The sequence below is a fragment of the Hevea brasiliensis genome, chromosome 13 (assembly GCF_030052815.1).
Source record: "Hevea brasiliensis isolate MT/VB/25A 57/8 chromosome 13, ASM3005281v1, whole genome shotgun sequence".
NCBI lineage: Eukaryota > Viridiplantae > Streptophyta > Magnoliopsida > Malpighiales > Euphorbiaceae > Hevea > Hevea brasiliensis.
The window spans coordinates 73,101,384-73,163,253 of NC_079505.1; the positions used below are offsets into that span (position 1 = coordinate 73,101,384).

The window sequence follows — 61,870 nt, forward strand, 5'->3', positions numbered from 1 at the left end:
CTCCATGCTGTATCACAAGTTGCAGAAAATGAGTTACCACCTAGTCTTTGATTGTAGTTCCCCACATAATCCACTTGTTCACTTGAAAAATCTTGATTAAATGCAGAAAAATTAGCTGCACAATTGACATTTGCAGCTCCAACTTCTGCTGAATTACTAGAACCTCCAGCTGAAGAATCTACTTTCATGCTTAGCTTGTCCATTTTCCTTGTCAAAGCATCAAACTTAGCATTAATCATATTCATGGCATTAAGCTCAAACATACCAGCTGGTTTCTTGATCTCATTCCTCTCACAACTCCATTGGTAGTTGTTATAAGCAATTTTATCAAGAGCAGAAAAAGCTTCATCTTCAGATTTCTCCATAAGATCACCTCCAGAAGATGTATCAATTGTACTTCTAATAGCTGGTGAAACTCCATTGTAAAAGTGTTGAACAAGCATCCACTTAGGAATCCCATGATATGGACACCTCCTTTGCAAATCCTTGTACCTTTCCCATGCTTCATACAAGCTCTCATCATCTCTAGGTTTGAAAGAAGTCTGCTCATTTCTTAGCTTAGCTGTCTTGCTTGGTGGAAAATATTGGGCTAAAAATGCTTGAGAAAGTTCATCCCATGTTGTGATAGAACCCGGTGGTAAAGAATGTAACCACTCTCTAGCTCGGTCCTTCAGAGAAAAAGGAAATAATCTGAGTTGAATTGCATCATCAGAAACTCCATTTATCTTCAACATATCACTGATCTCAAGAAAGTGTGCTAGATGCACATGTGGACTTTCACTTGGATTTCCCCCAAATTGTGATTGTTATACCATCTGACAGAGTGCAGGCTTCAGTTCAAAATTATTAGCTTCTACTCTTGGTCTTGTGATACTTGGCATGAAATCCCCAATGTTAGGATAGGCATGATCCTTCACAGAGCGGTTGTTATTGTTGTTGGCCATTTCTTCTTGTAATTGCTCTTGCTCTTGTGCTCTTTCTTGTTGTTGTTGAGCTTTAATTGCAGCTTTTCTCCTTTTAGATTCTGCTCTTAAAGCTCTTGCTGTCTTTTCTATTTCTGGATCAAAGAATAAATTGATTTCTTCACTTTTTGTCCTTCTCATAAAATAAAGTACCTGAAAAACAAAATAAACAAATTCTCAAAGTAAAATGGTAAAAAGAAAATAAAATAAAATGCCCAAATTAACCAAACAAACAATTGTTCAATATCAAACAAAAATCAAATCCCCGGCAACGATGCCAAAAACTTGATGTGGCGAATCCGCAAGTATACGGGTCGTCTCAAGTAATAAAGTGATGAATCAAGTATCGTTCCCACGAGGATTTGCCGTTTGAGTACCAAACTATGAATGAAGCGATTATTTGGGCTAATGATTAATGAATAAATGGTAAATATAAATGAGCAAGGTAAATTGATTAATCTAATTGGAATGAGTAAAGAGCAAACAAATAAATTCTAGATCTAGTTTGCAATTAAACTAAGTTAACAATGGGTAATTCAATTCAAAGTCTAATTATGTTAAAAGTGATTCCAGAGTTGGGGGTTTATGCATAAATTAATTGGGATTTGTCTTGAGCATTCCAATTTTTAGGGAAAAATAGAGTTTGAAGGTGATTAATTCTAAATTCCTTTGATTTCTTTTTCAAGCAAACCGAAGTGTATTCTAAAATAACCAAACCTACTTTCGTACGATATTTGATTAATTTAAAACCCATTAAGTTTTGTAACCAATCATTAATTCCTCTTAAAACCCAAGTTTATTTCTAAATCTAGGTGATTTTAAGTTTCAATCCTTGATTATCTATCAATGACCTTCACCTTTCGGTCCTTCAATCAAAGATTAACATAATACCCAATGGTTACCAACATTAGGCAAGTAAATCAAGCACACAAGGAAGGAATCAAAACTCGTATTTACGTAAAATAAGGAAATACCCAGTACAAATACACAAATTAATCTAAAATATATTTCCCAACTCTGAAATCTAAAGAGTTTACTTACTCATGATGGTATTTACAAGAAAGATTGATGGAAAAGTAAAGAAAAACATGATAAGAGGACTAAAATAGAAAAACCCAGGTAGAAGAACCCAAAACTCTAGTTTCTGGAGCTCCAAAAATGGTTGCAGCAGCTCCTCCCCAGAAAATGGCGTCTCCTCCTCTCTCTCTTATATTTTCTTTCCTTTTTGTTTCTCCTTCCTTTCCTCTTGTGGCAAAAACTAGGAAATGATGAATTTATATCGTCCCAAAAAGTTACCCTAAAAGTAAATAAGAGCCAAGGAGTGGATAGGAAATGAGGTGTAAAATTATCCAAGTCAGCAGTATTATTCACTTTCTGGGCGATGCAGCAAGGTGCGGCTTAACCCTAAGCGACTTCTTAGCAAATTTCACTCAGTCGCCTTCGCTAAGGTTGCGGACCCTCAATAAATCTCGGCAGACTTGGAGTAAAATAGACTTTTCTGCTCATGCTTGACTTCCTGCTTGACTTGTGCTGCACCTTAAGCACTGCCGCTTTACCCTAAGCAGGATCTTAAGCAATTCTCGGCAGGTTGTGGAGTAAAAGCTTGAATATGTAGGATTTAAGCCGTGCTTGACTTTCAGCTTGAACAGGCTTAAGTTTAAGCTTATATGACATACCATAAGCAACATCATAAGAAAAGTCTTAACCAAATTTTGGCTAACTTGCTCTTTCAAAGTTTGATTTCTTCAACTTTCCTCCATGCTTAAAGAATTTCAAATTTCTTCAAATCACTTCCTAATGCACTCATTGATCTTCGATTTGCCACAAAATCCTATCAAAAACAACAAAATTACAAAAATCAAATATAAAGTATCTAAATTTAACAAATAAGCTAAAATAAAGCTAAAAACATAAATTATACTAAAATATAAGGGCAAAATGGATGCAAAACTATCCTAAAATGCCTATATGAAATGAGTGTAACAGAAGTGGAAGTAGAGATGGCAACGGGTAAGGTACAAGTAAAAATCATTCAATCTGAACTCAAATTTAATTAATATTTTTAAAATTTAAACCCGTCTCAAATTCGATTAAAATTTATTCTCAATTAACCAAATCCATTTCAAACCCGATTATTATTATCTGAAAAATACCGAACCCATTTAATTTTATATATTTTAATTAATAATTTACATAAAAAATCATTTTTATTAATAATTTATATTTAAAATTTTAATAATTTCATAAAATATTTAAATTCTATTTTATTTAAAATAAAATATATAAAAATTTATAAATATTATTATAAAAAATATATATTTTATATTTAATAAGTATTTATATAAACGGGTTCGAGTAACGGATATACAATATTTAAACCTGAATCTGTTACGGATATTATTTTCCAAACATGAACTAGATTATATGCTACCTAAATCCTTCCTATTAGAATTCAGTTGGGTCGAATACCCGCAAAAACCCGACCAATGGAAGAGCACTGATGCACACATTTTGCATAATCATTTAGGTCTAATTTCATAACCATTTTACTTGATTATTAGTCATTTTTAGCTAATTTCATTAGTTAATTAGTTAGTTTTTCATAATTGTAGATTTTGGATTAATTTGTATTTTTTTACTTTGTTTTGTAGGAAAAATGGTGTTTTTGAAGGACTGAAGAGAATTTTGCCATTGAGGGATGTCTTCTACAGCCAAAGATGTCAAAAACAAGTTTTCAAGCTGAAATATGCATTGACCAAACTGTGCATAACTTGCCGCATAAGCTATGCAGATCTGCATAAGGAGAAAGATCACTGTTCCAGAACCAGCCGAAATGTGCATAAGGAGACCGCATAGCTTATGCACATTCTCGCCTCCCTTATGCACATTCACGAAATTGTGCATAACCTATGCACTAAGTCATGCAGCTTCGCATAAGTGACCCAGAACCAGCCGAAAACTGCATAAGGGACTGCATAACTTATGCAGTCCACTTATGCAGTCCCATGAAGAGTTCATTAATGAGCTGGCAGGAGATTCCCTCAAATAATTCCTCCTAGAACATACCATTTTAGGGCTCCATGTCAGAAAAATGCTATATATAGTCTCATTTTCCCATTTTAGAAGAAGAAAAAAAAGGAGCAGAAAAGGAAAGGAGGGGTTGAGCAGAATTTGAAGAGTCACCTTCACCTTCCACACCATTTTTAACCAAGATTTGCAGATTTCTTTCTTTCCTTACACTTTTCTACATTTCTAGTGTTTAATTTCTTACTTCTTAGCTTAGATTAAAGCTTTATTTCCATTTAAACTCATCATATCTTGTAAGCATTATGGATAGTGAGTAGTTTACTTTTGATTCTGGAGTAAGGGTTGTAATATTTGAGATATTTTGTGGATTTTGATTGGGTAATCCATATTTTGTGGTCTTAATGAGTTTTATTCATTTCTTGTATGCTTAAATGACATGCTTAGTGTAGGATCCCATTAAGTGATGTTCTTAATCCATGGTTGAAGCACCGAAAGGAGAAGGCCTTGTGATAGATAATCAAGAAATTGGACTTAACTAACTTAGACCTAGAAATAGGCTAAGGATTAAGAGGATTCACAGATTAATTAAAGAACTTAATGGGTCTTAATTAATTCTAACTCCACGAAAGTAGGATTAGTTTGATTAAGGCACTCTTTGTCTCACTCGAAAGGGAATTCAAAGGATTTAAGAATTAATCTCCTTAAAACCCATAAGTTTCATAAAATTGGATAACCGATTTAAATCCCAAAATAGCTCGAATATGAAATCCCGAACTCCGGAATCGCCTTTTTACCATTGTTAATTTTCAATTGAATTTAATTGCTTGCCATTTTCAATATTGCTATATTTGAACTTGCTTATTTCAATTTGATGCAATTTTAGTTCAATGCAATACATTATTGAATAGAATATTGATTTTGCACATATAGATTTCACGCTCCATTACCCATCAATTCATTACTTTAATTTCATAAATACTTCGATTTAGTCAACTTTTATATCAAAAATTCAATCATTAACACAACTCCTCATGGGATCGATATCTTTTCTATACTACTTGTACGACCCGTGCACTTGCGGTAGGGATGCATCAAGTTTTTGGCGCCGTTGCAGGGGAATTGTTTGTTTAAGATTAAATTCTTGATTATTTTAGTTATTTTTAGTTTTATTTTTTTTTGTTATCTTTTCATTTTGTGTTTGTTTGTTCTTTTTCAGGTACTTTTAACCTTTTATGAGAAGAGCTAGAAGCTCAAGTGACATAACCTTACTGTTCAATCCTGAAATTGAAAAGTTTTGTAAAGCCAACAAGAAAGAAACCAGAAAAAGAAAAGAAGCATTGAGAGAAACTGAATTAGAAGCAGAAATGGCTGATGAAAGAATTAGAATTGGTGTTGGTAATGCTGGAAATGGTCAAAACAATGAAAATGAAGCCCAAGGAGAAGAAGTTGTTAATGCAAACGTGCCTAGGGGAAGTATGATGGATCATGCTTTTCCACGTTTTGATGACTTGAGAGAGAGCATAGCAAGACCAAGGATTGATGCAAATAGTTACAAGATGGATTTTGGAGTTCTTCAAATGATTCAAAATTCTCAATTTGGAGGACATCCTTCTGAAAATCCACACACACACCTGAAGAAATTTGCTATGATTTGTGACATGCAAAAACAACCTGGAGTGTCTGATGATGCAGCAAGATTGAAGCTATTCCCGTTCTCTTTGAAAGATAGAGCATTGGATTGGCTTGATTCTTTACCTCACAACTCCATTACAAATTGGGAGCAACTCACTGATGCATTTCTTGCACAATATTTTCCACCTGGAAAAACTCAAGAGCTGAGGAATCAAATGACAGCTTTCAGACCAAGAGAAGATGAAACTCTTTATGAGTCATGGATGAGATGGAAGGAATTAGAGAGATTATGCCCACATCATGCCATTCCAAAATGGATGATAAATCAGAATTTCTACACAAATGTTACTCCTGCAATCAGAGGAATCATTGATGCTCAAACAGGAGGAGAATTTATTATTAAGCATGAAGATGAAGCTTATGAGCTACTGGAGAAAATTGCAAAGAACACTCATCTTTGGAGTAGTCCAAGAGGACCAGCTCCAACTCAGAAAAGGCAAGCTGCTGGAATGTATGATCTTGATCCATTCAACATGATTAATGCAAAGTTTGATGCACTTACAAATGTTCTTGCTAAAAAGATGGAAGATTTGAGTATGTTGGTTAGTTCAACATCATCAGCTGGAAGTTCACAACAAGTGGCTTATGCAGAGGAAACTACCAGCTGTGGAGTAGATTATGGAGAACAAGCAGCATATGTTGGTAATTATGGAAACAAGCAAATGGGGAATCCTTATTCTCAAACTTACAATCCAAATTGGAGGAATCATCCCAACTTTTCATGGGGAAATCAGCAAAGTCAAGTTCCAAATCAGAATTTTCAACCACAACAGCAAAGTCAAGTTCCATATCAGCAAAATAGGCAACCATTGCCTAATTTTCAGCAGAAAAATATGAACCCTCCACCAAAACAGCAAGAACGAAACTCCACCACTGAAGCTTTATTGCAACAGATTCTTGCTAACCAAAATAAGCATGATGAGGAGATGAGAGAGATGAAAGCAAGGCTGGAACAGATGCAGACACATAACAGAATGCTGGAAAACCAGATTGCACAACAAGCATCTTCCTCAAGTGCTAAATCTTTTGGAAAGCTTCCAAGTCAACCAGAAAATCCAAGAGAGCAGTGTCAAGCTATTACTTTAAGAAGTGGAAAAGTTATAAATGATGAGAAGAGAGAAAATGAGAAAGAAACTGTTGAGAGTGAAAAACAAGAGAGTGCAGAAAAATATAAAGAGAAAATTGAAGAAAAGGAAGAGAAATATATACCTCCTGAGCCTTACAAGCCACAACTTCCCTTCCCACAAAGATTTCACAAAGCCAAGCTTGATAGGCAATTTGGGAAGTTCTTAGAGGTTTTGAAGAAACTTTACATAAATGTGCCTTTTGTTGATGCTCTTTCACAAATGCCCTCTTATGCAAATTCTTGAAAGAAATTCTCTCAAACAAGAGGAAACTTGAAGATGATGAAACTGTAGCTTTGATAGAAGAATGTAGTGCTATCCTTCAAAGGAAACTTCCTCCAAAGCTCAAGGATCCAGGGAGTTTTTCAATTCCATGCCACATTGGAGAGTCTTGTTCTACAAAAGCCTTATGTGATTTAGGGGCTAGTGTTAGCCTTATGCCCCTCTCCATCTATGAGAAGCTCAACATGGGAGACCTAAAGCCAACCCACATTTCTCTTCAGTTAGCTGACAGATCAATCAAGTATCCTGAAGGGATTTTGGAGAATGTGCCTCTGAAGGTTGGGAAGTTCTACATACCTGTTGACTTTGTCATCTTGGACATGGAGGAAGATTTTAATATTCCAATTATCTTGGGAAGGCCTTTCCTGGCTACAGCAGGAGCATTGATTGATGTTAAGGGAGAAAAGCTGACTCTTAGGGTTGGTGAAGAGCAATTGGTTTTCAATATTAATAACACTATGAAAAAGCATCATTCTGAAGCTGATACTTGCTTGAGAGTTGATATCATTGATGAGCTGGTTGAAGAACACTTCAGAAAGAAATATCCAGAAGATCCACTTGAAAATTGTTTGGTTCATGGAGGAGGCATAGATTATGACAACCCTCATGTAGCTGCATATGCTCAACACTTAGAGGGAAGTCCACCATTCATTTCTGCTCCAGTTTTTCAACTCACACAAAAGGAAAAAGTCGAATTTAAGCAACCATCATTCAAGGAAGAAGATGCACCTAAGGTAGAACTTAAGCAACTTCCTTCTCAGCTCAGGTATGAATTTCTTGGCACTAATAACACTTATCCAGTAATTGTAAATGCAAATTTGAGTACTGTAGAAGCTGATAAGTTGTTAAGAGTGTTGAGACAATTTAGAAAAGTTTTGGGATACACCATAGATGACATTAAGGGAATAAGCCCACACTTTTGCATGCATAGAATCATTTTGGAAGAAAATTGTAAACCATCTATTGAACATCAGAGGAGGCTGAACCCAAATATGAAAGAAGTTGTTAAAAGGAAATTTTGAAGTTGCTTGATGCAGGTTCATATATCCCATCTCGCAAAGACTTGGGTGAGCCCGGTACATGTTGTCCCAAAAAGGGGGAATGACGGTTGTCAAAAATTAAAATAATGAATTAATTCCCACCAGAACAGTTACTAGTTGGCGAATGTGCATAGATTACAGAAAATTAAATGTTGCCACTAGAAAAGATCATTTTCCACTTCCCTTCATTGATCAGATGTTGGAAAGACTAGCTAGGCATTCTTACTTTTGCTATTTAGATGGATATTTAGGTTTTTTTCAAATCCCTATCCATCCAAATGATCAAGAGAAAACCACTTTTACTTGTCCATATGGAACCTTTGCTTATAGGAGGATGCCATTCGGGTTGTGTAATGCACCAGCCACTTTTCAAAGGTGCATGATGGCAATCTTCTCAGATTTCATTAAAGACATAATGGAGGTTTTTATGGACGATTTTTCTGTTTATGGATCTTCATTTGATATATGCTTGGCTAACCTTTCTAGAGTTTTGCGTGATGTGCGAATCGACCTTGTGTTAAACTGGGAAAAGTGTCATTTCATGGTTCAGGAAGGGATAGTGCTTGGACATTTGGTGTCTAACAGAGGAATAGAGGTTGACAAAGCTAAAGTTGAAGTGATAGAGAAGATGGCTCCTCCTACCAATGTCAAGGGAATTCAAAGTTTTCTAGGACATGCCGGGTTCTACAGACGCTTTATTAAGGATTTTTCTAAAATAGCTAAACCTTTGTCTAATTTGTTAAGTAATGACACACCATTTGTATTTGACCAAGAGCGTTTGGATGCCTTTTGCAGGTTGAAGCAAGCTCTTATCACTGCACCAATCATGCAACCACCTGATTGGAGCCTACCTTTTGAAATTATGTGTGATGCTAGCAACTATGCAATTGGGGCTGTTCTTGGTCAAAGAAAGGACAAAAAGGCTTATACTATTTATTATGCTAGTAGAACACTGGATGAGGCTCAAACAAATTATGCAACAACTGAAAAGGAATTTTTGGCAATTGTCTTTGCATTGGAAAAGTTCAGACCTTACATTATTGACTCAAAAGTGGTTATATTTTCAGATCATGCAGCCATCAGGTATTTGCTCCGTAAAAAGGAGGCCAAACCTAGGCTCATTAGGTGGATTCTGATGCTACAAGAGTTTGATTTGGAGATTAGAGATAAGAAAGGAGCTGAAAATGTAGTTGCTGATAATCTTAGTAGGTTGAAATTGGATGGTGAAGAATTGGATGAAATCCCTATTGATGAGTTTTTCTTGGATGAACAACTTTTCTCTCTCGTTGCTAAACTACCTTGGTATGCAGACATTGTGAATCATCTATCTTGTGGAGTTTTACCCCTAGGAATGACATGGCAACAAAAGAAAAAGTTTTTGCATGAGGTGAAGTTTTATAGATGGGATGATCCTTTACTCTTTAGGAGATGTTGTGATGGTCTAATTAGAAGATGTATTCCTGAAGAGGAGGTACATAGTATTTTGTATCATTGCCATGCTTCTGATTATGGAGGACATTTTGGCATCTCTAAGACAGCTAGTAAAATTTTGCAAGCTGGTTTCTTTTGGCCAAATCTTTTTAAGGATGTGAGGAAATTTGTGTCGGATTGTGATAAATGTCAAAGGAGTGGAAATTTGTCAAAAAGAGATCAAATGCCCCTAAATAATATTCTTGAAGTGGAATTATTTGATGTTTGGGGAATAGATTTTATGGGGCCATTCCCTCCTTCATATGGTAATAAATACATCTTAGTTGGGGTTGACTATGTGTCAAAGTGGGTGGAAGCTATTGCAACTCCAACTAATGATGCTAGAGTGGTAGTGAAATTCTTGAAGAAATTTGTCTTGAGCAGATTTGGAGCTCCTAGGGCTATAATTAGTGATGGGGGTTCCCATTTTTGTAATAAGCAATTTGAGAGCTTAATGAGGAAGTATAGTGTAGTGCACAAGATAGCTACCCCATACCACCCTCAAACTTCAGGACAAGTTGAAATTTCTAACAGAGAGCTCAAGCATATTTTGGAGAAAACAGTGAACAATTCTAGGAAAGATTGGTCTATCAAACTAGATGATGCTTTATGGGCATATAGGACTGCCTACAAAACCCCTATAGGAACTACTCCCTTTAGGTTGGTGTATGGTAAGTCTTGTCATTTACCTGTGGAGCTAGAACATAGAGCATATTGGGCCATTCAGACCTTGAATTTTGATCTTAAGCAAGCTGGTGAGAAAAGGTTGTTACAACTTAATGAGCTTGAGGAATTGAGGATGGATGCTTATGAAAGTGCCCGTATTTACAAAGAAAGAACTAAAGTTTGGCATGATAAGCATCTGAGGAAAAAAGAATTCAAAGAAGGTGATTTAGTTTTGTTGTTCAACTCAAGATTGAAATTGTTCCCTGGAAAACTTAAGTCAAGGTGGACTGGTCCATATAGAGTTTCTAAGGTTTTCCCATATGGAGCAATTGAAATTTGGAGTGAAAAATCTGGGAATTTTAAGGTCAATGGGCATAGATTGAAACATTACATAACTGGAGACCCAATAAAGGGAGCAAGCTGTTATAAGCTCTCCAATCCCTCACCTCTTTTCAGTGAAATTCATGAAGAGTCCAGCTAAGGACTATAAATTAGCTCTCTTGGGAGGCATCCCAAGTCCTTTTATTTTGCTTTTGTTGATTTACTTTCATTTTCATTAATTTTGTTTTTATCTTAAATCTCCCCAAATTAAATTTTTGACATTGTTAAATCTTGTCCCTTGTAGATGTAATTCAATGAAGAAAGGCTGGTAAACTGATGGGGAAGTGATTCTTAACTTGAAAATTTTGTCCTTCAAATTTTCCCAAGAACTGATTGGTTTTTGCTGCATAACCTGTGCAGGAGCTGCAATCTGGTTTATGCAGAGAGGAAGAAAAAAATTCTGCAGCAAAGAGGGTGTTTGCAGCAGATGGCTTGTGTTTTTGGTAAGGTTGGGTGTGTGACTTTTAAGTATATGTGCTTTTAATGCTAATATGGTGGTAAGTTGGTCATTTTTGTAGTTTTGAGATTACTTGGGTTGTGGAATTCAAGTTGGACCATATTGCATCTTCTTGGCAAAACCTGGAGAAGTTCATTTCTCATTTGTGGTTAAATGCAACTTTATGCAGATTTTATGGAGTTTTATGTGCTAAATGTTGATTTGCAGAATTTGAGTCAAAATGGCATAGTTCTCAAAGGTCTTCTATGTAGGATCCAATTTTACATGCTTGTGTGATGCATTTTTTATGAACTTTGTATATATTGATGTGTTTTTGGTGAAAATTCTCATGGTTTATGCTTCATGGAATTATATTTCTTCATTCTAGGGTATTTTTCACACTTGCAATTCATGTTCCATTGCAAACTTAATCTTGTTGAATTGTGCATAAGCAACTGCATAGCTTATGCAATCCTGCATAACCACAATTCTTGCCATTTTTCACCTTTATTGCAAGTGCATAAGGAGAGTGCATAGCTTATGCAACTCTGCATAGCCTAATTTTGTCAAATTTCACATCTTTAGAAACTTGCATAAGCAGAGTGCATGACCTATGCACATTTGCATAACCTCAAATCCTTCATTTTCTCTCTCTGCCGAAGTTTGCATAAGGGGAGTGCATGACTTATGCACTTCTGCATAACCAAAAATCCAAAACTCCAATTCTGCCGAAGGGTGCATAAGCAGAGTGCATAGCTTATGCACTTCTGCATGACCAGAAACCCAGAAAAACCAAACTTGCCGAGGGGTGCATAAGGAAGGTGCATGACTTATGCACTTCCGCATAACCAAAAACTCCAAAAATTCAAATTTGCCGAGGGGTGCATAAGCAGAGTGCATGACCTATGCACTTCTGCATGACCAGAAATCAGAAAATTCCAAAAGTTGCCGAGACCTGCATAAGCAATGTGCATAGCTTATGCACTTCTGCATAACCAAAGATTCTGAATTTCAAAACCCACCGAAGAGTGCATAAGCAGAGTGCATAGCTTATGCACATCTGCATGACCACCAACCAAAATTCCAAAAATTGCCGAACAGTGCATGAGCAGAGTGCATGACCTATGCACTTCTGCATGACCCGATTTTCTGAAAAATCACTTCTGCCGAGAGATGCATAAGGGGAGTGCATAACTTATGCACTCCCGCATGACTTCGCTCCTCAAAATTTCAAGGGTCACCGAAACATGCATAAGGACAGTGCATGACCTATGCACTTGTGCATAAGCCATTTCTCTGAAGTTTAAATCATTCTGAAACATGTATAAAAGAGTGCACAGGTTATGCATAAATCATTTTCCCCTTATGCAGTCTCTTACAAACCCGATTCAAATTCATTTTCGGCAAACAAAAATTCCCACCTCCACTTCCCGACTCTTCACCCCACAACCGTCCTTCAACCTCCATTCCTTCCGGCATTCTCACCGTCTCTCTCCCGTCTTCTCCACTAGCACTTTCATCACGTAAACCCTAAATTTCCCCCTACATTTTCATTTCCCCCTTATCTCTTCCATCTTCTCCATCGGCAATGGAGTCCCCTCCCCATTCCCGTCCACCTTCTCCTCTCGAAGTCTCTCCATTGTCATCGATACCCCCTAATCCCAATTCTCCTCCACAAGCGACACCCCCACCACCTCCCCCAACCACATACAAACGCAAAATCCGGTCAAAATCCGTGCGACCCATGTCCTCTGCCCCTCCTCTGTCCAAACGCAAAGACCCACCCACCCCATTGTCGGAACCGCCACCCAAAAAGCCAAAAGCTCCAGCCTCTACACCCTCTTCCACCAAAAAGACAATTTCGGCAGCCTCACTTGTATCAAAGCTACCCTGGCCTCTCCCTGATACAATTCAAAAAGCAGCTTTTAAGCGCCTTAAGGATAGGAAGGTACAACCCACTAGGTATATATCTGCTGATGCTTTACAATCTCTTGGTTTATTTGACAATGTAGTTACATATCTTGATGGTATGGGTTGGACAGAATTTGTGCATAAGCAGGAGATAGTTTATCCAATTCTAGTTTTGGAGTTTATTTCTTCATTCTCTGCTACCCTCAACTTGCATGATGTAGACCATAAGCCAATTATGAAATTTAGATGCTTGGGGCAAAATAGAGAACTGTCATTAGACCAATTTCATAGCATTTTTGGTTTTGCAATTGATGGGTTATTTAGAGTACCACATACTGGAGTAGAGGTAGCCAACAAGGGCATTTGGAATGCTGCCCAATTTTGGAGAATCATCACAAACCAACCCCAAACTTTCTCTGCTGGAAGATCAAAAACATCCCAAATACTTGACCCTGCACTTAGGTTTATTCATAGGCTGATGGCTAGCACCATATTGGGCAGAGGGACTAGTTCTGGTGCTGTGGGAAAATCTGAACTTTTTATGTTATGGTGTGCATTTCACAAAGTTAAAGTTTCTCCTGGTTATTTCTTTTGTGAGCATGTGCTGCATATTGCCACCAAATCCATAGGTGACATTGTTTTGGGTGGGCTTATCACTGTCATAGCCAAGCACTTTGGTTTTAATCCTGCAGAGCACTCAATACCAGCACTTGAGGACACTTCATATTTTGATACTGCACACTTAACCAAAACAGGGTTCAATTTGTCATATTTTGATATCGCCCACCTGCAGCAGTAAACCGAGCCCTTGCACAACCGTAAACCCAAGCTTTCCCATCCGTCCCACAAGACACCTACTACACCCATCCCATCCCACCCCTCACCGCACAGGACATCCCAAAGACCTACGATCACTTATACCTCCTACAGCTGAACCTTCCTCATCCACAGCACCTCCTGCATTCAACACTAAAGCCTTATTCACCTATCTTGAAAGGCTTAGTGATGATATATTCTTTGTGGATAGGAAGCTTGACACTGGTCTTGATACACTCAAGGATCGTCATGATCACCTATTTGACCTTGTCATGGAAACCAGGGACAAGCAGAAAGAATTGAAGGAAATGGTGAAGCAACTCATGATCTTTTTGGGCATGCCACCACCACCTCCATCACCCCCTCCAGCACCATCCTTTCGACAGCCGGCAGCAGCCACCAGCCCCTTAGCAACATCTTTGGACAAGGGCAAAACAATAAACCTCGATTAGCTTTTGTTTTTCTTTTGTTCAATCTTGTAGAACCTTTTCTTTGTAAATATGTTCAAACATTTATAGTTTGTTTTGGATTATGTTTGTTAGTTCTGAATTAGTTTGTTTTAAATTCTGTTTTTCTTGAAGTTTTATTGGATAGCTATTACATTAGTCTTCTTTGATTTTCATAGCACTTATTGCCTTTTTGTACATATTTGCCCATACTTTGTATTTATTTCAAATGTTTCTACTGCTGGTTGTACATTTCTTTTGCCAATTCCCATGCAGCAGCTTTTGTATACATTGCACAGCTATGAATTTCCTCCTGCAACTGTTTTGCATAGCCTGTGCAACCCTTTCTGCTACTTATGCAGCACTGCACAGGTTATATTCCCCTTTTGCAACTGTCTTGCATAGCCTATGCAACATATATTGCCTCTTATGCAGAACCGCACGGCTTATGCACCTTACTTATGCACATATTCTGGACAGCACTTAACTCTGCATAACCTGTGCAGTTTCTTATGCATCCCTTTATCTTGAATTCTCATCTGCTCCATACCAGGTAACTCTTTCTTTTTGCTCTTAATCTTTATAATTCCTGGTAATTACTATTTGCTTTGACTTTTGATAATCCATTGCATGAGACATTGAGGACAATGTCCAATTTTGAGTTTGGGGGTGCACATTCTGATTTTTGCTTCATTTTTCACATTTTGAGTATAGGAACATCTCATCCCATTTCATTTACATATATTATAAATATTTTACATATATTTCCACACATACATATACATAACACATTTACACACACATTATACATCACTTAGAAATTGTACACATTGCATACAAATAGACTTCCTCCATTTAGTTAATGCATCACTCATTTTAGGAATCATGCACCATGCATTAGAATCTTTTGCCAAATCCCTTGAGTATTGAAAATGTGCCTATGAGAGTGATTTGACTCACCTTTTAGTTGGGTTTGTGGATTGAAAGTTTCCTAAAAGGTGCAAGGTTTTGGAGTGTCTATCCCTTGCCTATATCTTCTTAGCCAAAAAGCCACCCAACTAGTCATTTGGAGATGGAAGTGTTTAGAGGGAATTATTGGTATAAGGTAGTCAAATGATGTCTCACCAATCCTAGAACAAATTTTCTAAACCTTTCAAGGCGAAATACCAGCCTGTACTTGAAGAGAGAGATGATTAGGCATTCTTTGATTTAAAACCTTCTCATTTTAAACCTTTGGCCCTTTTTCCCAATTAAAATTTACCCTTGCAAACCCCTTTGAGCCTTTTTATCCCTAATTTTTCTTGAAATCCTTATTACTACCTAGCCAATGAACCAAACACTCCAACCCTTTTCATGAGAATAATTATTCATAATATTAGGTACATAAAAAATAAAAAATAAAAAATAAAAAAAAATACAATAAAAGAGAGAAGAAATGCTTGTCACCTTGTAAAAGTGCTAGTATATGTACTTTTCATTATTGTCATTCAAATTGAAAGAAATCCACCCAAAGTATTAAAAGAAATGAGTTTGGGGGTGGCAAATTCTAGGGACAAGCATCAAAAGAAAATGCAAAATACAAGTCTAAAATATCAAAATGTCCCTCCATTTTATGTGTCTTGTAAGATATACTAGCACTTAACAATCCTCATTGTGTATTTCTTTCTCCTATGTATAAAAAAAAAGAAAGAAAAAGATATAATAAAGTGTACCTTATGTTTCAAAATTGCAACATATTCTCATGCTTTGAATACTTTTTACCCATTTTTCTTCTTAGCCTCTTTTTGAATCCCATGGCCCCATTACATCCCTAAAAAGACCTTTGATCTCTTGATAGTACTTGCTACATTAGTGGAGATAGGAGTAGGGAATTTGCCTATGGGATTGGAAAACTATTCATTTATTCATTCAATTCCATCATTCCATTTAGAGACACTTTGACTATTGATTGTTCTAGAATTCCTTTTGAGCATGACCCTCTCTTTTGATTGGTTGGTTTGGGGATTTTGAATGATAATTGACTTGATGGCTAAGCGGTGAAAGCTTGGATAAGCATTAAATTCTTTGCATTTTGAAAGATGGGTATATGGATTGCTGGTATGGCTGAAGGTGTGTTAAGTTACTTCAATTGGTAATTTTCATAGCTCTTTGGATAAGGCACCCCTAAAAATTTTTGCATCACATTTTAAAGTTTGCTTGAGGACAAGCAAAAGCTTGAGTTTGGGGGTATTTGATGCACACATTTTGCATAATCATTTAGGTCTAATTTCATAACCATTTTACTTGATTATTAGTCATTTTTAGCTAATTTTATTAGTTAATTAGTTAGTTTTTCATAATTGTAGATTTTGGATTAATTTGTATTTTTTTACTTTGTTTTGTAGGAAAATTGGTGTTTTTAAAGGACTGAAGAGAATTTTGCCATTGAGGGATGTCTTTTACAACCAAAGATGTCAAAAACAAGTTTTCAAGCTGAAATATGCATTGACCAAACTGTGCATAACTTGCCGCATAAGCTATGCAGATCTGCATAAGGAGAAAGATCACTGTTCCAGAACCAGTCGAAATGTGCATAAGGAAACCGCATAGCTTATGCACATTCTCGCCTCCCTTATGCACATTCACGAAATTGTGCATAACCTATGCACTAAGTCATGCGACCGCATAAGTGACCCAGAACAGCTGAATCGCATAAGGGATCGCATAACTTATGCATCCACTTATGCAAATCCCATGAAGAGTTCATTAATGAGCTGGCAGGAGATTCCCTCAAATAATTCCTCCTAGAACATACCATTTTAGGGCTCCATGTCAGAAAAATGCTATATATAGTCTCATTTTCCCATTTTAGAAGAAGAAAAAAAAGGAGCAGAAAAGGAAAGGAGGGGTTGAGCAGAATTTGAAGAGTCACCTTCACCTTCCACACCATTTTTAACCAAGATTTGCAGATTTCTTTCTTTCCTTACACTTTTCTACATTTCTAGTGTTTAATTTCTTACTTCTTAGCTTAGATTAAAGCTTTATTTCCATTTAAACTCATCATATCTTGTAAGCATTATGGATAGTGAGTAGTTTACTTTTGATTCTGGAGTAAGGGTTGTAATATTTGAGATATTTTGTGGATTTTGATTTGGTAATCCATATTTTGTGGTCTTAATGAGTTTTATTCATTTCTTGTATGCTTAAATGACATGCTTAGTGTAGGATCCCATTAAGTGATGTTCTTAATCCATGGTTGAAGCAATCAAAGGAGAAGGCCTTGTGATAGATAATCAAGAAATTGGACTTAACTAACTTAGACCTAGAAATAGGCTAAGGATTAAGAGGATTCACAGATTAATTAAAGAACTTAATGGGTCTTAATTAATTCTAACTCCACGAAAGTAGGATTAGTTTGATTAAGGCACTCTTTGTCTCACTCGAAAGGGAATTCAAAGGATTTAAGAATTAATCTCCTTAAAACCCATAAGTTTCATAAAATTGGATAACCGATTTAAATCCCAAAATAGCTCGAATATGAAATCCCGAACTCCGGAATCGCCTTTTTACCATTGTTAATTTTCAATTGAATTTAATTGCTTGCCATTTTCAATATTGCTATATTTGAACTTGCTTATTTCAATTTGATGCAATTTTTGTTCAATGCAATACATTGTTGAATAGAATATTGATTTTGCACATATAGATTTCACGCTCCATTACCCATCAATTCATTACTTTAATTTCATAAATACTTCGATTTAGTCAACTTTTATATCAAAAATTCAATCATTAACACAACTCCTCGTGGGATCGATATCTTTTCTATACTACTTGTACGACCCGTGCACTTGCGGTAGGGACGCATCAAGCACTCCATGCATCCAAAAAGATCTTCCTTGCTCTAACACTTTCAAGCTTAGAGGAATAAGGGAGATTTATAGTGAGCTGGATAAGACTAATGTTAGAATTATGACTCAAATTCTAGTGAGATTTGAAGAGACATTTTCCTAATTTGAGTATGAGAAATATTCCTCAATAGGATAAAGGAATATTTTTTATATAGAGTAAAATTCTTATTTTAGTGTTATTCTTAAATTAAGTGGGACTCTTAATCAGATTAGGATTGAGGGAATTAACACTATAAATAGGAGAATGATGAAAAAGGTTATTTGGCTTTCAGCCCATAGAGTGAGACTGTCACCCATTGTAGAGAGGGTTTTGCCAATTACTGAGGATTTGGCTCCGCCCATTGATGAGGGGCACTTGCCCATTGCAGTAGAGAGAGGCTTCAGCCTAAGGTGGAGTAAGGATATAGAATTCAAAAGGAAGGAATTCTTATCCATTGGTGAGAGGGCTCTTGCTCATATAGTTGAAGGCACTCTTTGTGGTGTAGTGTTGTAATAGTAAATATATTGCGTTATGTCAAGAGGATACTGAGAGGGACTAACTAATATATTTACTATGAGCAATTATGTAGTATGAGTTCTCTTGGGTAAAATTGAGTTTATGGGTAGTATAGTTTTGAACTTGTAATTGATGGTTTATTATTGTTGATAGTGGAAGATGGGTAAAATTGGGTTTATTATTGTTGATAGTCCTATGTAGAGAGGGTGAACCACATAAATATTGTTATTTTATGTGTTTTCTTTATTTCTTTACAGTCTACACATTTTCGCAGTGCACAACAACCAAGGACCAGGACCATTACCGAACAAGTAGAGAAGAGCTTGACAACGTCAGGACCTTGCATGGTTGAGAAGTCCTGACAGAAATGATAACCACATTGGCACCAATCTTTCAATATGCCAGCTGACAAACTATTCCAAGCAACTACATCGCAAATAGCAGGAGAGACGCCTTCAACAAGCAAAGCAACCCCACATAACCCGATTAAATCTCTACTCAAGAGGGGTACTAGAATTCCAAATCTAGAGATTGAGAAAACTAGACAAAAAAAACACTGAAGGAAAAGCTAAAAAAACCAAATGAAAACATAATTAAAGAATGGTAGGGGGAGGGTCCATGGCCTAATCGGCTTGACCTCCCTCTAAATTGTCGTTGAAACAGGCCTGTTTTTAGAGGGAGATGAGAGCATTTCTTTTAGAGAAAATGACTTTTATCAAATTGACCATCACTAAAAGTCATTTTTGAAAGTGTTTGAAATTGTAAAAAATGTGACAAGCGCACAAAAGATGCTTGGCATTGAAGTTGTAATTTGATTTTTAAAAAGACATCTTTTCAAATGTTGTTTAAAAAAAGTAATTTGAAAAAAAAAAGTTTTAAAATTTTATGCCAAAATATACTAAAGTTTATAAAAATAATTTTTGATAACATAATTAATATAATATTTTTTCAATAATATGTCAAACAGACTTTCAATTAATCATTATGCTATATATAAATTAACTATTCATCATATATATGAATTTGAAAACGTTAAACGTGAATGTTATGAATTTAGGAGAATCACACCATAAAATTTAATTTTTAGTGTGAGAACATAAGTCTCATACTTTACCTAATTAGGATTATAATATTTTCTTATACTTACACACTTGATATTCTCTCTCTTATAACGACATTGGTTTGATTCAGATTATTTTTTCTATAAAGCTATCAATAATTTTAATCTTGTTCATAAGATAGTTTAGAGTTCTATGAGACACTACAAGTAACAAGTGATTGTGTTAGATTTTGGCACTTACTGACGCTTAGGACCAACTATCTTTTTTGATAAAGTGAATTGTAGCAAATCTCTTTCAGCCTCAACCCCAGGCCAAATTGTCATCCTTAGCTTATTGCAATTCCTGCTTTTGTGTTGTGCATCTATCATAACATGCTCTTCAACCATTCGTTATTCTTTGGACTACTTTTTGTCCTGTAGATTATCGCAAGGATTTGGCATAATTAGGATTCGTGTCCTGGTTCGAGCAAGGGACCACTATTTCTTTGTCTGGTAATAATCAATTATAGTACACTCTTAATATATATTGTCTGGCTTGTGTTAAAGGTTATTGGCGAGCATGCATGTGAGAACAAATATGGCTTATATGAATGGATGTTAGCTTATGGCTGCTAGTCACATTGTGAATATGCCTATATATATATTATTCAACAATTTTTAATATCTTTAACGGGATGTATTGTCAATGAACTTGTTAATAAAATTTTTTCTTAATTACGTTCAACTTTTTGAATTTTAAGAATTACCTTAAATTCCATCATATATTAATTTAAAACTTTATCAACCCTTATAATTGAAATTCTTGATTTATTTTTTTTAATTTAATAGAAATTTAATTGGTCGGAATAATAGTTGTTGGCTAAATAGTGAAGAGTAACTATCTCTGTTTCTTAGCATAAAGATAACAAACCTTAGAATAAATAAGCAAAATGCCTTAAAATCAAAATCTCAAAATAGATATATTCCTTTTTTAATTCATTGATAATTTCAATCAGAATTGCAAAATTCCTTACTAATTTGTAGAGGAAAAAATCTCTTATTTTTTAATAAGCAATGGAGTTAAAATCCTTTCAGTATAATAAATATAAAATTTAATAATATATCTTATATGCTGTTGAAAATTTTAAATATGCTATTAATAAAAATTTTCAATGAGGATCAAGTAATATGCATAAATTTTGTAACCCAAAGTTTTAACATCACTCTCACATAAATTTATAGCACTATTATGTATGATGTTGTATATATTATTTATTATTTTATATATTACCTTTATGCATAAATATATTATCTTGATATTATTTATTATTTTAATATTATATATATATATAATATAAAAATATATAAAAAAATAAATATTAAATTACATTATTAAAATAAAAAAATAAATAATTCACCAAAAAAATAACTATATATTATTAAAAGAATAAAAGAAAAATGGCAATTTTTCTTTTAAGCAGTTAAAATTTTTTACACTCTGATTTAGAGCGCAATCAGTTTTAATTAACTTATGTGAATCAATACACTTCCTTCCCCTCTCCTCTTTAAAAAATTTAAATGTCAGAGAGGAGAACTTTTTGAAATTTCTCCCCCGTTTCCCTTTCCTCTTAGCCTTTCATATGCATATAATTAATGTTTGAGGAGCCTCGAGGATGAGTTCACAAATAGGGTAGCAAATTTTTATTTGACTTGAATTCATGAGGTAGTTTATTACTTGTTTTTGAATTAAATAATATGTTTGAATTGATCCGATTAATTCAAATTTTAATTTACGATTCACAAATTATAATATAAAATAATTCAATTTAAATTTTTATAAAAAAAATTAATTTTAAAATAACCAACAACTTAGAAATAATTCAAATTCAGTTGATTCATTTGCCAAATCTAAACAAGCTTCATAGACACTATTGTAGCCAGAGTTGCTTTATATATATATATATATATATATATATATATATATATATATATATATATATATCTTCAGTCAACTGTATACTGCTTAATGATGCAGCTCTTATGTTTCTTCAACTTTCTTAAAAAAAATTTATTCATTGCTTAAAAAAAAAACAGAGAAGCTTTTCATCAAACAAATTCCAGGCATGACATTAAAACAATAGATGAATCTTTTGACGCAGTGGACCTAAAAATATTTACAGCATATGGATATGGAAGTGACCATAGAATGTGATATGAAGCGAAATCCCATGGCAAACAGAAGATAATTCTATGACAATAAAGAGCATTAATCATTGTAACATAATGTGAAAATTAAATCAGATAGATAACCAAAAGAGAAGCCATTGTAACCAATAATTTATTGTGTTAAAAACGTTGAGGAATAATAAAACTATAGTGCCTCGTTGCTGAATGATACGTGATGCAATTTTAGGAATAGCAGAAGTCCACTTGACAATAGAACTCCACTTGGCAACGTAGATGCTCTATTTCAATACCCAGCTTTACAATATTTATTTATTACCTAAACTCTGTTAACAACATTCATGAATTTAATTAATAATAATAAATTATTATTATTGACGTGTAAGCAATGAAAGTCTTAATAATTAATAAAAGACAAAAAAAAAATCAATAAACAAAACTCGAACTGTTTTGAACTTCTAATACGTGCATAAGTGGTTTACTGAACCTTTCCAAAAAATTAAATGTATGTCAATTTTGTAGGATATTATAAGGATTTAGCAAAAAAACTTGTCTTTCATGAATATTATAGTATCATTTAATATCTCTCTAATGGCAGTTAGATACACATATCATGATATGTTTATTTATTTAATATCGGGAATATGCCAAAAGAAAAAAAAAATTAGGAAAAAATCAAAAATTAAAAAAAAAATTAGGAGGCATTTTTTTTTTAATTTTTTTTTTTTTCAATTGAAACGGATATGTTTCCGTCAAGTTTGCATCAGAAATTAAGAAGAAATGCGAGTTGTCATTTGCTAATTTATTCTACTGCTACGTCCATTCATGCCCAAAAATTTTTAATTTATGAATTATATCTTTTTATTTTGACCAAAACTACTAATTCTTCTTCTTTTTTTTTTTTTTTAATCACAAATCACAGCTAAAACTTGGATTATTGAAAATCAGGCGAAACACAAGAGTTTAGGGATGCAGGCAAGCTAGGCAAGTCAATGGGAAACAATGTTTCCGTCGCGTTTAAAAAAAGAGAATTAAATTAACACATAAAGCCCAAACATCTTCCAGTGTCATGGTCGAAACCATTCTCCTTTCTTGCAGTAGAGATAACAGAAATCGAGTCACTTTTTATGATAAATTTATCTGTCTATGTATAAAGTATAAAAATTTTCGCTTGAAGCTATTATGTAACCCTCGTTATAAGGAAGTACAAAAATAATTAAAGAAATTATCCATCACAAAATTTTATTGGTAATTACTGATTACTTTATTGACATTTTATCGACGAAAAGGAAAAAATAAAAAAATAAAAATTTTAATTATTTTTTACCAACTATATTACCTATCAAACATTAACGACACCTTTACTGAATGGTGCTGATATTATTTATAAATCAAACTTATTTATATGTTAAGTATTTATTTTTTTAACAAATATTAATTTTCTTTTAAATATTATTATTATTATTATTATTATTATTATTATTTCAATTTTTATAATTTAAATAATTATTTTATTTAATAATTGGTTACCAAAACTAAAGGACTCAATAATTAAATTTATTATATTATGTTTTTAGTTTATTAAAGATATAGCTAATATTATTTTTTTTCTTTAATTTTCATGCATCTTATAGTACTCATATATTTTTAATCATGGATCTTTTTTCCATTTTTACAATTCTTTTGTATATTTCATTCATATAGATTTTATTTGTATTAAGATGAAACTTACATTTTTCATAACCATTTGGAGTTATTCTTACCGTATATATAAAATGGTGATTTTATTCATTAGTTATTTGAATTTTTTTTTAAATTACTAATAAAAAAAATATATTAGATGAATTTCTTCAAAATAATTTATTTAAAGTATTAATTAAATAAAAAGTAACTATGTTTTAAAGTTTTTCACTTCTTAAATATGATCAATAAAAATTTATTTATTAAGAATACTAGTTAATTAAATATTTTGAAACTATAAAAATAATTAGTGCAGTGCGCGAATATACAACTAGTTGGGATATATAATTGCGCTAGATTTATTATCTACAGCCTTATGGCATGCAATCCAGATAATTCACAATTGATCAATAAGTGGTTTGTTTAGTAGCATTGAGCTGATCTCAAGTAAATTTTACTTATAAAGTTAAATGTTTGAATTCTCAAGTTATTATTATTAAGAAAATTGTACCTAAATATCACTTTTGCTTAAGTGTGAAAAATAATGTACTTAAAATTAGAAAAATAAAATTTCATAATTGTACAAACAACTAGCAGCTAGTGGCGAAGACAAGGAGGCCAGGGTGAACTTAGCACCCCAAACATTTTTAAAAATATTTTAATATATAATAAAATTTATTTTTCCAATTATTAATTTCTAAGAACTTGTAGTAACCTTTACAAATAAGTGTAATAAATTTTTATTTTTTATTAATTAGCCTTTTAAATTTTTTATTGATTTCTAATAATTTATAATTTATATATTATAATTTAAGGAAAATTCTTGTCTAGACCTGGTCAATAATGAATTTAAAATACAAATACGTGAAATTCATATATTTAATAGGTGAGACCCACTGTACATTTTGTGTCTTGAGTTCATAGTGAGTCGAGTCTAGTAAGAAAAATCCATAATTTAAATTGAAATGTTAAAATTAGTTAGTTATCTTTAAATAAGTATAAAAGTTGAATTAAAAATTAATTATTCATATTTTTATATTTACAAATTAAAATGAGATTGGTGGTTGTTATTTGATGAAAATTAAATACAAGTTAATCTAATAAATTCTTATCATACAATTTAAAATCAAATGAGATTTTTCTGTTTTTACTTTTGCTCTAATAATTTGTTATATATATATATATATTTTATTTATCTTCTCTCATTTTTTTTCTTTCTTTCTTTTATTTCATTCTAATTAAAAAAATATTTTATTTACATATGTACATGTAGATAAAATTAGTGATCTCTCATGTAAATTTTGGATTGATTAATTTAAATATATATTTATTTTTATATGATATGTTTACTTTATTGTTTTACTAATATCTAGTTTTTCATATCTTTTTAATTTTAATGATTATTATTTTTTTTAATCTTATGCTATTACGTCATATGATCTAATTATTTAGGGTTTATATTTATTTTTTGGTTTTTGAATCTATGAATTTTTATATAAGAATTTGATATAATATTTTAATGTTGACTGATTTTTATTTTTTTAAATAGTATAATTTATATTATGAAGTTATGTAATAATCAAATTATAATTTTGTAATATTTATATTTATTATAATTTTTTTGAATTGATAAATAATTCTTAAAATTTGATATTTTGTGTTATTTTTATTTATTATATTTTATATATCCTATTATTTATGTGTACATGTGTGTTAGAAAATATTTTATTAACATATTACAATTGGTCACCAATTAAAATTTTCTAACTCCGTCCCTGCTAACTGTCTTACACCCAGGCAAACCATATTGATGGCAGGCAGCAATCCCAAATAACTAAATATTATATGAAATTTATATTTAAGAAAAACTCATATATATAAGACTGGTTTTCACTGCTTGAAAATATCTCACAAATTTTTTTTTATCAGACAAATATATAATATCATATTCTGCATTAATTATATATTTGTTATATATATATATATATATATATATATATATATATATATATATATATATATATATATATATATATATATATATTTGTTATAAATTTTCTTTTTTTATCCCAATAGATATACATATATAATCTTGAGATTATTAAGTATGCATAATGTATTGCATTTTTACTCGTATAAATATGAAATTCATCGAAAGTTTCTCAATATCTATTTGTTATGAACTATGTTTTATGCTTTATTTTTTTTAACTGAGTTAAATTTTGTTTACTTAGAAAATAATTTATTTTTGGTGTAAATAATTATCATTCATATTCTTTAATAAGATTGGCTTCAAAATAGCACTGTACTTGATAAATTTCACTTAAACTACTCGCTTTTTTTTTTTTTATGTTTTCTTTCCCAGATTTATAAATATATACATCTTCCTTATGGAAAATCATATCTACCTAGTGGAGGTTGCATACTTCAAATTGGATACTAACATTACTCTCTCTTTCGAGAAGATTTTGCATTCACTTTAGTTAGGCTTCAAGATCAGGCCTGCACTTCACTACAATATTGTCAGATTATCATGTAGAAAATCACAACACGAAAAGGGTTCACAAAAAAAGACGGGGACCTCAAAGGATACGTGCCTTACGAAAGGGCACATAGTACTCTCGCCACCCATGTTCTTCAAAATAAAAAACCATATGCACCGCCTAATTAGGTCCCCCATTATCCCCAAACAAATAAAAAACGACCCCTTTCCTTTTCCTTTTTTTTTTTATTCTTTTTGTAACTTCAAAAAAGAAGCAAATAATTCACGGTTGGTCTTATCTGATACGTCATGGTCAGAACTTGCGGACCACTTGGTCCGCTTTGTCCCTTCGAAGGCCCCACCAACGGCCACCCAAGTTGCTCCTCGGAAAATAATAGTTCCATAGTATGGGTCTTGACTCCAGAGAGAGACATCGAGTCACAGTCGCAGTCACCTGATCTAATCATGCAAGACTTGGAGACTTCAGGACGCGTGGTTGGCGGATGAGCTGATCGACACTTGAATTTAATGGACATGGAATATAGAAGGTCACAAATTACTAGTGCGTAACTTCAAATTCAATCCACTAAAAATTCAGTGATCTGTGAATGGGCAGATTTTGGGTTAGGGTTCAACTCCATTATTGCTTTCATCATCCGTGGCGTCAAAAGTCTTAAAATGGGCAAGGGATAAGCAAACTAAGCATGCACCTCCTTTGAATGATTAGGTTCTTGATTTTTTTTTTTCTCCACTACATTTGTTGTTTTGTGTTTGTTCATATAGTTAGATAGTTTATGGCCATTTATAGTTGCTCCTTTTTCCGGCCAAATCTCTCACGAAGCATCGACCAACCCATTTGCGCCTATCATTATTTCTCTAGAAGTAGGAAAAACAAGATGGTTGACCATTATTTTTTGCATATTTAGGAAGGATTTTACATATATATATATATAATGTAACTTAATGTAACTTGCCTTATAAATTTTGATATCTAATTTTAAGTATTAAATTCCTTTTATAAGCTAATTGTTTGAAGCAATAAGTTCAATAATAATAATAATAATAATACTTTTATCAATATGTAAAATAATATTTGATAAATTAATAAGAGAAGTTCAATATAATAGGTTAATTTTATTATTTAAATGAAGACTTTGTATATTGAGTTTAATTATTTATTTACTTTAATTCTGTAAGTTTTTATTAAATTTACTACTCGAATAATTTTATGTGATTTATATAATTTAATGAATTTATGAATAACTATTATTATAAATATTTAATTAGTAATTTAATAGCGTATTAAATAAAATTCAATATGACGTAAATTGATAAAAAAAAGATTTAAATAATAATTTATTTTTGATAAATGTGATAAATTAAATTTATATTTAATTATTTTTTATTTTATAGTATTAATAGTGATCTTGTGGCCTCTTCAACGTAAAAAAGATAGCTCTGCTGCCATATATATATATATATATATATATATCCTTTATGCTTTTTTTTTTTTACAACTCAATATTTTACTCATAAAAATTTAAATTTATAATCATTGAGCTATAATTTGCCCCCATGATCGGAAGTTATACAAATTATAGAAATTTGAGACATACCATAATGGGAACTCCAAAAGAAAGAGAGCGGGGCGTGATGAGTTGATGACGGCAGCAGCAACTTATAAGAAGTAGAACTGGCTCTAACAAAGAAAAATATATATATATAATTTCATATGTTGCTTTTTAGTACCTGAATTTAAAAAATTAATTATTTAGTTTTTAAATTTTATATTATATTATATTTTGATTCTTAAATTTTAAGCAATAAATTATTTATCTTTTTTAATTTTAGTATATAAAATAATTTAATTTTTATAATTTTAATATTTATAATAATTTTATTAAATTGATAAAAAAATTAAATTATTTTATATATTAAAACTATAAAAATTAAAATATGATATAATGTAGAATTTAATAATTAAATAATTAATTTTTAAAAATCTAAGGAATAAAAAGTATAATATAGTATAAAATTTACATATTAAATAATTAATTTTTTTCAAAATTTAAGAATAAAATATAATATAATTGTAAAATTTCCTTAAAAAAAAATAGAACTGGTATGGTGGTGCAAATTAAGCTCAAATCAGCTAATCATTTTTTAAACAAGGGCAACTCAAATAATTCTATAAGAATAATAATAGACATGAGTCCAGATGATCACAATATTGCTAATTGGCAATCTTAGAGAACGATTGCGCAGCAAAGGAAATTATGGAAAGGGTAAGCTAGCGATAATAATTGTTTATCAGTAATGATGATAGTAACTGTTTCTTATTATTGAATTTTCAACCTTTAATTTTACAATGGGAAACGATCAATTTAAAATTTATTAGCCCAATATTGTTGAAAAGTTAAATTACAATCAACCTTTGAGTTTATAATTTTGGTTCTTCACAAAGTTTACCTAATCCCTTTGGATTTTTAAATAAATAAGTCAATCATTAGGGGCGGATCCCCAAAACCTTTACAAAATTTTCTAAATTAAGTATAATAGTTTTTTTTAATTCTTTTCAAATTGGCATCATCAGTCTTTTCATTAAACCTTAATAAATTTTAATTTATTTGTTATAATTCAAATTGAAGTATTAAAATTAATTATCATTGAAAGTGTAAAAATTCAATAAATATTAATTATAAACAATTATACTTACAAAATGAATTCAATTGGTGGTTTTTGATTAAGAGATAAATATAATTCAATTTAATAATTTTCTACTCTATAATTTCAAGATTTTTTAATTCAATTTAATAAATCATTAACAATAGACAACATAAATATATAATAAATTATTTTTATTTTTTTTTGTTTGGAAAAGAAACGATTTCTACTTAATAAAAAAATGACGAAAAGGAAATAAAAAAATAAATTAAAAAAAAAACTTAATTTTACGTTCACATATATAAAAGGCAGGCAAAAGCCAAGAAAAGCAAAATTAATAATAAAAAATTTTAATATAATTAATTTTTAATTTTAAAAATTTTAATTTTTTAATTTAATTCTATTAAAAAAATAAACTAAACTGAATGGGTAACTTATTTTTAATTAATTGTTATTAAAATAAAATTTGAGTTAAAAATAATTAAAATTAAATTTAAAATGAGTTTAAAATAAGTCTAAAAAAAACATTGAATAAAACTTAAATTGATAAATTAAATTAAATCAAATAAATTTAATTTAATATAATTTAATTTTTCTTAAATTTAATATGATATATTATAAATTTTAATTTTTAAAATTTTCAAATCAAACCAAATCACCCATGCTCACCGAGCTAAAGGCAAGGCCACAAGCCTTAACAAATCTACTAATTTTTATTCTACAGAATGAAACGACTCTTTTAAAAAAATTATCTTAAAATTTTTTATTATCTAAAAGTATTTTTTTTCATAAGTGAATGTAATTAAAAATTACATTAATTTATTTAATTAATATTATAAAATATTAATTATAGTTTAATCTCTTCCACTTTCTCTTTTTGCCCCCTCTCCATCACCTTTTTTCTCCTATTTTCTTAATTTTTTTTATTTTTATTCTCCATCTTTATAAAAAATCATAAATTTGGAATTAAATTAAAAAATATTATTCTTTTATTTTCTATTTGTTTATCACAAGAAGTTTAAATTTACTTTTTCGTATATCTTCTGGTAACATTGAAATTTTAAATTTTTTCACTTTTTCTTTTAAAACCTAATGAGTTATATATATATATACTAAAACTAAATCTTAAAAAAATTTATGAGAGTGTGCCACATAAATAAGTATATTTAAAAAATTGTCATGTAATACCTTTTTTTATCATCTTTGTTTCTAAATTTATCTATAAAAATTAGGTTATCATATTAAATATTAATTTTATCTAAATCTAAATATTTTAAATCCTATTTCAAGTATTAAAATTTAAAATTATTTTTAATATATATTTTTAAGAAATTTAGTATTTTCTTAAGTTTACAATTTCAACATTATAAAACTATCCCTAAAATTATTATTTTTTAATTAAATTTTTAATTAAATTAAAAGAAGCATGAATTACTTTTTAAAAAAATTAAATATATATCTATATATATATTCAATAAAAAATTATTTAGAAAATTTAAATATATATTTTTAAAAATATTTCTTATATTTAAAATATAAGAATTTTAATAATGATATTTTCAAAATTGCTAAAGTGACTTATGTATTTTTTTCTATTTTATTTATCCTTTTATTAGTATATGTCAAATAATTTAAAGAGTAATAAAAAAATATATTAATCAACTTATTTATTTGTTAAATTTGAAATAAAATCATAATTAATTAAAATTTATTATTGTTAAGATTTTATAATATAAACAATGTATTAAAATTTTTAATCGTTTGAACAAAATTTTATTGTCTTCTTATCATTACAAAATTTTATCACCATTTAATGTCATGAGTATTAAAATAAAAGTAGTCGTTTTGCTCGCTTATTGCATAAATTATTTATTATTTTATTTTAATAATATAAAGTAATATATATTTTTATATTTTATATTTTTATAATTATAATAAAACTATGTTAATAATAAAATTTTCAATTAATTATAATTTTATTTCATATGATAATAAATAAATTGATAAATAGATTTTTTTTAAAAAAAACTAATTGACATATACTAATAAAATAATAAACAAAGTAAAAAAAATACATATGCAATGTGACGATTTTTAAAATATTATTATTAAAATTCTCATGCTTTAAATATAAAAAATATTTTTAAAAATTTATTTTAAATTTTATAAATAAAGGTTTATATATATTAATGTAATTTTTATAAAATAATTCATATTTTTTATTTTAATCAAAAAATTAATAAAAAATGATTAATTTTAGACATATAATATGATAAGTGAAGTTTTATAATATCTGAAATTGCAAGCTTAAGAATTTAAAATTTTTAAAAAATGTAATAAATAGAATTTTAAATAATTCTTATTTTTATATTTAAGATAAAATTTTTGTTATTGAAATTTAAAAATATTTAAATAAGAGATAATATTTAATATGATAAATTAATTTTTATATAAAAATAAAAAATAAAAAAATGTGCCATAGGTCAATTTTTTAGGTTCTCTCATTAGGTAAGGTGATAACTTTTAGCAATTTTATCAAACTATTAAGATTAAATATTTAAATAAAATTAAAAAATAAATAAACAAACTTTATTTAATCATTAGGTTTAAAAAAATGTTTTAGAGTCTTCATTCTTTTTATTAAGTTTACACTATTTTACTTTTATTCGATTTTTCAACATTTATCTCAATTATATACATTTATCACCGGATTATATTCATCTCTGCACTATATCTTGGTATTACACTATAATAAATATAGATTTTAATAATACCTTTTTAACATCATTTTATAAATGATGTTAAAGTAACAAATAATATCAAGTAACGTATTTTGATATCAAGATAGCATATAACGTAATAAATAATATATACAACATCATGTATAATAGTATTGTAAATTAGTATAAAAGTGTTATTAAAAACTTTAGGTTACAGAGTTTATAGACATCACCATATACTTATTAATAATTCTTATTAACAACATATTTTAATTAAAATATAAATTTGTTGTAGTATTAATTGTAATGCATTATTATATTATATTATATTTTAGATTTTATATTAATTGTTCTAGTGAGGGGACGTGTTTGGTCATGCGATTATTTTAAGTTCATTAAATGCATTTAAACAAGCAGATTGTCAGTTTTATGCCCTAAATTTATCCCACTTGATAAAGCATAGCAATAGCATTTATAGAATTCTCCATAAGGAATAATGAATTATAATAAATACAAAATTTGTAGCTTCTATACAAGTTGGACTAGTGGCAAAGCAATAGCGTTTATAGAATTCTCCACAAGGAATAAAGAATTATAATAAATACAAAATTTGTAGCTTCTATACAAGTTGGACCAGTAGGACTGGGATTATTTTAGAATGACTAAAAGAAGGAAAAAGAGAAAAACGCATCCATATTTTATTCGGTGTCACCGTTGTATATATAATAGTTTAATCATAATCATTAATTATGATGAAACTCATATGTGACTTAACACAATCAATAACTATAATAAAATTGTTATACATACATCAATTTTATTGTATAATTTTTTTCAAGTGGCGATCTAATTATGGAATGATTAGTATTCTTCCAAATCTTTTTATTGATTCCTTAATTAAAAAAAAATTAAAGAATTAGTAACAAGATTTGTTTTCTCATACCCTTTTAAGATCCTGTTGTTTTCCTTAATTTTTTTAATCAATATTTTGTCTTTTAATTCCTTCCTTCTTGTATTTCTATAATTTTATTTAATTTTTATAAAAATTATGCACTTTACATATAAATTTTTTAATGTGCAAAATCTATCTATATAAAAACTATATTGTTATGTCAACAAAATGTAACAAGAAAAGTTAATAATTTTTTAATTATATTTTTTAACTATTGAACGAGAGGATTATATGATGAAATTCGAATAATAATGTACACTCTTTAAGTAATGTATTAGATGTTATTTACTTGTTTTGGTATCTATTTGTTATTTGATTGGCCAATAATTTTTTTTTTCTAATATAATGAGAAAATTTTGCCTAAATTAATTGGTGAAACTCATATATTCCATCAACTTTCAGTGTTAGGTCCTTCAGTTCAGGACTTGGCAACCCAGATACGACTTTGTCTTACCATACTATATATGACGCAATTATATGGGAATGTTATCACTAAGGAGAAAAGTCGAGTGCCTGCCTCTAGCCATCGCTAAAACAGAAGCACATCATATATCACTCACTGCAATAATACAAACCAAGAAAATTAATGATGAGGGTTACAAAATTTCATTGTCCATACCTGTTACACTTACACATCACTTTATAGATCTTTTCCTATTTGTAATATTGTTTTATTTTCTTTTAGTTGAAACTCTAATTAGAATTTAAATTTATAATCATCCAGTTTTATACTATTTCAATATTATTAGTCAAAACTCATTTATTTTTTATACAGTTGAGTGAAATTTGTTGATTTTTTTTAATAAGCAAAAATATTTTATTATTATTATTATTATTATTATTATTATTATTATGATAGGAGAAGGACGAAAAATAAAATGGAATTGCGTTACAGAATTGGCTTCTGTCAATTATCACGATCTCATCTTTTGCCATACACATGAAACGTACCTGCTGTGGGGCTTAAAGACTTTATGATCACACAGGCCTATATATATGGTTCCTGGGAGGCCAGTTAGACACCAAGAAACGAAAATGGAGAAGATGGAGGAGAAGGGTTTCCATGCCAAAAGGCAGAAAGGTGGAATGGCTACAATGCCCTTCATATTTGGTAAGATCTTGCGGTTTCTCGAAAAAGAGCAAAGTTCTTGCTTTTGTTTTATGTAAGGTGATAATGATACTTATTTTTGCTTTTGCTTTTATTTCGCTGTAGCAAATGAGGCCTGTGAGAAGCTGGCTGTGGTGGGTTTTAATGCCAATATGATTAGCTACTTAACAGGCCAACTTCATATGCCATTAACTAAAGCAGCGAATACCCTCACCAACTTTGGAGGCACTGCAAGCTTGACACCTCTGCTCGGTGCCTTCTTCGCTGATGCCTACACCGGCCGGTTCTGGACTATAACAATTGCTTCCATGATATACCAAATAGTAAACACCTTTCTCTCTCTCTCTCTCTCTCTCTACCAAGAATATTCTTACGACAGCATAAAGTTTTTCTTTCCCCTTCCAATAAAGGCATTGAGAAGATTCCCTAGAGATTATGTAGGATGACAAGAGAGTTAATGACAAGTTCAATCTCAAAGATTTATGAACTTTTGAGTACTTTATTATTTTTCCTTTCAAGAAATTGACCATTTCTTTTCGTATGATTTTGTAATTATACATCAGGGCATGACAAGCTTAACCCTATCAGCCACACTTCCAAACCTAAGGCCACCCCAGTGCAAAGAAGATGAAGTTTGCCAAGAAGCAGACGCAGGACAACTGGCAATCCTATATGCTTCTCTCCTTCTGACAGCTTTAGGGTCAGGGGGGATCCGACCCTGTGTTGTTGCATTCGGGGCTGACCAGTTTGATGAAACGGATCCTAAGCAATCAACAAAGACATGGAGATACTTCAATTGGTACTATTTTGTGATGGGAGTGTCTGTTCTGCTGGCTGTGACAGTGCTTGTGTATGTACAGGACAACGTTGGATGGGGATTGGGCCTTGGAATCCCAACCATTGCTATGTTTCTCTCAATTATTGCATTTATTATCGGATACCCACTTTACCGGAACTTGCGTCCAGCTGGAAGTCCATTTACCCGCTTGTTACAAGTGTCGGTGGCTGCATTTAGGAAGAGGAAGTTGTCCATGGTTTCGGATCCTAAGCTACTGTACCAGAATGAAGAACTGGATGCTCCCATTTCCATTGGTGGAAGGCTTCTCCACACTAAACACATGAAGTAAATTACAACTCTCTCTCGCTCTCGCTCTTGCTCTCTTTCTCTTTCGCTTCTGCATAAAGCTGTGTTTTTTCATTGTTTGGTTACATGTGCATAGAGGATAGAGCTGTCCTTATCTTGCACACATGTGGTGTCATAAGACAGCTTGGTAGTGTAGTAGTGCTAATCTCCTGCATAAAATGGTTACCTTTGGTAGGGGAATTCAATCAACATAAAAAGTTTTGGAACGCAACTTTGTAAGAACTTACTAGTTTTGTTGTTTTCACTAAAGGGAGTAAGTTACGAGGATAGAGGTCAATAATTTGACGACCACCACCACCACCACCACCACATCATCATCATCATCGGTTGTGGCCTTGTGGAATTGGTTAATTAAATAATGTCACTGTGCATAGTATTAATGTTTGATTTAGTGGTGTCTTTTGGGCTAAACTACAAAAGCCCACTACTGTATGCACTACAGTCTTTTCAGACTAATCCCAGCTTACCCATGACCCATCAGCAATAGAAATATCTGTCTGAAAGTATCGTGCCATTCATATTACCACGTAGTCACGAATGATTTGCCGAGCCAAGTTGTGCCCAAGCAAGGTATTTTGCCTCTTCTGTTTATATTATATGTTTTTCGCTGTCCAGTTAAGAGTTTTAGGCCTAATATTTTGATTATTAAGAATTCAAGATATGTGTAGTTTATGTAGTAATCGAGTTAATTACGTAGTACGTACATCACAATCCTAAAGGAAGTGCCAGCGGCCTCAGGAACTTCAAAAGTTTGATTCTTAACATACTCTTTCCTATAAAAATGTCCGATGCACTAAAAAAGAAATATTTCAAAAACTAAAATCAGCCTGGCTCAGTCTTGGATTGAAACCATCAAAATTAAGTTGACTAAAATAGAATTTAAATTTTACTGAAACCATTTAATTTGATTTTAGGTTTAATTTAATTTTTTTTGGTTAAAAAATAAAAAAAAAATTAACGAAACTGGTTTTAATTCTGATTCTCCTAAGTTTTAAATTTGAATAATCCATTTTCATCAAATTCAGCCGGTTGGCTAAGTTTACCTTACCAAATGCTTGAAAGGGTAGATAAAAATTTGAAAGAGAGAACGTAAATGATGAAAACATTTGAAAGGAGGTAGATAAAGGGATGATCTTCCCTTGGGCCCAATATATTTTCTTTCCCATTTTAGAGGAAAAGTGAAGTTTAATAAAAAAATTGATGAGATTAAATATTTAACTCTAATATAGTTTCTCGTGAGTATCTAGAAAATAGAATTGCTTGTCTTAAAAATATAGAGTGAAAGGGAAGGAAAGTAAGCGAAGAAATCGAGATTCAAGAAAGTAGAGGAGAGAAAAGGATGAAGAAGATAACAAGGAAGCTATATATATGTCTCTATTAATTCATTTGACTTTTATCAGTAATTCTATTTTATTTTTGCATGGGATTATGAATGATGCTTGGAAGTAGTTTCTTGGCCCCGTGCTGTTATGTGTTAGACAGGCATTTAGCCCTTTTTTTACCTGAAGAACATCTATTTCATCTATAATATGGGTATTATCATTTAGAGTGCTGCTCATGTCTTGGTTGGGAATCTTTTATGCTGTTATTTTTGTTTTCTGTGGTTTAGTTCTTGCTTTCTTTTTCTGACTTAATCATCTTGGTTGTTTTGTTTTGTTTTTTTTTTTTTTTCATATGTATTGAACTTTGGTTTGATATTTTGATTTTTAGATTTTTTTCATTTAATATAATTCGTCAGTTGGGTGTACATAGTTTGACCTACTAGCCTGAGTTAGAAGATGTTCCTATACTGAGTTTTCACTGGATATTATTAATAAAATTTTGATTATAAAAAAAAAAGGTATTATTATTGAAACTTAAAAACGTTTAGTAAATTAATTCATGAAAAAGTAAATAAAAAAATACAGATGAGATTACATTAAAAATTGGGCCAGATTTTTGTATAAATGAAAAAAAAAAAAAAAGTGGGTCAGATTTAAATCTTCCCTCCCCTCATATACACATAATGGAAAAAAACTACAGATTATGATTAATGCACATGAAGCCGAGTTTAATTAATTTTGCTAATATGCTATAAAAATGCAGGTTTCTTGACAAGGCAGCCATTGTGACGGAAGAAGACAACCTGAAAGCAGGCCAAACACCCAATCTATGGAGGCTAAGCACAGTGCACAGAGTAGAAGAATTGAAATCTATAATCAGAATGGGACCTATATGGGCAGCAGGAATTCTCCTAATCACAGCTTACGCCCAGCAAGGCACATTTTCCCTCCAACAAGCCAAGTCCATGGACAGGCATCTCACAAAATCCTTTCAGATCCCTGCTGGTTCCATGTCTGTCTTTACCATGACCTCCATGCTCACCACCATAGCCATTTATGATCGTTTATTTGTTCCTTTTTTCCGTAGATTCACAGGGCTTGATCGCGGCATAACCTTTTTGCACAGGATGGGAATTGGATTTGTTATATCCATATTAGCCACTCTAGTTGCAGGCTTCGTGGAAATCAAGCGAAGACATGCAGCTGCAGCTAATGGCCTACTAAATTCTCATCACACTATTCCCATCTCAGTGTTCTGGCTTGTGCCACAATATTCTCTTCATGGGATAGCAGAAGCTTTCATGTCTATCGGGCATTTAGAATTCTTATATGATCAAGCACCTGAAAGCATGAGAAGCACAGCTACTGCGCTATTTTGGACAGCGATTTCAGTCGGGAATTATGTAAGCACGCTTCTGGTTACCTTAGTGCACAAGTTTAGTGCAGGCCCTGATGGATCAAACTGGCTTCCGGATAACAATTTGAACAAGGGGAAACTGGAGTACTTTTACTGGTTGATCACATTGATGCAAGTCGTTAATCTCGTTTACTACTTGATTTGCGCCAAGATGTATACTTTTAAGCCCATTCAGATGCACAGTAAAGAAGCCAGTGACTCTAAAGATGATGGGGTAGTGGAGCTTACGAACAAGATTTAACACAGTCTACTGGGTTTATTTCAAAAGTTTGTAGCTATTATCAGTGCTTGCGCGTTCAAGGTGACATAGCTAGCTTGTATACGATCAGGCAGAATCTGATACTATGAATAAATTTATATATAGTATGTGAAAAATGATGTAGAATCAAACCCCTTACCATGCGATCATTTTTCAGTAACAGTAACAGATGAAGAATTCCAATCTGCTTGAATGATCTCTTGATGTGCAATTCTTATGGGATACTATCGTAAATCTGTGATATAAGAATTTGTTATCCTACTCCTGCATATTGAAATTTGAAGTACAAATAGATCATGGGCCTGGACCAGAATAAGCCCTTGAGCTAACTCCAACCCAGAATTCGCAGATGACACTCAGAGGAGCGCGAAAGTAGCTGGAAAACCTCCTTGGAAGCATTTCAGTTGATGTATGTGTGTAACTATATAATTATTATAAGCCAGCTGCAGAACAAAAAATCAAGAATGTGTTGTTTTCGTTAGGTAGACCGCAATTCTAGCGAAACCTTCCCAATTCAGCCCAATCAATCTCACCATTCCCCGCTTACACACATATTATGGAAAATGGAGCAGCCGAGAAACCCCACCATGACCAGACCCTTTATTGTTCCCATTCAATTTTCAAATTCTAATTACCTTTTACCTTTTCAACATTCCACATATCAGATTTCAATTCCATCATGAGGAGGCACTTCTTTAACTCCAACTCAACCCAAGCCCTGCAAGAACCACCGCTTTCATCGTCACAACAACTCTTTCTTCAAGATTCCGCCATGACAGCAGCGCCTGCTGAATCAAACCCCGGAGGACAAACGCCCGTCTGCTGTTGTAGAGGCCTTTGAAGACCTAACCAAGCGTCTAAATTCCATTACTGATCAAGGTAATGATGTTAATGGAGGAGAACTTCGATTGGATACGTTCTGTGATTCGTGCTATCTGGTTTCTATTCTCTTCAGCTGCCTCGGTCTCGCTTTCAAATTCGCCGAGTCTGAGTATGTCTCAAAGGTTCATTCTTTCTCTTCTAAATAGCAATTCCTATATATCCTTTGTGCAATTTCTAGAATCCATCTGCACAAAATGCGCAGAAAAGGCTTTCATCAGAGTGAAAATGCCATAACTTGATTCTATGATTTGAAGCATTTCAGGTGCGCGGTCCCGTGGAAGCATCATAGAGACAAAAAATGCGCAGAAAAGGCTTTCATCAGAGTGAAAATGCCATAACTTGATTCTATGATTTGAAGCATTTCAGGTGCGCAGTCCCGTGGAAGCATCATAGAGACAAAAAACTTTACAAAATATGCTTGATCTGGAAGTTGCAAATGGCACAGTGAGGACACCAGGCAGTCATTCGCGTAATTTACGCAGAGTAAGGCAGGGTATTGATCTGATCAGAGCTTTTATTTGAGCAGTTTCTGGCAACTGGGTACGTTCCTCCCTCTTACTTCTAATACATCAGCCCACAAATCATACATTGCATACAAACGCCAATTCACCAAAATCTTGTATTTCTCACCTTAGTTGGGATGTAGTATTGGAAATTGATTCAACTTAGGATACTTAAAAATTATATTTATTGTAAAATTACGAAGCTTAAATGCATATTGAAAAACTTGTTCTAGAAAAAGAAGCTAATAAGAATGAGAAAGAAAAACTTGGAAAATCTATCCAAGGGAAGGGAGACGATCAAGCCATGGAGATTTCAATGGAAATTGAAAGATTTTTCAAGTTCCTTTATTCCCATTGAATTGCAAAGTCTCACAATTGCAATTGTGATTGATTTTATATGTTCTGATGTTTTTGGAGAGAATGGAGTTGTTCGTTTCAACTTTTTGCTGTTGCCCAAGAAGATAAAACTGTGTGTCCTCCTAACTCATTCTTCAACACTACAAAATTCGTGACAAGTTTTCTCCAACAATGGAAAGATGATGTATTATTGGAATTTAATTCAACTTAGGATATTTAGAAATTATGTTCATTGTAAAATTAAAAAGTTTATATTTTTAGGTTTAAAATTTGTTATTTAGGCTCAGATTATTTTACAAAAAATATTTTCCTAAAAAATATTTTTTATATTTTCTAGTATTTGAAAACACTTAGAAAAATTAATCAACCAAAAATATTGTTCTGATCAAAAGAAAATCAAGTTATTTTTAAGGAAAATGACTTTTATTTTTCAAAAGAGGAAGTCATTTTCCATTTTCTAAACTTTAGAAATCTTATTAAAATATGAACACACTTTTATATATATATGAAATAAATAAATATCATTAATTTAATATTAAAATCAAATAACGAAAAATATTTTTATGAAAAACCATGAAAAATATTTTTTATATACAAGTTATTTTTCATAAAACAAATGAAACCTTAATATTTCTATTAGATTTATAATTTTCTAGTTAGGATTGAATTTTTATTCCAAGTTTGTTTTGTTTAGGATTTCTAATTAGTATTTAATTAGGGTTCTAAATCCAAAAACTAGTAGAATTACAAAGTCCACTATAAATACTTGTGCCTTCTAGGCATTTTGGTCAACAATTTTGATACTGAAATTGATAATAATAATAATAATAATAATAATGAGAATTTGTTTCTCCCCTTTCGAATTCATTTTTTACCCTTTGTTCCCCATGACCCTATTGATTCTACATCAAGTTGATTAGAGGTATTGTGGGTATTTAGTATCGCAAAAGCATTTCAAACTCTAATTTAGTCCTGTGGTTGTGCAAACTAATCCTTTGAAAACTGTTCCTTTCAGTGACTACTCTTTAAAGGAGCAGCTACAACAGCTTATTCACAAGTTTGTGCACCATATCACACATGGGCAGTCAGGACAGCCGTTTATGCTGGAATGTACGCTCTCCCTTAAAGAGGCCAACTTTTGCTGAATCTCTGTTAAACTAGTGAGTTTGAGTCGATCTGTGCATAAAAGGTGTGTTTGGGTTGTGCATGGTAACTGAAATGAAATTGGCAGATATCTTTTCAGTGACTTGTCTAGTTTGAACCGTGCAACAATTCTAATTTGTGATAGAGGTTTGCCACCCACATTGTATCTAATTCCCCTGCATATTGCAAACAGCCAAGAAACAACCGCATGATTGCGTAAGGTATACAACTAGTACGAAGTATAAACTTAAAATTTCTAGATGTTGGACCACAATATATCAAAGGAAGCAAGAATGAGTATGGTTGAATGTTCGTGCGTTTGAGTTCTTTTGAATAACCGTCAGATTAGACAACAATAACAAAAACGGAGGATCAAACGGGCCGAGGCTGTAAACTATTAAAATTTGAATTTAGTTTTTTCTATACCTTTTAACTCCTTATTTTTAACGCTCTTTCAGATCAGTCTGCAGAAAAGAGTATGAGAAGGTACATCCATGCCTCACTTCCAATACATTGATAAGCTTTACGTTTCCAGGAATATCAGCTTGGATTGGTGACTTGTACCTGTCTGGACCAATAAGTCAATGCATTGATTTGTTATAAATGAATCGCAGCTGCATTTCCTATGGCAGCACCTTGTAATGGCCTGTAGTTCTATTTTATTAGATTCTTTTTGCCTGTTGTCACACATTTCTCGATAGACAACCAACCAATGAATACATTGATCGGATTTCACTCAATTATCACGTATCACTAATCAATAACAATCCTTTTCTCAAATATGATTAAAAAAAATGGTAGTTTTAAAGGTTCTCTCCAAAGAAAAAAGTACTTCATTTTAAGGTTAATTACAAGTGTTAATAAATTATGTTTTAATGCCTAATCTTATAATACTTTTCGAAATTAACTCATGCCACTACCAAACAAATTCATTTTCCAACCAAAAAAAAAAAAATTGCATTAACTAGCTTCTTTAAAAAGATAAAAATTTTCCTTTAACTCATTATTCTCCTCTTTTAAAAAATCTACTCAACTGCATCTGTGATGTCACTGAAATCTTTGCAAAATTAAAAAATAAAAATTAAAAATACAACACGAGCATAATATCACTAAAGACTGCAAAACCAGGCTCCTCAGCCAAGCGCTTTGTTTAGCAGACACCAGCATCTTGAATCTTGACAACAACCAAATAATGACTACTCAAAATCAGCAGTACTGTTGCGTAAAAACGTCATCTACAATGTCAGGCTTTCTGGGTTCTCAACAATCTTTGCAAAGGTTTGAAGGAAGGCAGCCAAGTCAGCACCATAGACAATTCGGTGGTCGGCTGTTACATTCACCTGGAAAAAAATAAAATACAATTCAATTAAGTTTTTCTGCGGAAATATTTACCATAGAGCAAAAATTCCCAAATCCAAATACATGCTCACAGCTGATGGTCATTTTTGCATTTGCCAAATAAAAATATTAGAAAATATTTCATCATAAAAAATTAGCGCACAGAATTATTTAGTGGCACTGGCAATCTATTCAGCAATAAGATATATTTCTCCATATCTGAAGAAAGGAGCTGAGGCCATAAAATCATCACAAGACGTGGCTTTTGCTTTTCGTGGTTGAGATTTGTATACAAGATCCATTCCCTTTATGTTCTTCCCCCTGAAGATCAACAACATAGAAATATGAATTGCTATTTTTACATACGCAATAAGTTCAGCTCAACCCAACTCAACTAAACCTTTATCTCAAAAATATTAGGGTCGGCTATATGGATTTTCTTTATTCATTCTAAACGATTTTGGGTTAAATCCTTAGAAATGTGTAATGCTTTTAGGTCATATTGTATTACTCTCCTCCAAGTCACTTTAGGTCGACCCTTTCTTTTATTTCTATCCTACAACCCAATGTGCTCTACTTGTCTAACTAGAGCCTCCATATGTCTACACTTCATATAACCAAACCACCTCAATGTTCCTTCTCTCAACTTATCCTCAATTGGCACCACTCCTACCTTTTCTCTAATACTCTCATTACGGACTTTATCTAGTCTAGTATGGCCACTCATCCACATTAACATTCTCATCTCCACAACTCTCATTTTAGACACATACGACTCCTTCATTGCTCAACACTCACTAACATATAACATGACCGGTCGTATAGCTGTACAGTAAAACTTTCCTTTCAACTTATTGAGAATCTTGCAATCACATAAAACTCTTGTGGCACGTCTTCACTTTAACCATCCGGCTTTAATCCTATGACTAACATCCTCCTCACATCCCCGATCTACTTGAAGGATTGAGCCAAAATATTTAAAGTGATTACTTTGGGGCAATAACACTCCATCCAAACTAACTCATTCCCTATCACCAGTTCAGCCTTCAATGAACTTGCAATGCATGTATTCTATCTTCGTTCTACTTAACTTGAAACCCTTTGACTCTAAAGTACTTCTTCAAAACTCTAGCTTTCTATTTACTCCTTCTTGCGTCTCGTCTATCAGAACTATATCATCCGCAAACATCATGTACCAAGAGATACTCTCTTATATATGTTTCGTTGATTCATCTAGAACTAATGTAAAAAGGCAAGAACTCAGAGCTGAACTTTGATGTAATCCAACTGAAATAGGAAAATCTCTTATGTCCCCTCCCACTGTACGCACAATAGTAGTTGCTCCTTCATACATATCTTTCAACACTTATATGTGCCTAATAGATACCCTCTTTTATTTTAACATTCTCCATAAGATATCTTTTGGAATACTATCATAAGCCTTCTCCAAATCGATAAAAATCATATGTAGATCTTTCTTTACATCTCTATATTTCTCCATCAAGCTTCTAATGAGAAAGATCGTTTCCATAGTTGAACGACCGGGCATGAAGCCAAATTGATAGGGAGAGATAGAAGTGTCATGACGTAGTCGATCTTCCACAGCTCTCTCCCACAACTTTATAGTATGGCTCATGAGTTTAATTCCCTTATAATTTGAGCAACTTTGTATGTCTCTCTTGTTTTTAAAAATAGGTACTAAAATACTTCTCCTCCATTCACCAGGCATTTTCTTTGAGTTTAAAATTTTATTAAACAATTTAGTTAACCATACCACTCCCACATCTCCCAAACACTTCCACACTTCAATTGGTATTCCATCGGGTTCACAGGCTTTACCCACTTTCATTCTCTTAAGTGTTTCCTTTACTTTTAAATATTTAATCCTTCTAGTGTAATTTATATTCTTTTCTATTGCTCTGTAGTCTACATTCACACTATTACCACTTTGACTATTATTAAAGAGATCATCAAAATAATTTCTCCATCTTTCTTTAATGTCCTCATCTTTCACCAACACTTTTCCTTCTTTATCCTTAATGCACCTAACTTTGTTGAAATCTTGACATTTCTTCTCTCCTCCTTGCTAATCTATAAATATTTTTCTCCCCTTCTTTAATTCTAAGTTTCTCATATAACTTTTCAAAGGCTTACGTTCTTGCTTGACTAACCGTTTTTTTATCTCTTTCTTTGCTATTTTATACGGTTCACAAGCCTCATTATTATCACACTTAGGTAATTTCTTATACTATTCCCTCTTTCTCTTTACTACCCTTTGTACTTCCTCCCACCACCATCTCTCTTTTGAGGTTGGTCCATGTCCTCTAGACTCTTCAAGTACTTTTCTAACTACTTCTCTAATCTTTAATATCATCTGCATTCACATACCATTGGGCTCCACATCTAGCTTCTATACTTCGGACTCGAGAAGCTCATTTTTGAACTTCACTTGCTTTACTCCTTTGAACTCCTACCACTTTGTTCGAGCTACAATATTTCTTCAAGCCTTACTTGAATTGTTCCTAAACTTGACATCCAAGACCACTAGCTGATGTTGACTTGTTAAAACCTCTCCTGGAATAACCTTACAATCATTGCATAGAGCTCTATTTATTTTTCTGGTTAAGAGGAAGTCAATTTAGCTTCTATGTTATCCACTTTTGAAAGTCACTAAATGCAACTTCCCTTTTATAAAGTAAGTATTTGCTACTATTAGGTCGTACACCATGACAAAATCCAGGATGTTTTTCCCCTCCTCATTTCAACTACCAAAACCAAAACCTCCATGAACATTCTCATAACCTTACGTATCACTTCCTACATATTCATTCAAATCTCCACCGATGAGAACATTCTTTTTCATTTGGTATGCTTCGCATTAGATCGTCCATATCTTTCCAAAACCTTTGTTTGCTCTCACTATCTAATCCTATTTGTGGGGCATAAGCACTAACTACATTTATTATTTCTCCTTCTAGTACTAGCTTTACTAGTATAATTCTATCCCCTACTCTTTTCACAGCTATTACGACATTTTTCAATGTCTTGTCTATGATCATGTCCACTCCGTTCTTATTCCTCTCCTTTCCGGTAAACCATAGTGTGTATCCTGAATCACTCACTTTCTTACTTTTCTCTTCAACCTATTTAGTCTCCTGAATGCAAGCAATATTCACCATTCTCCTTTCCAAGGTATCCACATGCTTTATTAATTTTTTTGTAAGTGATTCAACATTCTAAGTACCAACCCTGATTCTCCTCCTATCCTGTTCCTTCCTAATTGATCTTCTTTTATGATATCTTCTATTGTTCTCTAGGCCTATCTTGTGTTATGTTCCACTATCTGTTCTATAACTTCTTTACTCACACCCGTCCATGATGTGGGAACCTTTACTCATTTAACAACACACTCGGGCACTGGCATGGTGCGTCACTTTCGGTAAACGTCCTACACCCTTGCATATTTCTCACTACACCCGGGCCTCGATATAGCGCGTGGTAAGTAGAAGTCGCCCCAACTTTTATATCGTAAAAATTCATATCATGAGGTGTGACGAAGTTTTTACGCTGGTTGTCACATACAGTAACCCTCCTCCTTTATCCGGACTTGAAACCGACTAAGCATAAACTACTTAGGCAGAGTTACATATGCAACAAGCTAAGCTTAAAAATTAGAAGAAATCAGCATGACTTGGACACAACACAGGCAAGATTTTATAGAAATTTTAAGCACTTGCATTGTCTCAAATGTGCATATTTCTATAATATTATGATACTCAATGAACTATAAATATTCATTTGTGTAGGTAATTTTCATTTTAAGGTCATATTCAATTGAATCAAGTCTTTATCCACTCTACTAGCAAGTAGCAAATGCAAACATGAGGTTGAAAATTAATTATTTAACTAACATCCGTGTGCAATAAGAAAGGAATTTTCAAGTATAGGACCCCTTCAAATTCAACTTCTTTGCTTAATGCTGCATCTTCAGCTCAACATATCTCTTCTATAATAGCTCAATGTGATCAAAATTTGGAAAATTGAGTCTGTTATTGGCATGAGAATAACATTACAAATGATAACAATAAATAACTACTACCAAGCACGGAATTTAAGTTATTAGAAAGTTTGTCTTATCCTGGTCTACAAAATTGATATATATCATTTATTAAAAAAGAGGAGATCAAAAATCAAACTCACCAGCATTTTACTTTTCACACTGAAGAATCCATCTGCATCAGCCACCACAGTTGGTTTTGATGCTCCAACAGCCATTATAGCCCCCTGAACAACATTCCAAAGTTCGAGCAAAAATTACTAAGATAGCAATAAGTAGTTTCCACTAACTAATAGAAAAACAGCAGCAAGTGTATTTCATTAATCAATAAAAAAACAGCGATTAATAGATTCCATTAACAAACAGATTTGGGAAGCTCATTCCATTGAAATCAACTATCAAATTTCCCCATTTACTTGTCCATTGTTCCCATTCCTAGTTGTTGGCATGAAGACAGGATGGCATTCAAAAGAGGTTCCTTGTGGGAAGTTCAGAGGATGAATTTCTATTATTCCATAGAGATGAAAATTTAAACAGTTCTCAATAGAAATGTCATGGGAAAATAATAATAATTAATTAAGATTCAAGGTGGATAAAGATAACTTTTGCAGGACCTTCATAGGCTATATTGAAGTTAATAGACTTCCACATGGAGTACATATGTGGTATCTTACAAGAAAGGTCTGATTTCGCTCCACTATTGAGGTAAGAGATTAAGCTTCTATTTGTTTATTTGCATGATTCTTGGTCAGGAGATTCACACAAAAAGAAAATTTTGTTTATTTTCGCAATAGTTTCAAAAAGAGGAGCTATTAAAAAATTGTTTTTGGTATGGGTGGAGATCTAGCAATGCGATGCACTACTTGCAAATCTCACAATTAGAAGATGCAGGTATAAAAGAATTCAAATGAAAGCCCTTAATCAGTCCTATGCGAACAGAGAAGGGTAGAGGGTAGAGGAAACGTATAGTAATTTATCATTATAAAAACGCTTTTCCTCGAAAGCTGTTTGAAAAGTAAAGTTCCTTTACTTTACAATTTACATATGTCCCTGAATAGACATTTTATTTTCCAGAAGGAAGTGGAATTGCTTAATATGACTTCTTCACCGTGAGTAGGCAAGAACTCTTTGGTTTTTCTTATATGTTACTATTGGCACAATTTGGACTGACAGAACTTAAACATTTTAATCCATTTTGGAGTGCTGCTTATATGGTGCTAAATCAAAAGTAGGTGATGGGGTGAAAATCACATCAAATATTAGGGTTTTATAAAATATTTTATTGATATTATAGGTAATTTTATAAATATTATAATGGTTTGTGTTAATTAATTGTTTTTAGTAATTTAATAAGTTTTAATGAATTTTAACTTATTTTATTTTGTTTTATTAACTTTCATTGCAGATTTTTTTTTACACGGATATCACCCATGTGCCCATGTCTCACCAACATGTGTAATTGAAAGTGCAAGAGTTAAGCCAGGTTTCATCTTTGGAATGGGCAAGAGAATGGACCAAGGTGTGGTTTAAAACATCTATGGGAGTGTCACGGGCAGAGACATACATTCAAGGGTATTTTCAGTTCAGGAGGACAGAGAATAAGCATCAGCTGCAAGCTACGAAGGAGTGGGTGTGTGATGAAAGGAAAGACACACCTGTGGGTGTGTCCCATACGAAGTGACACCAGATTTCTTTAAGCTGACCAGGCAAATTGTGGGGAATATTTTATCAGGGCTTCAAAGTCTTTTCAAATACACATATAAGCTTCCCTTTCTTCATTTGAGGGATCTTTGGCCGACTTTTTCCATACCTAGCCAGAGGAGAAAAATTCAAAGGAGCTTTGGATGTCCAAGAACCAGATCTGAATTTTTCTTTTTCCAAGTTCCTTCTAATCTCTTCTTTAATTGTATCTTAAGATTTTATTATTTTTAGAATAATGAATATAAGATTACAATTATTGAAATTGGGTTTTGATTTCTCCATTATGTTGAACTAAATTTTTATGTAGAGCTTGAGATTGAACTTATTTTGATTTATTTGGTTTGATTTTCGTTATCAATGCAATAGTTTATCATTGAGCTTAATGCTTTTGGGTATCAAAATTTGTGGTATTTAATTGATTTCAAGTCATAATTAGTACTAGGAAGGAAAATTGTGAATTTGAGAATAACAATAAACTTCGTACAAATAATATTGGAGCGGGAGCAGAAGACTTGACCTATATATGAAATTTTATTGAATGATCGTAGAACCTAAAGAGTTAATTGATATTTACAATAGCTATCGGGAAATAGGTAGAAAATTTTAATTAATATGTTTAGTATGACTCGGGAGAGAATATCAAATAATTTAAGGTTATTCTTCCTTGCATTAGATAATTAAAAGTAGATCGTCAATCAAGTAGATTAAATTGGATTAGCTCAGGTGAAGTCAAGATTTCCTTGTTACTTATTATTATTGGCTTTTGGTTGTGAATTATTTGCCTTAGATCAATTTTGTAATTTATTTTATTTTTTATTAGTTAATTAGTTATCCTATTATTTAAGTAGTCTAAATAATAGTAGGATTAGCATGTGCTTTTGGTACTTAATTCCAATGCTCATGGGATAGACAAAACTCTCAGGAGATCACTCCATTAGCTTACATTACTTGGAAAATAATTTTGCAACATTATGATTTTATACTTCTCAAGAAAAGTTGTAATTCATGATTTTTTTTTCCACTTATTTTATGTTTGTCCTTTTCTTCAATAAAGGTAGTTAATATTTTGTACTCCTAGTTTACTTAGGTGGCACCAGGGTGCAGTTGCTTTAAAATCTTCTATTAATGAAATCTTTATTTGATTGATGGGGAAGAAAATGAAATGACAGGGAGAAAAAAAAAAGAAAAAAAAAACACTGTCCATAACAAGAGGCAAAAAGCCTATACATCATAACTCACCTGACCAGGAGGAAGAATAGCATCAAACCTGTCTACTCCAAACATTCCCAAATTGGATAGAGTGAATGTTCCTGCGCACAAGTATGGTTTAGCTTGCTTGCTTCCAAAGTTTTACACGCTAAATTCAAGCTAATAGGAGATAATAAAAAGCTATCAATTTCAGATAAGAACCTGAATTGTACTCATGAGGCTGAAGTTGCTTTGCTCTGGCTTTCTCCACCAACTCTTTCCACTTTTGTGACAAAAGGTACAAATCCAACTACACCACCGACAAAATGATTTACTAACTTAAACTCCAAATTTCTATGTGCCAGAAACCAGTCCAAAAATAAATAAATAAACAGAAGATATATATAAACCAAGTTACAATACCTTATCTGCGTCTTGAAGAACAGGGGTTATCAACCCACCATTGATTGCCACTGCCACTGCAATGTTAATGTTACTGTTATAAGTAAAACTTTTCCCGTCTTTGCAGCTGGCGTTCACAACTGGGTGCTGAACAAGTGCCATTGCTGCAGCTTTTGCCAATAATGCAGTCATTGTCACACCTTTTGGTTTCACCTAATTACAATAAAGAACAACAAACAATATCAATTTCACTAAAAATTAAACAACATTTCCAACAAAATATCCTAAATGAACCGAATAGTTCGATGCTGAATCTCAAACACGCTGCCACCCACCCTCCCCTCATCCCCTATCATAGTATATGTAACCACTGAAATATTAGTTCTAGCAGTTATTGTTAGCACCCATTTGACATTGCTGTTAGAATATCGAGAAAAGAAAATTCTTAGATATATTAGTTAGAGTATTAAAAATTAATTAAAAACAAATTTGATATGTTACTAAAATAACAAAATAACTGTTTTTCAACTGGCATTTTTTTTACTCTAAAACTCAATGACAAAACGGGGCCTTAGTCCGACTAGTTTGCAATCTCATGCGCATTTTGGCTCTGATTTTCAGTTTGTTCTATTCTCAGTGCTTGCAGCAGTTAATCATGTCCAAAAATCCATCCAATTAACATTGAAATTACGATAAGAAAATTCAATCAACGAATCCAGATTATGTACCTTCTCATATAGTGCATCAAGTGCATTAGTTGTCACTGGATATCCAACCCGAAAAGTGGGTACCGAAAGGCTGTCCACCATATTTTTCGAAACCGCTGCTTGCATTGTTGTAAACGATACAACCGTAGATCCAGGAAGTGGAGGAGCTGATGAAGTGGCAGCAGCTTTAGTTGGAGAAGGAGAAGCAGCCGCTGCTGGAGCAGGCTTAGGAGCCACAGGCTTGGAAGGAGTAATACCCACCGCTGCCTCTACGTCTGCCGGGGTTATCCTCCCAAACGGCCCTGTTCCAACCACCTTGTTGATATCCACCTTATGCTGCTTCGCCAACTTCTTTGCATAGGGTGTCGCCACTATCTTCCTGGGCCCCTCCGCAGCGGGCGCCGCAGGAGCAGGTGTTGGTTGCGAAATTGCAGGAGCAGGAGTAGAAGTAGCACGAGGAGGAGTGGGAGTAATAGCAGGAGAAGCAGTACTACCAGTTTGAGACGCGGCTTTTGCTTTGGCTTCGGCAATTTCCTCTTCAGTCTCAGCTAAAAGTCCAATAGGAGCGCCGACAGGAGCAGTTTCACCTTCGGGGACAACAATTGCAGCGAGAATGCCGTCGTAGAAGGTCTCAACATCCATGTCGGCCTTGTCGGACTCGACAACCACGACGCTTTCACCTTTGGAGAGGACGTCACCTTCGGATTTAATCCAGGAGACGATCTTGCCCTCAGTCATGGTGGAGCTGAGAGCGGGCATGAAGATTTCGCGGATCTTCGATTGAACTTTCAAGGCATTTCGTCTGTGATGGCGGAGGGATTTGGAAGGAAATGTCGAAGGAAGGGGGGAGAGAGAAGATGCGAAGGAGATGGTCCTGTTGGAGATGGGGATTTTGGAAAGAAAAGGAGAGGACGAAGCCATGGGAGGGATGGAGGGAGGGAGAGAATGAGGGATTGGAGGAGAAAGAGTGAGGAAGATGGCGGGTGTCAGTAGGTGCGAAGGAGTAGGACGAGGGAAATGAACGAAAATAGAAAGAGGAGAGGGAAAGAAAGCGGGCGGAGAAGACGAGGAGAGGTTGGTTGGAACTTGGACGGTTGGATCTTAACCCCACTTTGACTGTGATTACATCGCCCACCGCCAGCACAATTTTTTCGTCGTTATAAATTACAATTTCATCAAAATGAATTCGATTAATCTGTATTTTTTATAAATTAGGGGACACGAGTTACAAGTTACCCTTTTTATTACTGTAATTTACACATTGTTTGATTCAAGAGAATATATTTTTTAGAAAATGCACTTTAAGGAATTTATTTATTAAAAATATAATATAAATATATTTAATATATAAATTAATATTACAGAAATAGTTTATTTTTTTATTAACAAAAAGTTTAGGAATATCTTAACATGAGTACACCGTCGACACTCTGTTCGGCAAGCCTCACCCTACCCCAATCCTATAATGTTACATTTTAAATTGAAGAACCTGGAAGGAAAATACACGGAGAACCAAACAAAACCTGAACAAAAATAAAGAGTCCATAGAATAATTCTACTTCACGTTACAACATTATAAAATTATTGCTCTTATGTATATGAGGCAATAATATTATAATAATTCAAAATTGTTACTAACTAATTGATAAATAATGTAAAAAATTTAATAAAATTATTATTAAAATTATTATAATAATAATGATTTACATCTATTTAATGTATCGATTTTTACCTATTATAAAAACGTACTCAGCCTATTATTTTATGTTATATCGATAGAAACAAATATAACAATTCTCAAATCGTTATTATTAATTTATAGTTACAAATTAAGTATATATAACTTTGCTTTCTAACTACTAACTTACATCAATTGTGTAGTATATAAATATATAAAATTTATATTTTTAATAAATAAATTTTATTATACATATTATATGTATAATTATATCTTGAATTTATAATAAATTATATTTAAAAAAAAATCTTTATACAAATCAATTTGAATCATCAATTTTGGAGCATATATCTTTTGCCAAAGTAGCATGCTAATTGATTAGCTTCTCTCCTGTTCATAGCAAAGGAGACATCGGGTACCTTAAATATTTTAATAAAAATAAAAATAAATATTAAAGAATATTTTATTTTTTAAAAAGTGAGAATAATAAAAGGTGATAAATACAATTCACTTTTTTTTTATTGTCTATGAAAAATAAATTAATTTTTAAAATATGTTAAAAATTACGCATTAATTTTCTAATTTCAATAAATAATAATTTAATGTTCAAGAAACTGATTATTATCTCTCTCCTCCTCTTTTTTTTTTTTTTTTCTCTTTCATATCTTTTTTTTCTTCAATAACTATTGGTCAATTTCTTATTGGTGGCTATCCCTACATTATCTTTTCTTTTTCTTTTATTTTTTTTTTTTCTTAATAAACTCTCATATTCACGTTTATTTGGAATAAATATAAGATTTTCTCTTCAGTATTAGGGTCTTATTTCTTTCTATTATTCGAGTTTTATTTTTCTTCTTTAATAGAGTTTTGTTTATTTTTTTTTAATATTTAAATGGATTATTTGACGATTCTAAATAAAATATTGATCATTGATTTCTTTAATTGGAGACTCAGGAATGAGTAATGATAATCTGATAATCGTGTTTCTTCATTGATGCTAGGTAGTGTAATATCTTCTGTGGGTAATAAGATCCTAAAACGACAATTATTATAGAAGATTTATTTGTTTGTCCAAAATAAAAAATGATTAGCTATTGCTCGAAAAGTTATTATACTCTATTTATAATATCTTTGAACAAAATTTTTTAATTATCTATGTTTGTATTTTTTTTTCTCTTAAGAATTTTATTCTGTAATTATTGTATTATTCTTATTAAGGAACTACAAAATTTTATCTAGAAAAAAATTTAATTTTCATAATTTTTTGGATTTCTTTGTTTAAACTCACCATTACTTATATATTGAATTATTACAATGTTTTTACCCAATTTTCAATTAAAAATAATTTAGTACTTTATGTTTTATGTTTATTAACAAAAATAATTATCCTATTTAAATTTATCTTTAAATATATAATATTAATGAATGGCATCTCATATAGTAGTAAATCTTATCAAATAACAATAATTCAAATTGAAAAATAAAATTTTAAGATATTTAATTAAAAAAGAAAAAATAATGTATAACATATTTAAAATAATATAAAAATTTTAAAATAATAATAGCCATGCTACCAAATAATTTAAACTAAATAATTTTCCTAATCTACTTCATATCATAATATAATATGAATAATATATAACAAATTTTACCTTTTTCATTCAAACTTATTTTTAACTAATTTATCCATTATTTTTAAATATATAAAAGTGAGAATTCTTAATTTTCGCTTGCTTCCATAAATAATAAAATAAAAAATTTACAAAAAAAAAAGGAAAAAGGAGTGCTGTTTTATTGTATATCCATATTTTTTAACCGGGTTTTTAAAAAATAAAAACTAATTTTAATAAACTATAAAAATCTAATTCATATTATTTAGTTCCTATAATTTTAATTGTTTGTACAATTTAATCTTTTTGATAAAGGTTAAAATAAATTTATTAATATTTTCATTGACAAAAATCTAATAAAATGATTAAACATTTTAATTTTATAAAATATAGAGATATTTTAATTAAGTTTAAAAAAATAAAATAAAATAAAATTATTAATTTAATAAAATACAAAGACTTAATAATAGCTCACCTTTTTAATTGGGTGAATGAAGGAGTATGAGAGAGCACGAATCAATTAATCAATTATTAATGACGTATGTTAACTATCAGTTTTCTTTTTATTTGGTCCAACAACTAATTAAATTTTGAATTAATAAAATTAATTGAATTATATTTTTAAATTTGCATTTATATTTCTTTAAAAAATATGTGATAATAGTTATTATTTAACAATTATACATATATTTATTAATATAATTAAATATAAATATAAATATACATTTTATTTTTACTGATTTTTAAAATTAATCACATAATTTAACAAAAAGTTAAAATTTTTAATTTATAAAAATTATAATTAAAAATTTAAAATATTATAAAAATATATATTAACCATATTACATCTAATAAATAATATTATATACTTTTATAAGACCAATTAAATATTAATTTATAAAATAAATTTTATAGTGAACTATTTAAATTAATTAGTTCAAAATAAAGAAAAATAAAATTACTTGGAGTTTGGTATTTTTGAACTTGAATTCGACATGGAAAAAAAATTAAAATTACTAATATATAGGTAAATCAAAGTGTTTTGTGAACCTCAAAAAATATAATTCATAGGCATGATATGATATCCATCGATTGTAATTTCTATTAACTCTATTTTTATAGCTATTTTTCATCAATTAATAGATTATTTGATTTTTTTTAGATCATATTATCTTTTTAAAATTTATTAATTATAAATTTTTTGTCGTTAAAATAATTTTTTATATTAATAGATCTTTAAAAATTATAATAAATAATAAATAAATATAAAAATTATAAATATAATAATTATAATGTATATATGCTTAAAAAGTTATATTTTTAATTTATTGTATAATAAATTAAAAATTATATGAAATTGTAAAATAAATAATATAATATATACCCTTATTAAATATTTTATATATAACCATAACAGTTGTACATAGCTTTTCAAAATTTTAAAATATATCAACTACAATCAGCAATAATTGTCATCCATTAATTATTTATTATCAGTTATCAGTTGTATTCAATAATTAAATTAAATAGATTCTTAGTTACAAAATCAAATCAGACTAAAGCATAGAAAAGATATTATGTTGTTGAAAGAAATAAAATAAGGATATTGTTTTCCTTGCTTTTTGTAAGTTATGGTAGACAACTTTATTCTCAGGCCACTTAATTGATCATCGTATTTGAAATAGCTTTAGGCCTTTAAGCATATTGCATTAGAACTAATTGGACTTAAAAAAGAGTAAAAAGGTCCATGCAATAATGAGAAGGAAGCATGTTGAAAGTAGACCTATATATTTATTCATTATACAAATGATTCTACATGGAATAAAGATTGTAAATTAACCCATAAATTATAGGTATATTATAAATATGAGATTCAGGTTCAAATTTCTACTTTTTTTAATCGCTATACTAGAAAAAAAATTGTAGATTATAAGTGAAGGCCACCTGAATGCTGGATGAAAGCAATGTGCAAATTAGGTGGATGGATTATTCGAATCAATAATTCAACATTTATTAAATTTATATAATGAAGATGTACATCCAGATAAATTATAAAATAAACTGATAATTCTATATAAAATAGTAATAATTATTTATAAGTTAATGCAAAATAAATATATAAATAAATTTTATAAAATTTCAATTATTAAGTTGTTTTTTTAATTAATAGTAATAATTATTTATATATCTGTTTGAGAGTAGTCTTATCTTGTCTAATTTTATTTTAATTCAAGATTTATGGAGACTGAATTCAAATAGTTTGGTCCATTTGATTTTTAATTTAATTTCATTTTTACCTGATTTAATTCGATTCTTATCAAATTTAATAGCTATTTTTTATTTTTTAAAAGAGGATTTCAATTTTTTTTTATTTAAAATTAAACCAATTAATTTTAATTTGATTAAAAATTAATTTAATTTATTTTTATTTTAAAACAAACTATAATAAAATCTGCATTAAAATTTTTATTTTCTTCTTATTAATTATTATTTTATATAAAATATTTATCATTTAATTGTTAAATTTCTTAGCACCGCGTCTTTTTTTCACGATAAAGGATAATGCTAAACTATGAAGCGGCTTAACTGTCATTTTGAGCAATTTCATACAACTTATTCACCTATTTTGCCTTAATTTGAGTAATAGTCTTTTGTATATGCGAGTTTATACACTGGAAAACCTTTAGTGTAAAAAAAAATAAATAATAAAACAAAAATTGCAAAAAATGTACAAGTTGCACACAATCTCTGCTTTACCCTTAAACTATTTTGGCTTTAAATTGGTTTATTTTTCTTATAAAATAAAATCAATCATAACTCTCATATTTTTTTACCAATCAGTCATCGCCAATCTCTCAACTAATTATAATCCTTCTCTTTTTTAACTAATCAGTTCTTACAAATCTCTCAACCAATTATAACCCTTATCTTTTTTTTATCAATTACATCCCACCAAAATTTCAACCAATCAATAGTTTTTATCAATCTCTTAACTAATCATAGCTAATAAAAAATTCAATCAATAATATTTAACCACACAAAAAATTTAACAAATTACAATTGATTTCATATAGTGTTATTAGAATTGGACTGGACTAGTTGGTCTGTTCGATTTAATCAGTAATAGGACTAACAATTTGTTCGGTTTGCCTGGTTTGATTCCAATTTTAAACCATTTATTTAACAAATCATAGTTGACTTGTTCAAACTGACAGAGTAATCGGTGAACCAATTAGATCATAAATTAAGCGACTATGATCAATTAGATCAATTAATCAAGTAACTATAATCAATTACATCATAATTAATTAGATCAACTAATCAGGTAATTATAATAAATTATATATTAATAAAGTACTATCAGATAATTTATTTATTAATCTAGTATATCATAATCAATCAAATAATAAATCAAGTAACTAAGACTAATTAGATAATAATCAATGATATTTTATCAATCAAGTATATTATAATCAATTAGATAATAAATCAAGTAATTATGATCAATTATATTATAATCAAGTGCTATCAAATATTTTATCAATTAATCAAGTAGATCATGATCAATTAGGTTATAAATCAAGTAAATATAGTCAATTAAATCATAATCAAGTACAATAGAGTATTTTTGTAACACATCAAAATTTTAAATAATTATTTTGTATTGATACTGATGAATACATTAATATAATTATTTATGTGAGCAGAGACAGCCATTTCCTCCACTCAGCTATATTAATTTTATTTATAATTTTAATATTATTATACATACAATGCATACTCATGCATTTACTTATAATTATATGTATATAGCTATTATAGGCAGGCTTTTTATTATATTATTATTTAATGAAATTGATGTGTGTGTTACCTTAGGGTAATTTAGAGCTGTGTGCATATATCGGTGTATGTGTGATGTGTGGCACTGGATATGGATAGGACAGACATATCAATTTGAGCTAATCTCGCTTGGGGCCCAATCTTTTTTGTGATAAGTCGGGATGAATACGGCTTTTAGATGACATCGCTGACCCCCGTATTTAGATTATTAAGAGAAAGTCTGGCTCGAGTTAATATAGCTAGCAGATATTAGAATTAAGAGAACTGTGTAGGGGATCAGCTCCCATATATATATATGTATTTGATTGATAAAACATATGAGTGTATGAGTGCTACAAATTATTCTTTGTACGAATATTGTCTGAAATTGATTGACTTTGATAATGTATGTTGCATTTCATCCTTAGGGATGTATTAGCCCTAGATAGTTATTGAATTTATATTTAAAATCAATATATTACTCTGTGAGTCAATTAAATCATAATCAAGTACAATATAGTATTTTATTAATTAATCAAGTAAATCATAATCATGTAACTATGAACTACTAATCAGGTAACTATGATCAATTATATATTAATCAAGTACTATCATATAATTTATTTATTAATCAAGTAGACCATAATCAATTAGATAATAAATCAAGTAACCATGATCAATTAGATAATAATCAAGAGTACTTTATCGAATAATCAAAGAGATCATAATCAATTAGATAATAAATTAAATAATTATGATCAATTATATTATAATTAAGTACTATAAAGTATTTTATAAATTAATCAAGTAGATCGTGATCAATTAGATTATAAATCAATGTACTATAATCAATTAAATTATAACAAAGTGTAATAGAGTATTTTATTAATTAATCAAACAAATCATAATCAATTAAATCATAAATCAAGTAATATATAATATAAAATAATCATATGAAATAATATACCCAATCATGGATTATTTTCTATGATATGCCATAGAATATGCAATAGAATATATTCTTATATGCTTTCCCTTATAAATAGAGCTAGGTTAGGAGAAAGAGAGGTTCCTTCTCCTTCCTCCTTTATCATTATCAGAGAATAATTTTTATCTATTTGAGCGTTGGAGGGTATTCATCGGCACCTTTCCGATTGATAGTCATGGACATAATATTTAAATTTATGGGTGGTCAATGACGTATGTAATGTATTTTACTCATAATTTCACTATTTTTAATTTTTTTTATTACTTGAAATAACATTTAAAAAACACAGGTTATTGAATTTTCAATTTAGTTTTTTTATTTCAATAGAGGGGAAGACCAAAAGATCAGCAAACATTAGCTCTGTTGCCTCACCAACCTCAGTAATTAATTTTTCAATTTACCTGGGTCAATAAAAAATAATTTTTCATATTATTAGAATATTGATTAATTAATTTTTTCATTTATTTAGATAAATAAAAAATTTATTAATTAATGATAGATGCAACATTAAATGGGATGCAACATTTAAATGTATGTATCTTATATATCCATTCATAATTTAATTATTTTTATAATTTATTTTTTTATTATTTAAAAGGAAATTTAAAAATTATGGACTAAAAAGTTTTCAATGTAATTGGGCCAATAAAAATTAACATTTTAAATTATTGAAATATGAGCTTGTTAAATTTTTTATTTATTTAATTTGGAAAATTAAAAATAAAATCATTTAAAAAAAAATTTTGTTTTAAATTTTGTTAAGATTGAGCGTGAGAGTCTATTAAATATATATCCATATTTAAGCTATTCTAAACTAAAAAAAAAAAAAATTAAAATTTTAGATGACCCTGCCAGTTTCCCTTAAGTCTATCATGACCATTTTCCTTTATTTGCATATTTGTATGATTAAACAAGATCGTGACCAAAGCCATAGTTTCAAGTTTCATCACATATCAAATAAAAATTGATATTTTGATAATATTATATTTGTATCTATAGAAATAATTTTTTATTAGTCTCTAATATATTTTTCATCTTATACTACTCTATTTACTATAAAATATTTACAAAAAAAAAAAAACGAAGTAAGAATAATCTGTTTTATTTCAAAACTATAAAACATCTTATACTACTCTATTTACTATAAAATATTCAGAAAAAACACGTAAGAATAATTTATTTCATTTTATAAAAATTAAGAGGATTTAAAATTAAATATAATCAATTGTATATATTACTATTTTATATAATAATTCGTTGAGTGTTCATAACTTATATAACAATGTTTGAAAATTTATTTAAGAAAGAAAATAAATCTGAATACATAAAAACTCACTTAAATATATTAAATTATTAGTATCATTAATAGCATGTTTTGTTATGATATTTTAAAATATTTTAAATTAAAACTAATATATATGTATTAAGAAAATCGTGCAAGTAGTTTTAGTTGGAGTTTGAATTGTTTGTTTTAACAGGGTGTAGGTGAATTAGACTTACTAGAGAACTCGAAGATTAAAAAAGAAAACTAAAAAATAAATAAAAAAATAATACTGCCTGTTATAGGTAATTAAAAGTTGTTCTAAAATATTTTCAAATAAATTTTAAAGTTCAATTTTAGACTTTAAAATAATAAATTTGTTTTTAATTAATTACCTACTTAATATATAAATGTGTAAAAGAGTGAATATTGACCAAATAGTCCATTATTATTTGTAGTATTTGTAATTATGTTTTTAATATTTAATTTAAGTTTAGAGGTTATATAGATTTAAAATTTTTAGGACTTAAAATTTAATTATCTATATAATTTTAGAATTTACATAAATTTAAAATTATTGGTCTTACTTATATTTAAAGTATATTTAATTAAATATTTATTATAATATAATTTTAAATAAAAATTTATAAAAATATTTTCATAATTTATATTATTAAAAAAATATTTTATTTATATAAATAACTTTTTTAATGAATCTTAATAAATTTTTATCTTTATCCTATAATTATTTATATAAAATTATTTTAATACAATTATATTTAAATTTATGTTAAAAAAAGAAAGAAAATTAATTTTTGTCACTTAAATATATGAATTATTTTATTAATTATTTTTAATTTTTATTTAATTTAATTTCTTATAAGTTTATAAAAAATATTTCATATAAAATAAATTTATATTTTTCTTAATTATAGATATATTTTTAAAATTTTTAATTATTTAATTAATATATAAAATAGTTTTAATTAAAATTAAATTTATAAATCTTATGTAAATAATTCTAATTGATAATATATATATAACAATAAAAAAATTCATATTTATTGATTTGTAAAAAATATTTAATTAGTATGTAATATACATTAAAATTATATAAATCTAAATGTTTTAAATAATATATAATTACGTCCAAAGGATAAAAAAAATAAATTATATATATATATATATATATATATATATATATATATATATATATATATATATATAAAGAATTTAAATAAATAAACATATATCATTTAAAAAATTAAATAAATTTGAATTTAATTATAAGATTAATAAAATTAATAGGATGATTATAACTTATATTATTGATTTGTTTTTAATTTTAAAATGATATATTATTAAAAGTTTTAAATTTTTCATGTCTATATACATAAAACATAAAATTTTTTAATTTCTTTTAATATTATAATATTATCGTAACTTAATAAATAGTGCATATGTATAAAAAGAATTAAAAATTATACTTTAAATATAAAATAATAAATTTGTTTTTAATTAATTATCTATATAATATATAAATATGTAAAAGAGTGAATATTAGTTTTGACCAAATAGTCTATCATTATTTATAGTATTTGTAATTATATTTTTAATATTTAGTTTAAATTTAGATGTTATATAGATTTAAAATTCTTAGGACTTAAAATTTAATTATCTATATAATTTTAGAATTTACATAAATTTAAAAATCTTAGTGTTACTTATATTTAAAGTATATTTAATTAAATATTTATTATAATATAATTTTAAATAAAAATTTATAAAAATATTTTCATAATTTATATTATTTAAAAAATAAAAAATATTTTATTTATATAAATAACTTTTTTAATGAATTCTAATAAATTTTAATCTTTATCCTATAATTATTTATATAAAATTATTTTAATATAATTATATTTAAATTTACGTATAAAAAAGAAAAAAAAAATTTATCAGTCAAATATATAAATTTTTTTATTAATTATTTAAAATTTTATTTAATTTAAATTCTTATAAATTTATAAAAAAATATTTCATATAAAATAAATTTATATTTTTCTTTATTATAGATATATTTTTAAAATTTTTAATTATTTAATTAATATATAAAATAGTTTTAATTAAAATTAAATTTATAAATCTTATGTAAATAATTCTAATTGATAAGCATATATGTGTATATATATATATATATATATATATATATATATAACAATAAAAAAATTCATATTTATTGATTTGTAAAAAATATTTAATCAGTATGTAATATACATTAAAATTATATAAATCTAAATGTTTTAAATAATATATAATTATGTACAAAGGATAAAAAAATTATATATATATATGAGAAAAAACATTTAAATAAATAAACATATATCATTTAAAAAATTAAATAAGTTTGAATTTAGCTATAAGATTAATAAAATTAATACGATGATTATAACTTATAATATTAATTTTTTTATTTTAAAATGATATATTATTAAAGGTTTAAAAATTTTCATGTCTATATACATCAAAAATAAAATTTTTTAATTTCTTTTAATATTATAATATTATCATAACTTAATAAATAGTGTATATATATAAAAAGAATTAAAAATTATACTTTAAATAT

At 30.0% G+C, this 61,870-nt stretch overlaps 2 protein-coding genes, 2 non-coding genes and 1 pseudogene across 5 annotated transcripts; 3 read left to right on the top strand and 2 right to left on the bottom strand.

Annotated features, from left to right (window-relative positions):
• The first annotated feature begins 453 nt into the window (after nt 1-453).
• Nucleotides 454-560, top strand: LOC131172458 (small nucleolar RNA R71). Its single transcript, XR_009142935.1, has one exon. It is a non-coding gene; the product is annotated as a small nucleolar RNA R71 (small nucleolar RNA).
• Nucleotides 561-5,821: 5,261 nt separating this feature from the next.
• LOC131172354 (small nucleolar RNA R71) lies at nt 5,822-5,928 on the bottom strand. Its single transcript, XR_009142835.1, has one exon. It is a non-coding gene; the product is annotated as a small nucleolar RNA R71 (small nucleolar RNA).
• Nucleotides 5,929-33,306: 27,378 nt separating this feature from the next.
• Nucleotides 33,307-37,795, top strand: LOC131171921 (protein NRT1/ PTR FAMILY 3.1-like). The gene is made up of 4 exons (XM_058132209.1): nt 33,307-33,471; nt 33,574-33,791; nt 34,032-34,591; nt 36,698-37,795. Exons 1-4 carry the CDS (start codon nt 33,357-33,359, stop codon nt 37,590-37,592), a joined length of 1,788 nt encoding a protein of 595 aa, XP_057988192.1. The 5' UTR covers nt 33,307-33,356; the 3' UTR covers nt 37,593-37,795.
• A 130-nt stretch (nt 37,796-37,925) lies between these two features.
• Nucleotides 37,926-41,235, top strand: LOC110641553 (ACD11 homolog protein-like; annotated as a pseudogene).
• Nucleotides 41,236-41,464: 229 nt separating this feature from the next.
• Nucleotides 41,465-50,982, bottom strand: LOC110641552 (dihydrolipoyllysine-residue acetyltransferase component 4 of pyruvate dehydrogenase complex, chloroplastic). Of its 2 annotated transcripts, none has more exons than XM_021793336.2 (6): nt 49,910-50,968; nt 49,203-49,394; nt 49,002-49,089; nt 48,831-48,901; nt 46,034-46,117; nt 41,465-41,835 (listed from the first exon to the last, which is right to left on the bottom strand). In XM_021793336.2, exons 1-6 carry the CDS (start codon nt 50,807-50,809, stop codon nt 41,731-41,733), a joined length of 1,440 nt encoding a protein of 479 aa, XP_021649028.2. In that variant the 5' UTR covers nt 50,810-50,968; the 3' UTR covers nt 41,465-41,730. The 2 variants fall into 2 exon arrangements, with proteins under 2 accessions (XP_021649028.2, XP_057988193.1); XM_058132210.1 differs by lacking the exon at nt 41,465-41,835 and adding an exon at nt 41,881-42,154 and having other exon boundaries at nt 49,910-50,982.
• Nucleotides 50,983-61,870: the final 10,888 nt, after the last annotated feature.

Excerpts from the sequence above, each read along its gene's own strand:
- LOC131171921 (XM_058132209.1), top strand. The coding sequence starts at position 33,357 with ATGGTTCCTGGGAGGCCAGTTAGACACCAAGAAACGAAAATGGAGAAG. Across the intron at positions 33,792-34,031 it reads CTTCCATGATATACCAAATA|GGCATGACAAGCTTAACCCT; the intron begins GTAAACACCTTT and ends ATTATACATCAG. Across the intron at positions 34,592-36,697 it reads CTCCACACTAAACACATGAA|GTTTCTTGACAAGGCAGCCA; the intron begins GTAAATTACAAC and ends ATAAAAATGCAG.
- LOC110641552 (XM_021793336.2), bottom strand. The coding sequence starts at position 50,809 with ATGGCTTCGTCCTCTCCTTTTCTTTCCAAAATCCCCATCTCCAACAGG. Across the intron at positions 49,090-49,202 it reads TTCTTCAAGACGCAGATAAG|TTGGATTTGTACCTTTTGTC; the intron begins GTATTGTAACTT and ends TCGGTGGTGTAG. Across the intron at positions 48,902-49,001 it reads GCCTCATGAGTACAATTCAG|GAACATTCACTCTATCCAAT; the intron begins GTTCTTATCTGA and ends ACTTGTGCGCAG.